We start from the raw sequence: 72,089 nt of genomic DNA, 5'->3' as shown, positions 1-72,089 counted from the left end.
GCAGATGTTAAACAGACTACTAGTACTACTGTGACTATTGTACTAGTCATAGTAACCAAAAGGTGGAAACAACCCACATGTCTATTGATGGATGATGAATAAACAAATTGAGGTATATCCATGTCATGGAGTATCATTCAGCCTTAAAAAGGAATGCAGTACTGATACAGGCTCCAACATGGATGGACCTTGAAAACATTATGCTAAGTGAAAGAAGGCAGACACAAAAGGTCTCATCTTGTGTAATTCCTTTTTATATGAAATATCCTTTTAAATGAAATATCTAGTTAAATCTATAGAGATAGAAAGTAGATTTGTGGTTGCCAGGGGCTGGGGTAAGGGGAGACTGGGAGTGACTGCTTAATGCACACCGGCTTTTACTCTAGGGCGATGACGATGTTTTGGAACAAGAGGTGGTGGCTGCAAGACACTGTGAATGTACTAAGTGCCACTTAATTGCTCACCTTAACATGGTTAATTTTATGTGATGTGCATTTCACCACAATAAAAAATAATGATATTTTAAAATATATATTATGTAAATGCCCAGGTCCTATCGAAGACTAATTAAACCAGAGCCTCTGGCGTGTGACCAGACACGGACATGTTTAGACGCTCCCAGGCCATTCCAGGGTGCTGCCCAGGCTGAGAACCACATCCACAGGGTACTCACTGCTGATTTTTCAAGAGTGCAGCACTTACCTCACACCTGGTCCTGCTCCAGATCTCAAGCAGGTGTCCTCGCCTTAGGAAGATGTCTTCAAAGGTGCTTCCTCCTCCTGTCCCTTCCCCTGAATGCTCCAGGACACACAGGATGCGCTTCTTCCCAAGCACTTCCTGCTCTCCGCTGCTGACCGCGAGCTTCCTGGGGGCGGGCACCAGGCCTTCCTTCCTGTGCACTTTCCCCAGGGCCCAGCCCAGGGTCTGGCATGGAGGGGAGCCTCAGAAATGTTGAGTGAATGAGTGAGGGAGTGAGCAAAGGGAGGTGGGTGGGTGAGTGAATGAACCATGGTTCACCTGTCCCTTGTGTGTCTTCCGTCCGCTCAGTTTGCCCCGAGCTTTCAGCAGAGAACCTCTGAAGGCTCCTTTGGGAGCGGGACTTTCATTCCTCCTACAGGCTTATTCCAGCAAAGTTGAGTAGCTTCAGTGCTGGCAGCTGGAAGGCGTTTCAAACTTCTTAACTGTCAAGCTTCTGAGGCCATTACATCCAGCCTCCTCTGCAGGCTGTAATCACCTGGACAGCATTAAAGCACTGCTCGCTGGAGTCCCACACCCAGCATCTGATTCAATTGGTGTGGGGGTGGGAGCAGGGTCTAGAGGTTTTTAAAAGGCTCCAGGTGATTCTAATGTGCCAATATCACAAACTACTGGGTGCAGTATTCTTGACTCATCTGGTTTCTAAAAGTCCCTAACCATTCAGAAACTGACCTGAGTTTCCCTCACATGGAAGCAAAAGGACGTTTAGCACAAACATGGTAGCTGCTTTGAATATGCTCTAGAATTTGATGCCACTTCTTTGAGTGTGATCACCAGCTTGAGGATCAGACGGCCTCTGGGGGAGATGATCTGCTCCCCTGTCCACAGGCCGAACCAGGCAGTCCCGAGGGGAGAGGGAAGGGCTTGCGCAGCAGTCAATGAGGAAATAGTCTGGGGCCTTCCCTGGCGGTCCAGTGGTTAAGACTCCACGCTTCCACTGCAGGGGGCACGGGTTCGATCCCTGGTTGGGGAACTGAGATCCTGCATGCTGTGTGGCGCAGCCCCCCAAAAAGAAAAAAAAGTTCTGTGGATGTAGCCTAATGCTGTTCAAGACAGAAATCTTTAGGGACTTGAAAAAGCTGGAGGGTTATATCTTTCTTTCCTGTAAATAAAGAGAAAGAGCAAGGTGAAGCCAGCCTCACCCTGACACTCCAAGGCTTTCACATTTACATGCATCATATTATCTATTAAAATGTAGCACAGAGCATTTCATATTTTCAGTTAAAATGAAAGTCCATATATTTGTTTTGTTAAAATTATTATACCTTGCTGTTGAGGAAGCAAAATGCCTACACCCCTTGTTTTAATTAAATAAGCTTAAATATTGGTTGTGTTGGGTGATATCTCACCGGTAATGTTTGTCGTTTTTCTTAATACAATGTGACAAAAATATTCACTTAAATGTTCATGACTAATTCTTAAGTTAGATATGATCCTGTCCAATGACTTCACAAATACTGGCTTCCCTTAGTTTGGATTTTTAAAAATTATTATGGTAAAGTACACCTAATACAAAAATGACCATTTTAACCATTTTAAAGTGTACACTGGCATTCAGTAGATTTACAAGGCTGTTAACCATCTAGTTCCAGAATTTCTTCATCACTGCCAAATCCATTAAGCAGTCATTCTCTGTTCCCTCTCTCCCCATATATTTATTGTATGATTCCATTTTAATGTAATATCCACAGAGACAGAAAGCAGATTATTGGTTGCCTGGGGCTAGAGAGGAGTTGTTGGGGAGAAATAGGGAGTGATTGTCAATGGGTATAGATTTTTTTTTTTTTAGTGGTCATGAAAATGTTCTAAAATTGATTACAGTGGTGAGTGCATGAATTTGTGACTATACTAAAAGCCACTGAATTTTAAACTTCAGGTGGGTGAGTTGTATGGTATGTGAATTATATCTCAATATATGTTTTTAAATAAACAACAAAACACTTAATATCTGAGCTCAGAATAAGCCTCAGAGTTGTGATAGTTACTGTTTAGAATTTTTTTAATTAAAAGAACTTTTTTAGCGATATGCAATTGACATATAACGTTGTGTAAGTTTGAAGTGTTCAACATGTTGGTTTGACCCTTGAACAACTCGGGGGTCAGTGGCTCCGATCCCGGCCCCACCACTCCCCACTTGCAATTGAAAATGCACAAATCCAAGTATAACTTTACGGTCGGCCCTTTGTATCCATGATTCTGTCCTTGGATTCAACCAACCTCGGATCATGTGGTAAGTATTTATTGAAAAAAATCCGCATATAAGTGGACCTGCGCAGTTCAAACTCGTGTTGTTCAAGGGTCACCTGTACTAAGTTTATTCTTACGCTAACGGTGGGGAGTGGATACAGCGTAGATACACTGGACAAAGGGATGATTCACGCCCCGGGTGGGACGAGATTTCATCATGCTGCTCAGAATGGCGTCCAATTAAAAACTTATGAATTGTTTATTTCTGGAATTTTCCATTTTCCAACCACGGTTGACCAAGGGTAACTGAAACAGTGGAAAGCAAAACTGCAGATAAAGGGGGGCAACTGTATTGTTTTCTTATTTAATCATTATTTTTATGATTAGGAAGAAAACAATTGTGTTTTTTTTTAAAGATAATTCAAATGCCCAAGTAATCGCCTTCTTATGCTACCTTAGATCTCCAACTTTAGACCCATACATGAATGAAAAGCAATTGATTTGGGGGTGATCCTCTTCTTGCACAAGGCCCCAGAGGAGGCTGGGGCAGGTGACCTGGCTTCAGTAACCGGCAGTTTTAACAGCAGGTTCTATTGCTTGTTTTCTCAGTAAATGGCTGAAATATCCCAAGGGGATGTGTAAAATTCACCTACTTTCTTGAATATTTATTTGGGGCTGTTGCTGGGACTAATGCAGTAGTTCTAGTTTGATGTTTAATCACAGCTCAGAAATTCTGTTGCCACAGATACAGAGGGCCAGGATGATGTCATTGTTGCCATGTGCCTCATGAGCAGGTTAAAACTGACCTTTAAAACTTAAGCTTAATTATCTTCACTGTCAGAACAGGCCCGTAGGGAATATGCCTTAATGAATTCATATTTTGACAATCATTTCCTTCTTTCCTCATCATTAAAACTGATTTTCTGGGTCTGCCTCTGAATCCACATGGGGCCTCTCTGACTTGCACATTTTCCAAATCCACATTAAGGTAAAAATGCTTCTGTGCACCTGCCTTCTCCCTGGAGAGGAAGGACTGAAAGGAGATCCCAGGAAGAAGGTGACCTAATTCCTTCTCTTGGTCCCTCCATTCTCTCCTTCAGTGGGATCACCCTTCAGGAGCAAAAGAATGGGGTGGGGGTGGAGAGTGTGATGATCCAAGGCACACCCCCCTTCTTCCCGTCTCCCTCACTCAACACAGTGATATCTTGTTTTATAAATGCTCTGGAAAATCAATTCTATATTGAAACTCACTGTGATTTGATTTAAAGAAAAGTATCCTCACAAATCGTGTGAAGCATCAGCCGTGCTCCCACGCTGCATGCCCATGCGCATGGCTGCAAAGCCCACAGCCCACGGCTTCAGCTGGTCCCGTGCAGATGAACACACAGACATCTTCATTCGTTCGTTCTTTGAACAAATGTCCTAGAAATTGAGGAACCAGCAGTGAACAAAAGAGACAAGGAAACAGCCTCATGGAGCTACTGTAGGTGGGGAAGACTGAAATGAAACAAATACTCTCAGAAGGCACCCTAAAATCCCCTGGTGTCAGGTGCTGGGAGGGTGCTATGAGTGCCTATTTCTGATCTATGGGGTGGGGTGGGAGAGGGGAGGTTCAGGCAGAGTGTCCCTGAGGAAGTGACATTTAAACTAAGACCTAAACAACGGCACTCCAGATTTTCTGTGTAGGGGATGATTCAGGACAGTATTCAGCTTAGTGAAAACGACAACTGCTCATGTCAGAGAAGGGCAGGTGATGGATAAGTCTCCTCTAAACACCCCTTTATCACCAATACTGGACATGATGAATGAGGGAGTCAGAGGGAGAAAGTGCAAAGGCCCTGAGGTCAGTCTCCTCATGGGATAATCAGGTAAAAGATCTAAATACAAATTGTCATTGTAAACAAGTGGTTCTCCAACTTTTTGGTCTCAGAAACCCTTTACTCTATAAAAATTATTGGAGAGTCCAAAGAGCTTTTGTTTATGCAGAGTATAGCTACCAAAATAAATTATTAGAAATTAAAAACATTTAAAACTATTATTCAATTTTTAATTCTTAAAAAAATAATAAACGGATTACATGTTGACACATACACTTTTTGTGAAAAATAACTATATTTTTCAGGACAAAAGACAATTAGAAGAAGAGTTGCATTATTGTACATATTTGTAAATATCTTTCCTCTCTGTCTTAACAGAAGGCAGCTGAATTCTCATGTCTGCTTCTGCATTCAGTCTGTTGCAATATTATTTTAGTTGAAGTATATGAAGAAAATTTGGCCTCCTACAGATAGGTAGTTGAAAAAGTTAGGCTATTTTAATGGCCTTTTTAGATAGTTGTAGGTATCCTTCTTTGATACCATGCCAAAACTTGACAATTGATAGTTTTCCCTTAAAGGTTAGTTGCAGTGTGGAATCTGAAACCATAGCAATAAATTTTTTGTATTCTGTTATATTGAAATTCATTGGTCTGCCTTTGAACGGATCTCTTACCCATGCATAGATTTTTTAACATCATGTTTTGGTCATTTGGAAAATATTGGTTCATTGAGTTGTGTAGATTTTCCACATGTTTTCATTATGTAAAATTTTAAAATCATGTTTGTTAATATCACCACCAATCCCATCAGAAAAATATGTAAGTGTTGGAAAGCTCTCAAGTTCACAGTGGTCAATACAATTTTTCCAAATGCTAATTTTCACTTGAAAGCTCAAATTTCATTATTGCCAACAAATATTTCAGTTGTTTTCATTGAAATGACAGTTTCACTTCATTTATTTTCGAGAAAATGCCTGCCAAATACTCAAGTGTGAATGACCATAGTTTGTAAGTCATACTTTCAAGTAAAAACAATGTTCCACAATAAATGGGGCTAGTTTGGCTGGCAACTCAATCACAAAGTGCTTTTCCTTGAGATAACCATTGTCCTTCAGTTTGCAGAAGAAATGTTTCATGCTTACTTCCTATTTCATTGTGCAGAATATTTTCAAAGTATGTACTCAAAGGTCATGGTTTAATATAATTACTAATTTTAATGGCTTCATCAAGGATGTTATTAAGTGAAAATGCTTTTTTTCCCCCTATGAGTGTCTGATAGTGAGGAACCAAGTCAAGTTCATTGATAGGACTGTAAAGGCAAATGACACATACTCTCTCCCTTTGGAGATCTCACGTTTCCATGCAGATGACACATATGTCCACAAACAATTCTCATGTGGCTCAGTGGATAAGAGCCCAGGACTTGGAGTGACAGAGACCTGGGTTCAGAGCCTCAGTCTTAAGCTTTCTGAGCCTCAGTTTCCTCACCTGTAAAATGGCAATAATATTACCTACCCTCAAGTTTGTTGTGAGAATTAAATGAGCTAATAATACGATAATATGTCTCACATATTAATAGTAGCTGTTTTAAGTGGGGAAGGTGGACTTGAGTCTTAAGGACTATATGTATATAAAATGCAGAATTTATCAGAGTCAGGGACAGGGGTTGGGGGCAGGGGGGAGGGAGACCTTCCAGGAGGAGGGTAGATGGGACCATGCCTGGGGCACTGCTGACGTGGTGAGGTCTGGTGAGCTGGGTGCTCGACAAGAGGGGGTGAAGGGGTGAGGCTCAGGGGTTGGCAGTAGCCAGATGGCAAGGGGTTTGTGGCCATGCTGGGGCTTCTTGTCTGTGGGAGAAGAGATCTAGGCAAAGCTGCCTGGAGTAAGGTGATTGGCAACAGGATGGGGTGGTGGACTAGAGGAGGCAGGAAGGGGGCAGGACTCATAGGAGGCAGGGGCTGGGGGGAGCAGCGGTGAGGAGCAGAGAAGGAGCCTGGGGAAAAGCCTGCCCTGGGGAGGACATCAAGGGCCATGCTGAGGACGTGGGCTACAGTCATGACACTCTTCTCGCTTTTTTTCCCATCTCACGCAACTGTCAGTGGAGGTATTTTTTGCCCCAAATTTCCTGTCCCTCCTCTCTGTCTCAGTAAGCTCATGTGGATGAATCTAGGCTGTCTATTTCTGCAATGAGGCTGAATATCTTAACTGCCAGTCTGACAGACGGATCACCAGTCTCTTCAATTGTTATTTTATAGCAAGGGACACCTGGAATCCTTCCCTATGATTAGCTGGCTGATCTTATTTATTCACATTTTATTCTAAAAAAAGAACTTCTCATTTTAACTCTTGCTCAGCAAGTGCTTGTTGGCCGATAAATGTTAAAGATACGATGTATTTTTTGAAGTACAATAATCTTTGTTAATAATTATTTATAACACAATGTTTTAAAGATTAACTCTGCACCTTTGAGCTCCACAGGAGCGCCAGGACTGCAGCCTGCATCTGGTAGATGTTCCTTCCTACGTAACAGTGACAGGTGCTTATTCAAGAGGAGGCATACAGAAGCCCAAAGCAAAAGACGCCCACCACTCCCCACCCCCCTCACACTCTTAATCTATTCCTCCGGGGTGTGGATATGGTCTGTCACATGCTTTCTATCTTTTCATAATGTACTTCAAACAAAAACAAAAACAAAAAACAAAGCCAGAGATGAACTCACAGTCCGTTTTATAGCTTGCCTTCTCCTTCAATAATAGACCACCAAGGCCTTTTGGAGGTCCCGGCATTGAGTGGCACCCCCTTCTATGCACAGGCTGAAGAGTCCTGTCCATGCAGGATTTGTTCTTAAAGGCATCGGTAGCCTTGAGCACGGCCTTCTTTACCAGAAAAAGCAGACTTTGAAGGCTCCGACGCAATCTGCAAGGGGATCCTTGGAAAAAGGGCAGCTTTTGTCCTTGAATGGTGCCAGCCTGTGGCTGGATGCCATGGCCTCAGAAACTCCAAACCTCCCAGACAGCAAGAGGGTCTTGGGTGGAACCGGGCAACAGCCAGACCTACAGAGAGCAGAAGGCAGAGGCAGCACATGCAGGTTTGCTGCTAGAGCAGATTCTTGCTTTAAGGGATACCAGAGCCCCAACAAAACATGTTTAGGTCACATTTTCCATTTCCTTCAAGACTTTGGTCACTGACATTGAGAAATACAATGACAAGTTGATCTGTTCTATGTCTAGGAAAAGTTCCTCCCAGGAAAACTAATTGTTACATTGACTCAGCACAGTCAAGCAATGATGTTTCTTTAGTGCAATGGGTTACACAAAAAGTCCTTTATGCTTCCATATGGAGACCTGTACAAAAACACTTTCTGCAGGATTATTAATAATTTTAAAAATTGGAAACAATTCAAACGCCCATCAGCATGAGAATGAATAAATAGAGACATTCATAGATGAAATACTTGACAGCAATTAAACTGAATGGAGTAGATCTTAAAGTTGAGTGAAAAAGCAAGCAGCAGAATATTATATGTGAGACTGTTTTAAAAACACACAAAATGCTGTGTTTTGTTTATGGATATGTGTGTGATTTGTAGTAACATGGTAGTGATGACCTTGGGAGGGAGGGGAAGAGACTGCCCAGTTGGGCCACAACAGGGACTTCCCTGGCCCCTGTAATGTTAATTTCTTTCTTTTTTATTGTAAAAAACATAACAAAGTTTACCATCTTAACCACTTCTAAGTGTACAGCTCAGTAGTGTTGTGTTAACATATGTTAACACATGTTGTGTTAACATGTTGTGTTAACAATGTTGTGAGATAGACCTCCAGAACTTTTTCCTTGTGCAAAACTGAAACTCCCCATCCCCTCTCCCCAGCTCCTGGCAGCCACCCACTTTCTGCTTAGATGAATGTGACTACTCTAGACACCTCATACAAGTGGAGTCACACAGTAATTATTATTTTTTTGTGACTGGCTTATTTCACTTAACATAATGTACTCAAGTTTCATCCATATTGTACCATGGATTTCTTTTTAAGGTTGAATAATATTCCATTGTGTGGGGCTTCCCTGGTGGTGCAGTGGTTAAGAATCCACCTGCCAATGCAGGGGACATGGGTTCAAGCCCTGGTCCGGGAAGATCCCACATGCCGCAGAGCAACTAAGCCCGTGCGCCACAACTACTGACCCTGCGTGCCACAACTACTGAAGCCCGCACCCCTACAGCCCGTGCTCCGCAACAACAGAAGCCACCGCAATGAGAAGCCTGCACGCTGCAACGAAGAGTAGCCCCTGCTCACCGCAACTAAAGAAAGCCCGTGCACAGCAACGAAGACCCAACGCAACCAAAAATAAATAAATAAAATTTAAAAAATACTTTAAAAAAATAAAGCTTACTGTTTAAAAAAAAAAAGATGGTGGGAGGCTTGAAAGTCAGACAGGTCTGGGTTAAAGTCTGGGCTCAAGGTACTTATCTCCTGAGTCCGTTTCCTCATTTATAAAATGGAGATAATAAAACTTACCTGGCAGGAGTGTTTCAAGAATTAAAATAATATAGGTAACCCCCAGAAAATACGTATAGCCCTGCTGTCCAATAAATGGTGATCATGATTTCATCAGTCATGATGATGGTTGGCAGACAGAGGAAGTCTTCTTAAGTCACTTGCTACCCTCCTGTAAGACTGAAGCATCCATCCTACCTTACTCTTCTTTTCCTCTCTTCTCCTATTCCTCTTCTGCTTCCAGCCTCTGCCCCCATCTTCTCTTCCTGTTCCCCTTTGCTCCAAGATCTTCCCACGGGCCTACCACATGGCAGGCTGGTGTAAGGTAATAGGGAGTGGTGGGGCCTGTGGCAGTCTGAGAGCACAGCTGGTATGGAGGGGGCAGCCACCTCTGAGCTCTAAGTTGCCATGCTGGAATGTGGGCCCAATGTTACCAGATATTTTGGGTTGGTTTTTTTTCTTTTGAGGGAAGTCAGAAATCCAATATTTTAAGGGAAATCTTTGGATTTTTTTAATTGTTGGAAATAATTCCAGTTTTATTCACTACTACGGGGTCCAAACTGAATTCTCAGATGAGCCAGTTCCAATCTGCAGAGTGGCAGCCAGTCACCTCTGAGTGACAAAAGGGCCGTGTGCATGGTGGGAGGTGGTAGGAATGGGAGCTCTTCACGTGTGTACAGATGTGCAGGCCTGCATGTATGTGTGTGCATGTGCATTTTACGGTTGTCTCCAGTCCTAAGCAATGAGAGAAGAGTGGGTTCCCTGGAACATTTGGTTTTCATCCTTCTCCTCCTCAGTGGCTGCTGAGGCATTGGTTGTATGGGATCTGGGCCACTAAAGATCTGTCACATGGGGTCACTGCCTCTGCTTTTGGATGCTCAAAGCTGCATCGGAGACCCTGGTCTGGGAGGTCTCTAGGCCCAAAATTCCAAGATGAAGTCCAAACCTCCTAGTTCCCTCTGCCCTACAAATCTTTAATGCCTGTGTGCACACAAACTCATGCCTCCCTTGGACTTTTCTGTTCTTCTAAATAGGCAAGATTTTCTTTCTCACACAGACTGCAAACTGGTGGCTGCTGATGGAATCTGGCCATGGCTACCCCCTTAAAATAGGGTCCCTGTTCTCCAGCCCCACAGTTCCCACTGCTCCCAATTCAACTCCACAACTACAACGCTGACAAATACCAGTGGTGTTTTAGCATCACACCTGTCTTGTTGTTTTCTCACAGTTGTGTAAGGAGGAACATGAAATAGTTTTTGTACCTAAGTCTCTTTCAAAAATTAGGAAATGCAAGATCAATGGACAAGGTTGCATGTTTCATGAAAAGTGTGAGGGTGTATTTCTTTGTGGAAGTGGTGAATATTCCTTTCTGTTTAATATGCAAATAAAATGTGTCTGTATCAGAAAAATGCAACTTATGATTGCATGACAAAGTAGGCCATAGTAAGAACTACGATTGGCATCTATAGAAGATCAGTGATGAAGAATTGATGAAAATAAAAGGGACTAAAATTTCAAAAAGGTTTGATGTTGAATGGAATGTGATACTGAATGGAAGGGAAGTGATGCTGCGGTGCAACTGTTTTATGATGTGTGTCACCCAGTTATGGACTGCAGTGGGAGAATATCACTGCTTGTCAGTGACTGCTGTTGTTCTTATTGGGGTTTTTTGTTTGTTGTTTTGGCTGCGCTATGCAGCATGTGGGATCTAGTTCCCCGACCAGGGATCAAACCTGCGCCCTGCATTGGAAGCACAGAGTCTTAACCACTGGACCACCAGGGAACTCCTCTGTTGTTCTATTGTTAAAGAGACCTTGGGCGTCCCTGGTGGTGCAGTGGTTAAGAATCTGCCTGTCATTGCAGGGGACACGGGTTCGAGCCCTGGTCTGGGAAGATCCCACATGCCGCGGAGCAACTACTGAGCCTGCGTGCCTGGAGCCCGTGCTCTGCAACAAGAGAAGCCACCGCAAGGAGAAGCCCATGCACCGCAACGAAGAGTAGCCCTCGCTCACCTCAACTAGAGAAAGCCCGCACACAGCAACAAAGACCCAACAAAGCCAAATAAATAAATTTATATAAAAAAGAAAAAGGACTTCCCTGGTGGCGCAGTGGTTAAGAATCCACCTGCCAATGCAGGGGACACGGGTTCGAGCCCTGGTCTGGGAAGATCCCACATGCTGTGGAGCAACTAAGCTCGTGCGCCACAACTACTGAGCCTGTGCTCTAAGAGAGCCCATGAGCCACAACTACTGAATCCCACACGCCTAGAGCCCGTGCTCCGCAACAAGAGAAGCCACCACAGTGAGAAGCCCGCACACCACAACGAAGAGTAGCCCCCGCTCGCCACAACTAGAGAAAGCCCGCACACAGCAACGAAGACCCAACGCAGCCAATTAATTAATTAATTTAAAAAAAAAGAGAGAGCTTATTAGGTAATAGTCATTTACCAGACATGTAATAAAAATTCTTAGGCATAAAAGATACTCCAAGCACAAGACCAGTGGATCAGTCGAGTTTTCTTTGGTCAGAAGCAACAGAAACTGCCTCTGATTCTTACTCAGTAAAGAAGATTGCTGGTGGGATCTGAGTTAGTTTACAGAAGATCCGGATGTCCGGGATGAACCCTCAGTGTGGCAGCCGAGCCAGCAGGGCCTGCCTTTGGCCTGGCCCAGTGGCTCCAGCTGTTTTGGTCTTCCTGCCCTTTGGCTCAAGACTTGAGTTCCAGGGAGGGGAGGATCTGATGGGCCTGCGTGGGGTCACAGATCCACCCCGGGCCTGTGAGGATACCAGGCCTGTGTGGTGTTATAGCCCTAATTCACAAAAATGAGGGGATGGCTAAAAGAGGTTCTGTGAAGTATAAAAACAGTGATGAAAAATAGAAGTGTAAATACTGTAATTCAGAAAAGGAGTGGCTGGGACCCAAGTGTGATTCACTTCTGCTGGGATAAATGAATCTGAGAACATGATGAGTTTGAGAAAGCAGCCAAAAATCAAAGTGAAGAAAACCAAACAACAGCAACGAAGAAATCCAAACGCGAAATAGGAAGTACCACGATGACTACCTGGAAGTTACATTTTGCTCTACTAGGAGTCCATGGGTCCAGTTTCTGAACGTGTGGTCTGTGGTAAAGCTCAGGCCTTTTTGGTTTTGAGCATCACTGCAGGTTGGGTGGTCTGAGGAGCCTCTCACTGCAAAACAGCACAGAGGACACACCCTGTGACTGATCTTTGCTCCTACGAGCTTTAGGAGAAGATTTCAAGAGAAGTGAGCTGAGGCCTGAGCTGTTAACGCGGTTGCTTTAGAGGCAGGTGCTCTCAGCAGCACAGCTGTTAAAATACTTAACTGGCAGAGAGGGTGGGAAGCCAAGCCACAGTCCCTGGTAGTGGCGCCCTCTGGTGGCCAGAGGCAGAAACAAACTCTCTGGAAGAAAGTGTCTCCAGTTTAGATACAGAGGACACCCATAGATGATGAAGAAACTAACCCTCATCATTAGGAAGGCACTGGGAAGGCAAGCCACTTTGTCCAAGAGTTAGCAGATAACACAGAAAACATATTTAGAGTTTCTCCATCTCTCAAATAGCAGATCCTGGAATTTTCAGATACCAAATATAGAACAGATATATAAGAAATGATTAAAGAAATAAAGGGTGCAAATGACAAAGATGAGGACCAACAAGGTACAATGAGAAAAAGAGACCTTAAAAATGGGTATGCACAGAACTAGAACAAAAAATTTCACAATTTGTATGGAAACACAAAAGACCCCAAATAGCCAAAGCAATCTTGAGAAAGAAAAACGGAGCTGGAGGCATCAGGCTCCCTGACTTCAGAATATACTACAAAGCTACAGTAATCAAGACAGTATGGTACTGGCACAAAAACAGAAATATAGATCAATGGAACAGGAAAGCCCAGAGATAAACCCACGCACATATGGTCACCTTACCTTTGATAAAGGAGGCAAGAATATACAATGGAGAAAAGACAGCCTCTTCAATAAGTGGTGCTGGGGAAACTGGACAGGTACATGTAAAAGTATGAAATTAGAACACTCCCTAACACCATACACAAAAATAAACTCAAAATGGATTAAAGACCTAAATGTAAGGCCACACACTATCAAACTCTTAGAGGAAAACATAGGCAGAACACTCTATGACATAAATCACAGCAAGATCCTTTTTAACCCACCTCCTAGAGAAATGGAAATAAAAATAAACAAATGGGACCTAATGAAACTTAAAAGCTTTTGCACAGCAAAGGAAACCATAAACAAGACCAAAAGACAACCCTCAGAATGGGAGAAAATATTTGTAAATGAAGCAACTGACAAAGGATTAATCTTCAAAATTTACAAGCAGCTCATGCAGCTCAATATCAAAAAATCAAACAACCCAATCCAAAAATGGGCAGAAGACCTAAATAGACATTTCTCCAAAGAAGATATAGATTGCCAACAAACACATGAAAGAATGCTCAACATCATTAATCATTAGAGAAATGCAAATCAAAACTACAATGAGATATCATCTCACAGCAGTCAGAATGGCCATCATCAAAAAACCTACAAACAATAAATGCTGGAGAGGGTGTGGAGAAAAGGGAAGCGTCTTGCACTGTTGGTGGGAATGCAAATTGATACAGCCACTATGGAGAACAGTATGGAGGTTCCTTAAAAAACTAAAAATAGAGCTACCATATGACCCAGCAATCCCACTGCTGGGCATATGCCCTAAGAAAACCATAATTCAGAAAGAGTCATGTATCAAAATGTTCATTGCTGCTCTATTTACAATAGCCAGGACATGGAAGCAGCCTAAGGGTCCATCAACTGATGAACGGATAAAGAAGATATATACAATGGAATATTACTCAGCCATAAAAGGAAATGAAACTGAGTTATTTGTAGTGAGGTGGATGGACCTAGAGTCTGTCATACAGAGTGAAGTAAGTCAGAAAGAGAAAAACAAATACCATATGCTAACACATATATGGAATCTAAGAAAAAAAAATGGTCATGAAGAACCTAGGGGTAAGATGGGAATAAAGACACAGACCTACTAGAGAATGAACTTGAGGATAAGGGGAGGGGGAAGGGTAAGCTGTGACAAAGTGAGAGAGTGGCATGGACATATATACACTACCAAACGTAAAATAGATAGCTAGTGGGAAGCAGCCACATAGCACAGGGAGATCAGCTCAGTGCTTTGTGACCACCTAGAGGGGTGGGATAGGGAGGGTGGGAGGGAGGGAGACGTAAGAGGGAAGAGATATGGGAACATATGTATATGTATAACTGATTCCCTTTGTTATAAAGCAGAAACTAACACACCATTGTAAAGCAATTATACTCCAATAAAGATGTTTAAAAAAATGGGTATTCAAAAAATAAAAATGTTTCTTTGTTGAACTGCAAAAACCTCAAGAGGATGGCTGAATAGTAAATTAGACACAGGTGAAGAGGGAATTAGTAACTAGGATGTGTATCCACAGTAGTCACCCAGAATGCAGCACAGTGACCAAAAGATACAAATATAAACAAAGTGATAATAAGAGATGTGAAGCACAGAATAAGAAAGTCTAACATATGTCTGTTTGGAGTCCCAGAAGTAAAGAACAGAGAGTCTGAAGAAGAGGCAATATTTGAAAAGATAATAGCTGAGCTCATTCCAGAATCTATAAGAAAACATAAAAACACAAAGTCAGGAAGTACAACCTATGTCAAAAAGCATAAATAAAAAGAAATTCATGCTTCAACTCACCTCAGTGAAAGCACAGTACACTCAAAACAAGAAGGTCTTAAAAAGGGCCAGAGAGAAAGGACAGATAATTTATAAAGAAACAACAATTAGGTTGAGGGGACCCTTCTCAAAGCAATGGAATCTAGAAAACAGGGAAAAAACACCTTCTGAGGATCGAGGGAAATAACTCTCAACCTAGAATTGTGTGCCACCAAAACTGTTTTTCAAGAAAACAGATGTTTTCCTGAAATGCGCATTAAGAGACATTTACAGACCAGCAAAACCTGGTAAATTTTTGTCATTAAGAAATCTGTACTAAAGAAACTTCTAAAAGATGTTCTTTGGGGAAGAGATACAAGATGTAGATATAAAGTCTAAGATAGAAAAAGGAATAGTGAGCAAATAATATAATAAATATTACTTAAATGCAAACAATCATTGAATAAAATCACAATCATAATCATAATAATTTAAAAAGTATAATGTATGGGTTAAAGCAAAAACTAAAATATAGAATGAGAATAGCATGTAAATCATAAGGGGGAGATTAAAATGGAAGCATTTTAAGGTGGTAGTATTATCATGGGGGAGCTAATATAAAAATTGTCAGAGGTGATGAAGGTAAATGTGCATGGTGAGGTAACTTGAGTGGTACCCTCTACAAGAATAGAAATAGAGTGTAAAAATTTCAAACCAGTAGCAAGGAAATGTGGAATAGACAAAACAAAACATAAGCCAAAAAGGCAAGAAAGAAGGGGGGAAAGTACAGAAAAAGCAGAACAAAAAAATTTTTTAAAAAATGAAGATAGAAGATAGTAAAAAAAATCCAAATATATCAATAATCCCAATCAATATAAAAGGAGTATACATGCCAGTTAAAAAGACAGAGATTAGGGCTTCCCTGGTGGCACAGTGGTTGAGAGTCCGCCTGCCGATGCAGGGGACACAGGCTCGTGCCCCGGTCCGGGAGGATCCCACATGCCACAGAGCGGCTGGGCCTGTGAGCCATGGCTGCTGGGCCTGCGTGTCCAGAGCCTGTGCTCTGGAGAGGCCACAGCAGTGAGAGGCCTGCGTACTGCATAAAAAAAAAAAAGATAGAGATTGCCAGATTGGATTCTTTTTTAAAAAATTCCAACAATGTACTATTTATAAGGGATATATCTGAAGCATAAGGTTACAGAAAGTTTGAAACTAAAAAAGTAAAAGCATGGAAAAAGAAACATCAACAGATAAAAAGCAGGCAGTTATACTCATGTCAGATAAAATAAACTTTAAGATTAAAGGTATTATTAGCGATAGAGATCATAAATATAGTCAAACGTATTATTCATGAATTCTATATTTGCAAATGTACCTACTCATTGATCTTTATTTTAACCCTAAAATAAATACTTGCAGCGCTTTGCAGTCATTTTCAGGCAGGCACAGAGTGACAAAAAATTTGAGTCACTCAACACACACTTCCCAGCTGAGGTTGAACAAGGTCATGCTCTGCCCTCCTGTTTTAGCTCATACTGTAAACAAGTATCCTTTTTGTTGTCTATTTAGTGCCGTGGTTTTTGTATTTTTGTGCTTTTTGTTGGTGATTTTGCTGTTTAAAATGGTCCCCAAGCATATGCTGGTGTCTAGTGTTCCTCTGTGCAAGAAGGCTGTGGTGTGCCTTATTGAGAAAATGCATGGATTAGATAAGCTTCATTCAGGCATGAGTTATAGTGCTGTTGGCCACAAGTTCAATGTGGCCACAAGTTCAATGTTAATGAATAAACAATATATATTAAATAAGGTGCCTTTAGACAGAAGCACACATAAAACAAGATTACGTATTGATTAGTTGATGAAAATGTTATAAGGAGAGGTTCGCAGGAACCTAGCCTTATATTTCCCCTAAGAGCAATGGTTCAATATTCATTAATTCAGTGTTTACCGCAACTTTACAGACTATAGCTACAGAGAATAATGATAGAGAACTGTAGTTCAGTTCACCAGGAAAATATGAAAATTCTAAATGTGTATATCTAATAAATAGCCTCAAAACGTATAAAGCAAAAACTGCTATAACTATAGGAAGAAATTGATAAAGTCACCATAACAGGAGGCACCTTTCTTAATTATTGATAGGTCAAGCAGACAGAAAATCAGAGATACAAGGATTTGAAGAGAACAGTCAACAAGCTGAAGGTGAATTGATGGGTATAGATAGTTTACATTTTCCTCAAACAAACATGGAACAGTTAAAAAGTTTCTTACTATATACTAGGCCACAGAGCAAGCCTCAGAGATTTTGAAGAATTGTTATTACACAGATATTCTCCAACCAATTGGGTTAGAAGTGGATAGTAAAAGTTAAATAAAACTAGAAAATTTTAATTTTTTAATTATTATAAAAAATTTTAATTTTTTATAATTATATTTTTATAAATTTTATTAAAAATTTAATTTTTAAATTTTTAATTTTTAAAAAATTTTTTAAATTTGGAAATTTAAAAACACACTTGGGTTTCCCTGGTGGTGCAGTGGTTAAGAATCTGCCTGCCAATGCAGGGGACACAGGTTCGAGCCCTGGTCCGGGAAGATCCCACATGCTGTGGAGCAACTGAGCCTGTGCGCCACAGCTACTGAGCCTGCGCTCTAGAGCCCGTGCTCTAGAGCCCGCGAGCCACAACTACTGAAGCCCGCGCACCTAGAGCCCATGCTCTAGCAACAAGAGAAGCCACCACAATGAGGAGTCCATGCACCGCAACAAGGAGTAGCCCCCGCTCACTGCAACTAGAGAAAGCCCACAAGCAGCAACGAAGACCCAACACAGCCAAAAATATATAAATAAAATACATTTTAAAAAAACCCAAAAAAACCCCACATTTCTAAGTAGTTCAAGAGTCAAAAAAGAATCATAATGGAAATGTAAAAATACTTAGAGATGAATGATAAGGAAAGCACAAGGTATAAAACTTTAAACTTAAGAAATGCTAAGAAAGTAGAACTTAAAGGGAAACATGAAGTCTTAAGTGCTTATTTTAGAGAAGAGGGCAAAAAATTCATGAGCTGAATGTCCAGCCTGAAATTGTAGAAAAAGAAAACAAAATAAACCTAAAGAAGGTAGAAGAAAACAAATAATAAGTCTAAGGGTAGAGAATAATAAGCTAGAAAACAAAGATACAAAGTAATAAACCAGTGCTAGTACTAAAAAAAGATGTTAGCAATAAGCTAAAAAACAAAGATACCAAAAAAAAAACCTAAAAAAAATCCAAAAACAAAAGACAAAGAGATCAACAAAGACAAAAATTTAGTCTGAAAACACAGGTAAACTGGAACTCTGGAGAGACTGATAAAGAATAGACAGAGGCATGAATAAACAATATTAGGAATGAAAAAAGAATGTTAACTTTTACAATAGAGATTTTAAAAGACAGTGAGTACTATAGTCCTTATGCCAATAATTTGAAAACTAACAAAATGGAAAAGTTCCTAGAAAAATATAACTTACCAAAGCACGTCAAGATGTATAGTCCTAGGAGCACTAAAACAAGTAATCAGCTTTAAAAATTTCCCTGCAAACACCAGACTGGGGTAGTTTTCAAACGAGTTCTGCAAAATTTCAGAGAACAGACCATTTCTATCTCCCAACTAATTCCACAGGGCCTTAAAACTGATACAACAACAAGAAAGGAAAATTATAAGCCAATCTAACTCTCAAACACAGATGCCAAAAGTCCTATATAAAACACTGGCAAATAGTAGTGTATAAAAAGATAACATTAATCCTTGAAATTCAAGAGTGGTTTAATTTGAGAAATTCTGTATGCTTTATTAATCACACTAACCAATTCAAGAAGAAAAACCATATGATTATCTTAACTGACACCAAAAAATTATTTGACAAAATTCAATCCCAGATTTTGATTAAAACAAAACAAAACCTAGAAATAAAAGGGGAGCTCCTTAACCTAATTAAGTAAATCTATTTAACGATCTATTTTCATATATTATTCTAAACGAGGAAGTGTTAGAAACCTTCCCTTTGACCAAGACAAGGATGCCCGCTATTACTGATTCTATTCAGTTTTGTACTGGAGGTCTTAGGCTGTAAGACAAGAAATGAAAGGCATAACAACTGTAAAGGGAGAAACAAAACTGTCATTATTTGCAGGTGATATAATTCTTTACACGGAAAATCCGAAAGAATCTAAAGGTAAATTATTAGAAATAGTGATGGTTTAGAGGGAAATGGTTAAAAAGAATAATAAAAGAAGACATCATTTAATTGCAACCAAAAAGTGTAAGATACCTAGGAATAAATTCTATCAAAAGATGTGCAAGACCTTTTTGCAGAAAATCATAAAACTGTGCCTAAAAATCTTAAAGGAGATCTAATTAGATTGAGTGATACATTGTGCTCATGGATAAGAAGACTCAATATTGTAAAGATGTTATATTAGCCACAGATCGATCTACTGATGGAATGCAATTCTAATCCAAATCTTAGAAGGTGTTTTTTGTTTTCGTTTTTGCTTTTTTGTGTGTGTGGAAGTTGCCAAGTTGATTCTAAAAAGTACATTTGAACATTTACAGTTAGGGCTCTTTGTCTTGTTTAAGAAACCCTTCTGTAGGTCAGCATCAGAGATCTGTTCTACTATATCATCTTCTCAAATCTTACAAGTTTTGTCCTTCACACGTAAGTCCTCAGTCTGTCTGGAATTTTTTTGTGCATGGTATAGATTCACTTTTTCTCACATGGATACTCAGTTGTGCCAGCATTAGAGTCAAGAAAAAAAAAAAGCCAAGAATAGTCAGGGCATTCCTAAAGGAAAAGAATTAGGTGAGAGCACTTGCCTTACTAGATATAGGGCTTGTACAAAGCTATATGTATAGCTTTGTACAAAAATATATAATATATATTTTTTGGCCACGCCGCGAGGCTTGCAGGATCTTAGTTCCCTGACCAGTGATCGAACCCAGGTCCTCGGCAGTGAGAGCTCAGAGTCCCAACCACTGAACCGCCAGGGAATTCCCTATAATATTTCAATACTATAATACTATAATAAAATTGTGTGGAATTGACACAGGGATATAGACAAAACGACCAGTGCAACAAAAGAGAGAGCTCAGAAACAGACCCAGGCACAAATGAAACGCTGATATATGTCTGAGGTCACATTGGAGACCTGTGGAGAAATAATGCTGGCACAACTGAGTATCCACGTGAGAAAAAGTGAATCTATACCATGCACAAAAAAGTTCCAGACAGACTGAGGACTTACGTGTGAAGAACAAAACTCGAAAGATTTGAGAAGATGATATAGTAGAATAGATCTCTGATGTTGACCTACGGAAGGGTTTCTTAAACAAGACAAAAGAGCCCTAGCTGTAAATGTTCATACATTTGACTTTATTAAAACTAAAATTGAGACCTCTGTTTTTTCAAAACACCATAAAGAAATCAAAAGTGAAAACAAAGGCCACAACTGGTAGAAGATATTCACCATACCTACAGTGAACAATATTCAGAATGTTTTAAGAATTCTTACATAGCAATAAGAACCCAACAGAAGGCAACCCAACAGAAAAAAAAGGGCAGAAGACATAAGCATTAACTTGTAGAGGTAATAAACATGTGGGAAAGTATCCTCAACATTATAGTTAGGGAAGTGCAAATTAGCAATGAGATATTATTTATACCTATTGGATTGACCAAAAATTAAGGCTGACGGTGGCAACTGTTGGAAAGGACATGGATCAGCAGGGACCCATATACACTGCTTGTATGAGTATAAATTGGTACAACCACCCTGGAAAACAGTCTAGCATTGTCTTCTAAAAACAGGTATATCCTAACATATCCTTTGACCTAGCAACCCTACGTCCAGTATACACAGCCTAGAGAAACTCTTGCCCATGTACTCAATATATAGTTTAAGCATATATACACATGGATAAACTTATTATAAAACAAAGAGCAAGAGAATGAGAGAGAGGGCAAATACAAGATAATGGTAATGTCCTAGCTCTTGTGTTGTGTGGTAAGTTTGACTTAAAGAAATACATCTGTTAAATGTTCCTTTTAAATTAAATGACTTAAAATGGAAGGTTTTCATTAGGGAAATTTACACTGACACAGCTACATGTGGTACAAATGTTCATTATCAGCCTGTTTCAAAGATTGTTGATTGGGTAATTTGATTTTCAGGGGCCAGTGGCTAATGAAATGTGTTTCATTTTGATAAGAATTGAAAAAGTCTTGCATACAAGTTCTTTATTTAGGGGTTAAGGACATGGTAAACCTGATATTCTATTTTAAACCTTTCTAGGAAGATTTAAAACATTCTATGGATGATCTCTTTCATGAAAAACTTGCAAATCCAATACAGATATCTGAAAATAAAATTTCCAAATCATGGCATGACACCATTAAAATATTTTTGTCATTTTCAAACAAGCACAATGACCTCTTTGGTATATAAGTTATAGATTTTTTTTTTCTGGAATGAGGGCATTATAATGCTTCTTGAATTTAAAATTCTTGCTTTTTTTTTTTCCTAAGCAGAAAAGATATCTAAATGGCAAAAGCCTGATTCAAAGTTATGCTCTTCATAGCAGACATCATACCATGATTGGGAAGCCTTCAGTGAGCGACATTAATGAAAAATAACTCAAAAAGAAGGCAGCATGAGCTAGTGACACAATTCCTGTTCAAGAGACTTTGTAGGATGTTGTCTCAGTATAGTAGAAAAGTCACCCCAAGCAGGTGAGCAATGACTATGACATATTTGGGTGAGTAGATATTTTGCTTAACAATTCAACAAACCAGGGATGAGTAGGAAGCAATGCTTGGAAAATAGGTGGTACATAAATGAAGAAATGCTTGATATTTTTTGTCCTGTTAATTTCACAAGAGATTTCTGAAGTGTGGTAAAGCTCTTATTGGCATGTTGAAAAAACATTTTCCAAAGCTGCAATGGGACATGAAGAAATATTTTCCAGAGGGAAAAGAAACCAAGCGGACTAGAAATCCGACCATCACTATCTCTCAGAATCAAACTTTCAACTTTCCAGAAGACAATTTCAACTCCCCAGGTTTTGAGCATGGTGGGCAGGTCCCTGAGCATCAGAGAACAGTCATCAGTGAAAAAACTCTCTCCGTGATTTTAGAGTCCACGTTCAATCTGAATACACTGAACTGAATATCTGATGGAGCCCCCAGAACATGCTGCGATTTCAGACGTCCTCTGAGAGTTAGGATTTTCTAACTTAATGTAAATAAAGAGTGAAAATAGAAAGTGACAGGTTGAAAAACGACATACGTTTCATGCTGTCACTGTCCTGGATATGGAGCCCTTGGTGTAAGATGGAAAATGAATTTCCTTTCAAAGATATAAAATATAAATTTTATTATTATTAACCTTAAAGAATTATTTAAAACGTTGTGATGAATTTTTTTTTAATTTACCTAAAGTTGGCAGTCTGTAATAAGTGGCCCAGAGAGGATGAAAATTTGAGGCCCACTGTCTATAAGGTCTGCTGGGCCCCTGCAGGATTCTGAGCCTTTCTTATCGTGGGTTATGCTAGATCCTTCCTGTGAGGAGACAGAGTGTTTCTGGTGGTTTGCGCATGACCTCTTTTCATGAAGAAATTTAAAGAGGAATCTGGAGAGAGTCAGGGTCTTGGGCACTAACCTCAGCATCTCCATTCTTACAGAGCAAACTTTGACTTTGCCCCAATCACTGTTGCTACTTCCGTCCCCTATAAAGGTAGCACGTGGTCCAGGCTGAGAAATGCAGACTTGGAGATCGTTGACCCTGGAGTTGGAAGGATCTGGGTTGGAATCCTGCCCACGTTTTCCAGGTGTTCGGCTTTAGGGAAGTGACTTTCCCACCCTGAGGCACTCTGTTTCCATCTGGAAACTTGGGTAATTCCCTCATCCTGGCACGGTGATTGTGAATCCTGAATGAGAAAATGTGAAAGCTCTCTGAGACCTGCAATGTGGAGCATACTGAAGTATCAACAGCTCCCACCTCTCCCACTGCCAAAAATCTTACCGATTCCATTCTCCCAGCAGAAGCTAAGCCCTGCTCGGTGCTGGAGGTGATAGAGGCTGGCGAGGCACACATGGGATGGGTGTCAGGGAAACCGTGAGGGGAAGGAGATAGTGGCTCCTCTCTAGTCAGGCTTCGCTCTCTATCCAGCCATCCTTTCCCCATCAGCCATTCATCTGTCTGTCCAATGAGTGCCATTTACGCACCTGCGCCAGCAGCCTGCGAGCCCTCTGGTTCCATGGAGTTACATCTCACCACAACGTTCTCGACACTTTCCTAAAGTCCTGGCATTTGTGCTGAAGCCAGAGCTGTTCGTAGCGGCCAGAGTGCAGATCCATCTGGCCCGGTGGTCTGGCAGGGCCCTTCTGGTAGCTCCACGTGGACCCACAAGCCGTGGGAGCTAAAGAAAACTGGGCTGAGCCTCCAGGAAACCACAGAGGGAGTGTAAGAAATGTTGTCAGGGATTGGAAAAACCAAACCCACCCAAGTCGTGGGCTTCCTCCATCCAGTCAGACAGACTCATGTAGACACAGGGCAGGTTCTGAGGAGGCAGACCACAGCCACGACTGGACCGGACTCTGTGATCCAGCGAAAGGGATGCCATCTCAGCCAGACTTGGGGAGAGGCTGGCTTCCAGAATAGCCCTGCCAAGTTTAGGAAACAGGCAGGCTTTTCATCCCGGCTCCTCCTGCGTCCCCATGTCCAGACGTTTGCTTGGTGACACCATGGTAACTATGATGCCACAATGGAACATTCTTCCCAATGTGGTAGCAGGAATCCCTCTGTTGAGCTCTGCGGTGTAAGGTCAGGGTGAGTTCATTTCTCCTTTAGCAGGAGCAGTTCACGGAAGAACTCTGAGAACCATTCTGACGACAAGAAACACTTGGTGTCATGAGCAGAACATGGTGACTGAGGACGGCATGCACGGGTTCCTTGGGCTCTTGTGCATTGTCTGAGGTGAGGGTAGGCCTGGTGGTGGGGCTGATGGAGGAGCACGCCTGGGCTTTGAATTCCAGCTCCACCACTTGGCAGCTGTGTGACCTTGGGTGGGATTCTCAATGTCTCTGAGTATCAGTTTCTGAATCTGTAAAATGGGAATGATGATAGTGCCCACCTCACGGGGTGACTGTGTGAATGAACTGAGTGACATGCTGGGGCAGTTACTATGTAAAAGGATGAGCTGTCACCAATTAGAGGAAATTCCAGTAGAGTTTAGTAGGAGGGGCAAAATCAGGGTAGGCTTTCACGGAACACCTGCTTTTTGCTGTCAGCAGCATTTTACAGCTACAGAGTTAAGGCTAGGGTTGAATTCCACGCGTCAAAAGATGACCCTGGGCTTCCCTGGTGGCGCAGTGGTTGAGAGTCCGCCTGCCGAGGCAGGGGACGCGGGTTCGTGCCCCGGTCTGGGAGGATCCCACCTGCCGCGGAGCGGCTGGGCCCGTGAGCCATGGCCGCCGAGCCTGCGCGTCCGGAGCCTGTGCTCTGCAACGGGAGAGGCCGCGGCAGTGAGAGGCCCGTGTACTGCAAAAAAAAAAAAAAAGAAAGAAAAAAGAAAGATGACCCTTTTCTGAGACCCAGCTCTGTGGGAAAGCCGGAGGCCCTGGATTGCGGATTGTGGAGAAAACTGACCGGCATGGCCACCTTCTCTTGCTGGGCCGTCTTACGCGTCGCCGGCTGAAGAGCGGGGCTGGGCAGCTGGCTCCTGCCTCTTTACGGCACGGACCCAAAAAATAGGGATGTTTCCCATGTCTTGGAAGTTTTGTCAGTGGAAAGGAATAGAGGCAGGGACTCTGACGCTGGGGGAAAATCACCACCTTGGGGAGGAGAGGAAAAGCCCATGCGTTTGGCTGTTCTGTGTTCACAGCTGCCCATGGTGTCTGCTGCGGCTCTCTCTGGGGATGGAAGTGATGAGACGGACGCTCTTGGTGCTGTTCTACGTCTCCCATGCTTCTGCCAGTGAGTGTGCTTCTCTCTTCCTTCCCAACTTTAGCTGATTGTGTGACATGGCAGGGGGAATCATCCCAGAAGAGAAAATGGTACTTAATGTCCAGAGAGGGACTCAGGGGGTAGGTGATTCATGGCATTTTGCTCTGGGCAGCTTGCGTTGGTGGTGGGAACCAGGGACAGAGTGGGACGTGTGGCGTGGATGTAGGAAACTGCGGCTTCAGCAGCCTGATGTCAGGCCTAGTCCTTGGTGAGAGTACGGTTAGGGAGACAAGCCTTAGGCTATGGAGAGGTCCCTGCGCAGAGCGGGTTGGCGTGAGGCCTGCCTCCCCACTCACAGCCCTGCCCTGCTCTTCCGGAGGCACGTTCCCTGCGCTCCGTCAGGTGGCAGACATCCTTCCTGAGCCGGGTGGGGGCCCGAGGTGCGTCTTATGCACTTGGCAACCGGGCCTTCCCTGTGTTTCTACTTCAGTATTGTTCCGATGAAACCCTTTATCCTTAAACCTTATTGTTACCTCTAAACTGACCCCCAGTTGCAGGGCCCGGCCCGGGAATAGGGAGGTGTCTGAGAGGCTGCCTGGCCTCAGTTGGCAGAAGTGGCAGCTGCAGTCCCCTCCCCGACCCCCAGGTTGCCCAGGACTAAAATTCCGGCCTGGAAAGGGGAGACGGAGTGGGGCACCTGATTAAAGCAGGCTCTGCCCCACCTTCTGCCACCCCAGCTGGCTCTCTCCTGTCTTCCTGGAGTTAGATGGGGGACAGGAGAGGCTTTCCGTGCACGCACACACACACATACACACGCCAAGAGGACCGTCCCACCTTCCAGGCCTCCTCCATCTCCTTGCAGCCCAAGGAGACAAAACACAGACAGGGCCTCTCTCCTCTCTTAAAAAGCCTCAGGCAAGGGGCCCAGGGCAACCATTTCATCTCTGAGGCAGATTTCCTCATTATATCCTGGCTGTTCAAGAGTTTTATAAGGACGAATGAATCAGCCAGCTAGAGCTTTGAAAAAGCAAAAGTCATCACAAACCTGTAGGTTCTTCGTGCGTTAGGAAGAGTTGGTTAGTGCCTCGTTCACTACAGATTGCCAATGTCCTGTGGAAAAAAAACGGAATTCTTGTCTCTGGTGATCCTGAAGCACTTGGTGACCTTACAGACATCATCTTGCTAACAACCAGCTCTTGTCACTGTTTCAGCAAAGACTCCAAGTGTCAACTCATAGAGATGTTTGATCACATGACGCCCTAGAATGGAGGTCTGCTGTGGTCTTTTAATGACTATACTGAATGTTCAGTCAACTTCAGCGTCATGGTTTGGAAACTCTCTGTCATTGATGTTCACCTCAGAGGTCACCTCCTGGGGGAAGCCCTCCCAGACTTCATGTTCTGGGCAGAATCCATGCCCCCTCCTCTGTATACTCCGGGCACTGTCCCTTGTGTCACAAGTCTCTCTGAATGCTACCACTCTCCAATGTGTCTGTCTCCCTTGTGCACTGTGACCTCCCCTGGGGCGGGGACAGGATCCCGAAATCCTTCCCTGCCAGCCCAGCCCCTAACTCAGCAGGGCTGCGTGTGCGGTTGGATGAATGGCTGAAAAAGAAGCCACCAATGACCTGACTTTTTCAGCTGGTGCTACCCACCATGTGACACACAGAACCCAGGGCCACCGATTTAGAAAAAAAGCACTGGGTACTCATGCAGTGGCTACCAGAGCAGTGGTTTACATGGGGAAAAGATGGAATTGTCCCCTGGGGTTAGCATTATCAGTCATGGGGACACAACTCTCCTCTTGTGAGAGGCGTGTGTTACCCCACCTCTCATAAAAGGAAACTGAGGCCCAGACAGAGGAGTGGCTCTCCCCAGGTCTCAACACATAGGGGCCAACTGCACTTGGGACACTGTGTCCAGGGACTTCCTGAAACACTAGTGGTTCTCAACCCCAAGTACACATTCGAATATACCCTGGGGAGCTTTTGGAAAACATTAATGCCCAGGCCTCATCTCCAGGGGTCTGGGAGGGGCCGGGCAGCAGGCGGATGAAATGTTCAGTCAGCTTGAGAATCCCTATACTCCACTCTGCATAGGCGAGGATGAGATGGGCACCCCTGGTCCACTAAGGAGGCCAGGCACGGGGACTCATCGGGACAGGGCACATGGACTAGGGAGGGAGACCCACCAAGGGCCTTTTATGGGGAAGAAGACCCACTAGGAAAATAAATGTGGGTGGTAGAGTTAGTGGTGACCAGGACAGAGAGCCAGAAAAAGTGGGGAACCAGCGGAAGTGCGAGCGGGTCCTGGGGTCTGGTGCGGTGGCGGCAGCCCCAGGCCTCCAGCTCTTTGCCCCAGCAGTGAGGCCCCTGCACAACCCCCTGCAGCTTGCGGCATCCAGAAAAGCAACACCGTGGAAACTTCCGAGGAGGGTTTGGTCGAAGACGAGGAGTTCCCATGGGTGGTGTCGCTGCAGGATGTCCAGTACACCCACCTGGCTTTCGGCAGCATCCTCAGTGAGTTCTGGATCCTCAGCATCGCATCCGCCTTTCAAAACAGGCCAGTACCCCTCCTTTGGAGTCTACACAGCCCACCGAGGCGGAGTGGGGGGGCTCTGTTTCCTGCTCAGCTTGGGGAGGCCTGGAAGGTGGATGCCCAGTGACAGGGCAACAGGGCTTTTTACCAGCGCAGTGCTCACTGTGAGTTTGGGGCTCCTGAAGTCACCAGTTGCCAAGGTTGGCGCAGTCTGTGTCTCCTCTGCTGTGAGGACTGCCAGCTGCACAACTGCAAAGTGAAACGATTGTTTCTCCATCTTCTACAGGAAGGATATTTGTTCCCATTTTATTACAATCACAAAGGCACTGACTTTTATTTTTAGACACTTTAAAAAAAATTTTTTTAAAACATCTTTATTGGAGAGGCACTGACTCTTGATACTAGAGGTTCCTATTGCTTATCTTGTTTAACTGAATTGATAGGAGCCCTTACCTTAACACACTTACCTCAGGCCTTAACAATGTGACTGCCACAAACACATGCACGTAGAGAAAAGACTTGAAGGAAATCCGCAAACACTTGAAGAGTGCCCATCTCTGGGTGCTCAGAATGCATGTGATTTGTTTTCTTCTTTGAACTTCTCTGTATTCTCCAAATTTTTTACAGTAAATGGGCATTTTCTTAAACCAGAAAAAGAAAAAAAGCCTATACATGCTATTAAAGGAATAACTTTTTTTGATAAAACGTCTCACTTTCTGACCCAATGATTTCACTTTTGGGTATCAACATTAAGGAAATAATTTCAACCACTGGAAAAGTTTTATGCACAAGTTGTTCATAGGATGATTAATTACACACAAAACACTGGAAGTGTAATGTCTGATTATCATGGATAAGTAAATTATGATATAGTTACTATTTTATAGTTTATAATATATTATATATGATACACAGTATATAACTTCTATATACAATTACATATAGATCCATCTATTCAATATATTATATAGATATATATTGTATGTGATATATACTATATATAGTATATATTATACAGTATATAATATATATAGTATACATACTATATATATTACAATTATAATTTATAAATATATAGTATATTATATAATTTATAGTATATATACTATATATTATATACTATTTATACATTATATATTATATATACACATATAGAGTGTGGGGAGAGAGAATATAATTACTATAACTGGCCAAATACATTATAGTGTAAACCCTTGATGAGATATTGTACAATTGCTGAATTTTTTAACATATGATTTGTATTTTTTAATTAAAAATACATGTATTTAAATGAAAATACATGTAATACTGTGATGTTCATGAGGAATCAAAGGGTGTATAATGAAAATCAGCTCCTCCCCTTCCCTGCCCTTCAGTCATCATTTCCCTCCCTTGAGCCATTTCTGTCACCAGTTTCTTGGGTGTTCTTCCTGAAACACTCCATGCACTCATGGATATCTACATACCTATAGGTCTATCTATATTGACTCATATCTATTGACAGAGAGAGAATTTTCTTTCTCCCCTGTATTAATCTGCTGGGGCTGCCACAATGAAATACTACAGACAGGGTGGCTTAGACAATAGAAATTTATTTCTTACCGTTTCAGAGGCCTGGAAGTCCAAGATCAAGGTGTCAGCAGGGTTGGTTTCTCCCAAGGACACTCCTTGGCGTGTGGACGGCCACCTTCTCCTTGTGTTCTCCTATGGCCTTTCCTCTGTGTGCACACATTCTTGCTGTCTCTTCTTCTTATAAGGACACCAGTCCTGTTGGATTAGGGCCCCACCCTATGGACTCATTTAACCTTAATTACCTCCTTTAAGGCCCTATCTCCCAACACATTCACACTGGGGGTTAGGGCTTCACCTATGAATATGGGGGGACACAATTCAATCCATAACACCCACCAACACAATTAGTAACACACCATATACATTATTCCACTCTTAGCTTTTTTCACTCTGTCATGAATGTTGGGTGATCCTTTCTTATCGATACATAGAAAGTTACCTCATTATATGCATCAGTTAGCTGCCCAGTATCCCATATGGATGTACCATAACTACACGGTCCTCTAATAATGGAAATTTGGGTTGTTTCCAATCTTTCACTAGTAGCAAAAAATGCTGCAGTAGATATACTTGGACACACATTATTTCACATACATGGAAGTATACTGTTGCACGAATAACCTAAGAGTGGAAAAACTGGACTAAATCTTGATAGCTGTTGCCAACCAGCCCTCCAGAGAGGTTCCGTTGTCTATGTAGTGTTTTCATTATTGCTATTTTCTATCTGGTCTGCTGTTTTGGTTTTGATTTCCTCTCTGACTCTGGGTTTTATTAAAGACCATTTAAAAATATCCAGGTAATAGGGTGTTTTGTTTTGTATTTTAACATGATTTAAGTTTGAGTTAGACTGCATGGTGATCTATTAAGGAATTTGCTGATGTTATCTTTGGGGTCTACTATGTGGTCTGTATGAATATTTTCCACAGGTAAATTAAAGAGCTCATTTTCTGTCCTTGGAGTACAATTTAATATATAAAATTAGGGCAGGGAGTCTACTTGATCTATCCTAGGCTGACTGAGGTGAATTACAAATTTCTGGCTTTTCCTCCTCCTATTTCCTGGAATTTAATTCATGAACATTGTATCACTTGCTGCAGATATTTATAAGTGAACTCTTCACTGCAGACTGAATTCCTTATCATCATGAAAGGCCTTTCTTTGTCTTGTTGCATGCTCTTCTGCTCTGGTGTTCAGAATGAAGCTCCTGCTTTTTGTTTTTATTTTGGACTCTTCTTTTTTTATTGCTTGCTGTTTTTCTCTTCATTATATGGCTTTGTTTTGTATGTCTCTTCTGACAAATTTGGAAAGTTTGAAGTTGTGTTCTCCTGGTCATCTTAGAATTATAATTTCATGGAAGACACACAAATCTTGTTTCTCTCTGGATAGTCCTCTATAGATTCTACTGTGGCTGATGCCAGAATTCCTGTCTTTTCACTTCTTCCCTCATTCTTCATGACCACACAATTTTAATAGCTTATTTATGTACTTTAATGTTTACCTTGATTCATATATATATATATATTTGTACACCCCTGTTATTTCATATATTAGCTATAAATAAATAATAGTTTAGACTTCCATAAAAGATGAGAAAATTGGTGTATATACCTACCTCTGCTGGTTTACATCACTACTCCTATCTATAACTTTAAAAGTTTCTCTTTTGTTTTAATTTTAGACCCATATTATAACGAATTCCACACTTACTGACCATCACTTTGCTGGATTTTTTCCATTCAACACTAGAATTGGTTAAAATTTGTCTTCAAGTAGTTTTTTTTTTTTTTGGCCACGTTGCACAGCATGTGGGATCTTAGTTCCCTGACCAGGAATTGAACGTGTGCCCCCTGCAGTGGAAGTGCAGAGTCCTAACTACTGGACTGCCAGGGAAGTCCCTCCAAGTAGTTTCTTAAAGGGCTCCCAAGAACCATATTTCCTCGAGTTTTACATATTCAGAAATGTTGTGCTGCCCTGCTTCCGTTTGAAGACTTAACAGGCATTCTCACCCCCACCGCACCTCAGCTTCTGGTATTAAATCTTGCTGTGGAGAAGTCTGAAGCCATTCTGATTTTTTCCTCTGTAGGTGGGAGATCACACATCCCAGTATTCCCCGGGAGAGGCCTGGTTTACACCTGTTATCCTATTGTTAGCATCCCCTTTCACTCCCACAAGTCCCCCAGCTTAGACAATAAATCAGAGGACAAACTTAAGATGACTTAATCTGTTTTGTGTGGATGCCCAAGGATTCCTTCTTTGTCACTGAAGTCCAGCAACTTTACTAGCCATGCTGGATCTCTCCCATTTGCCCCTCCAGACCCACTCTCTACTCTTTTCCATTCTGCTGGGTGCCAGGAGGCTGACCTGTGTGGGTTACACCAATGGGCGCTCTTGCCTTCTGGGCTCCAGTTGGGTTTGGCCAAAGGGAGCACTGGGAAGAGATCAGAGGGAGGAAGGAAGTGAGGTCAGGTATTCCCCTGACAGGTACTGCAGACTGGATGCCTCCTCCAGCCAAGGGACCCACTCCCCATGGCTCTGTCTGACCACTCCCTCCCACCAACACCCTGTTGTTACCTCAGCAGAAGGCTGCATATGCCACCCGGAACCCAGCATACTGCACTAGTCTCTGTGATTTCCCTACGTCCTGCGAGACCTTTGTAAAGAGTCCCTTTATTAAACTTTCCTCAGTTTACCTTATTTGAGTGTGCCATCTGTTTCCAGCTGGGAGCTGACAAGGGTATGTCTCAGTGTTGAGCATTCTGTATTGAGTTTTCCCTAGGATATGGAGTACGCTTCCACACTGTAGACACAAGTCTTATTTCTGGAAAACTTTCTTGGCTTCTCAAGATTACCTTGCTCTCTCTCCAGGAAGGACGCTGTTGCTATAGTTGGTATAGCTAAGATGGATGCAAAACTGATCGCTCACAAAGAATATCCAGTGAACACCATCATCGTCCATGAGGACTTTGATAATAAAACAATGAAAAATAACATAGCCCTCCTGAAGACAGACACGGCGATGCAGTTCAACAACCTGGTCCAGCCCATCTGCTTCCTCGGCAGAAAGTTGCATATGCTACCAGCCTTGCAGAACTGCTGGGTGGCAGGATGGAATCCCACATCTGCAGTTAATGCCTTTCTTCTCCTAGAGGAGGCTGTGTGTGTGCTAGCAGTGGGGGTGACTGGGATGAACCATTCTAGGGCTTAGCTCAATAACTCAGGTGGCCTGAGGTTCTAGAGTTGGGCTGGAACCCTCAGTTAATCCGTCAAGATTCCCAGCGCTTGCCCTCTTGAGGCCATTCTTACGTCTGGTCCTTTTTCTTCTATTCCTACACCGAAATTGGAAGTACTTGGGCAGCAAGCAGCCTGAAATGAGTGCAAGGTTACCGAAGGGCCAGGGGACATTATTCCCTGAACCAGAGCTGACAGTCCTCTTGTATGAGCCATCCTTGTTTTCTTTTATTTTTGGGAAACAAACAAGGAAATGCATTCATTCTCTGTAGATGTAGATGTGAACATTTTCTCTGCCTATTTTCACATTCAAGTTCAAAGCAAAGGTAGTTTTCAGTAAAAACTGAGACACAGGTTCGGATTTCTGTGAGGAAAAGGGGGTTTATCAGAACATTTCCTACTCACTCCCATCTGGATATGTGAGCTGTAGTTGCGTTGACTCGGGGGACGTCTTCTTGTGAATAATTCTCGGGCTCTCTGTTGTCCAGACAGGAAATCACATGACAATGAGTATCCTGAGGAAAATCTCCGTGAAGGACATCGACTTGTGTCCCTTAAACAAAATCGAGAAAACAGGATGTGGCAATCACATAGAGATGGAAACTGATGCCGTCTGCTTGGTAAGAACGTGGTGGAACAGAAGCTACAGGCTGAGAGTAAGCAGTGGTCACTTCATGGGGAGCCTCAGGACTCCCCCTCGCTGGATTGTGAGCTCTGTGAGGGCAGGGACTGTCACCTGGGATTCATGGACGTCTCCAGGGCGAACAGCACTTGGCAGGTAGCAAGTGCTCAATAACAATCTGCCGAATGGATTAACCAGTCACTGTTTTCAGTGTGACATGACAAAGCATGGCTAAGTCACATGTTTTTTCATTAGCTAAAAGTTTGAAAGAGTGAGTCCAAACCACATGTGCAGATACACGCTGAGCACGCCTACAGCGTGGGCTCGCTGTATTCGGCTTCTTTGGAACCCAGCCTGATGCTATTGTTCATCAATTACTGGGTTTCTTTTTCCCTGTAAGAAGCCCTGCCCTCTAGCTGAATGTGGGCTGTCCAGGTGTGGCTGTCCTACTGCCTCAGGAAACTGTGCAGAATTCACAAACACCTGTCCAGGCCCCCTCATATCTGTATCTGGAAAAAGTGTGGCTTACCAGGGCCACAGAGTTAATAAATCTTAAAGGCGAGAACTCAGGTCTGCCAGATTTCCAGGCAGAGTTTCCCTCCTCTACTCTAAAATTGTCCAAGACACTGATCAACCACTTTTCTCGAAGTAACCTTCAGGATTCCCTGATGGGGAAATTTTTTTTCCAGAGGATCTAGGGAAAGTTTTTTAGAGAAAAAGGAAAAAATACATATGTGCGGACAATTCTTTCTCAAAGTCATTTTATTGCAAAAGCATGAGGGACTGCCTTTCATCAGGAAATAAGTTTGCCCTTCTAAAGTTGGCTCAACATTTATCAAGTGCCTACATTGTCCTGGGCTCTCTTCCAGGCGGAGGATTGTAGAAGCTTCTTAAATTAGAGAATGTGTTAAAATACAGTAGAAGACGTAGCTACTTAACAAAATCCTGCCATCAGCCACTCCATCAACCTAGTACCACACTTCATCAAATCCAGGATGCTGTCAGGTGCAGAATGCACCATTATTTTATGTAACACTGAGAAAGTAAAAACGCTGCCACTGAAACTCTGGAATCTACTGATTAAAAGACACATCCCATTTCAAAGATGCTAACTTTTAAGAGCATCTTAAATTCACTGGAATATGGTAAGCTGCTTACCCTCTAAATGATCACCTCTTTAAACCACCCACAAAGGTCAGATTGGTTTTTAACTGTAGCACACCTGTAGACAGTCCTTTGTTTTTTAAGAGAATTGTGCTTGCAAAAAAAAAAAAAAAAGTTGCCTTGTCTACCTAGGATCCTTCCTAGGAAATGTGTTCTAGTGTCCAGAGGTCCTCAAAGCCACACTTCTCACATGTAGAATAAGTTACCCAGGTTCAGTGTCTGCCCTAACGGGTCCTCAGAAACCCAGCAAAAGTAGAATAGCTCTGAACTCACCCCTCCTTTGTTCCCACAACTGTTAGGGCTTTTGCTGGATGTCAAGGTTGAGGATCACGCAATGAAAGGGGGTCGCTCCCCTGGGAGATGAGGTGGGGCTGGAGCGCCTGGTGCTTTTTGTCTCCGTTGCTTGAGCTTCAGAAGTCTCGGCCTTACACGTCACGGGGAATAGAAACAGCAGCTTATTCTACACCCGAGTGGAACAGCAACTTGCAAAACCACACAATAGCCAGGGATGTTGACCGCACAGTCATTTGTCAAAACTATTTGTCCTGAATGGCATTCTTTTTCTTCCTCAAGCTGTAAAAGCACAGTTAAAGCAAATTGGGAGTGGGACTGGTGAACGGCGGGGAGACCACTCCATCCTTGGCCAGAGAGCCTCTGGGCCCCAGGAAGACACAATGAGGGGCAGATGAGAGCCAGTTCACCAGTCCTAGGAGGACCAGCCAGAGCTCAGGGATGAAATCTCCGCCCTCTGCTGTTTGGCAGCATGGGATGCAAACAGTAGAATGTGAGAAACTGAAAAAATCAAAGAGTTCCACACTCAAGCACCCCCTTCCATCTAATGAGAAGCACAGAGCGAAGTCTGGAATGTCATCCTCGTGTGTGTGCAGCTGTGGGACAACCAGGGCATTATGGCAGCCTTGCAGAGCATGCCTCCCATGGCCCTGCTTGCAGAAGTGTTCTTTGCTTCTCCCATTTGCCTGCATTTCTGTTCTGGTGTGGCCTCCTCAGAAAAAGGAGGGTTTAGTGAAAGAGGCTGCATGTGTGTAGGAACCCAAGAAAGCTCCAACATCCAGGCCTGGGAATGGGCAGGGGCTGAGGTGACCACTGTTTTGCCTGTTGAATTCTCACTGTTGAGTCTGTTCAGATTGTTTCCCATTGTCAGCTGCAAGCCCCCTCCCTCCGTGCCTCAGTCCACACAGTGAGAGCAAACTGTGATCACCCAGCCTGTCTCGCCTGGCAGGTCACATAGGTCAAAGGTGGCTGGCCAGCCTTTGATGATAAACTCCCTCTTGGATCAAGATGGACCACAGGCTGGTGCTGGGGGGCAGGTATTCCTTTAAGAGGAGGCCTGGGGGCGGGGGGTAGGGTGGAGGACAGGTAAGGTAAATTACACCTAGTAGCTGTCCTGTTGCTTTTCCCACATTTCTCAGTTTTTCACATTAAAAATGATGGCCTTTTCTGCACAGCAGGGTAATAGCAGCTAATTGTTAACTGAGTGCATCCCGTATGTCAGGCACTGTGCCAGGAGCTCTGCCGGTGTTACAGGCACTAACCGTGTCCCCACTTTAGCTCAGAGAATTAGCTAACCTGTTAGGGTCACATGTCCAGCCAAGTGTGCTGGGCTTCTACCCACTCACCTGAAGGGAGATAAGGTCTGTGTGGCAGAACTCCCGGGGCCCAGAGGACTGCTCCTGAGAGGTGCACTGGCAGGCAGCTGCCAGGTTGGAAAAGCTGTGAACCCAGCCCGGCAGCGTGTGCTTCCTGCAAGTCTGACTGACCCTAGCAGGACTGTGGGTAGGTGCAAGCAGCTTAAACGAAGGATGGAAACAAAATAGGGAAGAGAAGGAAAAACGGGAGCATTCCAGGCCAGAAAGGAACAAAATAACATTTGAGGAGTGAGAAACCAAAAGAGAGGGAGGATTTATTCAAAGTACTGGAAAGGGGAAAGAAAATGAAATGGGATCCAGGAAGCTACAGGCAAACTGCAGGAGCCTACAGATAATTTGTATAATGAAAGGAAAGGTCATCTTGTTGGAATTTGTGGTGGAGGTGGCCTAGATTGGAAATATTATCCTATAACTTACCCCATTTCCAGTGAGAACCAGTGTAAAACTTTTCTAGAAGATAGTAAATTGCACAGGGACATATTAAAAAAGAAAACAAGTTTTTCTAAGACCTGAAGCTTTCTGTCCTTTGTCACAGGGGGACCCAGGAAACCCAATGATGTGTGAGCTGAAGGAATTGAATCTGTGGGTGCTGAGAGGAATCCTGTCTCAAGGTGGTGAGAAATGCCCTGGCCTGTTCCTGTACATCAAGGTGGAAGACTACAGCAACTGGATCACATCCAAGACCAAGAAGACCAGCCCTCCCCTGTCTTCCTTCCACCACTGGAAAAACCTGATTCCTTTCCCCAGCCACTCATCATGTGATGCTGTGACACAGAAAAAACATGCTGGGCTGAGCCAGGTTGGACAGTCCCAACCACACTTCCAAGGACAAAAAAGGGCCACCATGCATTCATGGTCACAAATGGCAAATGGCACTCCAGTGAGTCTAGACTTTAGGGAAAAGGATCTGAGGGAGTCAGACAAGTCTGAGGTGGTCATCCAACCCACGTACTATGATGACAACGGTGGGGAGGGTGGGGAGGGCAGGTCTCTATTGGGCCAGAACAGGTTACATCAGCCCCAAGAAATTGTCTTATTTTTCTTTGTGCTTGTTTTCTTTGGTAATGGTATCTTAGTCTAGGAGCTAACCTTCCAAATGGAAGAGTAAGCTCAGAATGCTGCGTGCCAGGCATTCACCACGCTGCTTTGGTGTCTCTTTTTGAGAGTTGCACAGCTGGGCTGCCACGGACAGGCCCACAGTACAGACTGGGGGGGGGGGGTCTCCCTCCTCTGTCCCACTCTCACATGCAGGAAGGTCATTTTCATGTGTGCTTGTGAACTAAACGTGGGCTAACAAGTGTCAAACCATTAGAGTGCCCTGTGGTTCTTTCAGTGTTTATGGTTCCCGGAGTCAGGCTGTGAAAACACTCCCCGGGGACCGATGTGGCCTGGGAGGTGACCAGCAGCAGCCTGGCTGGAGAATTGGGGACACCAGCCAGCACAGGGAACAGTGAGAGGACCCCATGACTAGAGAGGAGCTGATTACTTTAATGGATCACTTTTTGGTCGGCAGCCGTCGCCTCCCTCTGGCTATTTCCCAGGGGGCAAATTGCCTGCAACTGCTCATTGGTGATTTTCATTTTATTCCAAGCCTTGCGGTAGCCTTTTAAGGACATCTGCAAAAGGGAGAAAGGGGGAGGAGGAAGAAGGTCATTTGGGACAAACGGATTGTGCCTATTCTACCGCATCTAGCCCTGTGATGGTATGGATGACCTCGTATATGGGGCAGTGTCTGCATGCGTGCGGCAGACGCAGGCCACCTTGGGGCATCCAGAAGACTCTTCTAGAGCTTGTCTCTGTTCCATAAAGTGAGAAGTTGCAGGTTCCTTCTGTACTTCTTTGCTACTTCTTAGCCCCAGATGTGATGGGCCCAAGTATGGATCCTAATTTACTTTCCTGCTGCCAAGTGACCACTGGAAGGGCAGGTAAACGCACTGTGGAAAATGGAGCTGGGGTCTAGATGTGAGAATGCCAAGTTTCCCAAGTGACCTGACTGGGTTTTTAAGCTACCCTAAGGATGTCTTAAGTGCCCTCAGTGTGCAACCTGGTCTGTGGCAGTCTTGGTGCTTTCCTTTTTTTTTGATGCCAGCCTATCATTTGCACTTTTCCTTTTTCTCTTCCATGGCTTACAAGGGGCAAGGGTGCTTCTGTGCACACTGTACCATATGAAAAGGCTATGGGGTTAGTCAACATCAAAAACCCATGGCAAATATGTAAATGCATGGAATCGGGTTCTGAGTGATATTAAAATCCATTATTGGGCTTCCCTGGTGGCGCAGTGGTTGAGAATCTGCCTGCTCATGCAGGGGACACGGGTTCGAGCCCTGGTCTGGGAGGATCCCACATGCCATGGAGCAACTAAGGCCCATGACCCACAACTACTGAGCCTGCGCGTCCGGAGCCTGTGCTCCGCAACAAGAGAGGCCGCGATAGTGAGAGGCCCGTGCACCGCGATGAAGAGTGGCCCCTGCTTGCCACAACTAGAGAAAGCCCTCGCACAGAAACCAAGACCCAACACAGCAAAAATAAATTAATTAATTAATAAACTCCTACCCCCAACATCTTAAAAAAAATCCATTATTATCTCAATTTTTAAAAACTGGCTTCTCCGTGTATAAAATAGCAATCACTAAATTATCAATGGTTGGGAGAGGGATTCAGAAGCTTCCAGAGATCAATAAGAAAACAAGCAACTAAAAACACACCATTACTAGAAGCCGTCTTTATTTTGGTGTAAGAGTCGAAGCAACGGCTGAGATTTCTCACAGGTATTACGTGTCTAAAATCCTGTATTCTTACCTCAGCAAACAAAATCCTAAACAAAAATGTGAGGGCCATAAGATATCGTGGGTCTTGGGACTTCCTGTAACTCACCTCTGCAATCTCCACTTTCCTCTCCCACATCCCGATGGCCTTCTCCAGGTCACTGTTTCGGATCTTCTCCCGGACGTACATCATCACCTGTGGCACTCGGAACTCAGACAGCTGCTTCCGGAGCTGTTTGTTCAGAGCCATGGCCTTGGCCTGGTCCTGGGTTGGGAAGGACCAATTAAACGTGGGGCTCCCTGGCAGTTCTAGCCTCCTGGGACTTACTGGCCCTGGCATCTCTCCCCAGTTTCAATGTAGTTCTAAAAATAATGTTTACATTTTCAAAGGAGTGGGTGAAATCACAAGATTCTTTTTCTTTACAGATCGTGACATTTTCGTCCAGTTTAGAAACATTAAGTAAAGTCTAAAACAGTCTTTTACCCTCCCTTCCTTCCTTTCTTCCTTCCTCCCTTCCTTCCTCTATTAAGGAATATGCTTTACTTTTGATTGTTTAGGGGCTTTTTTTGCTTTGGAAAAATTATATATTTAAGTATACTTTGATTAGATCAATTTCAATTCATTTTCCTGCCTTTTTTTTTTTTGGCAGAATACACATAACATAAATTTTCCCATTTTAACCGTTTTTAAGTGTACAGTTCTGTGGCATTCACAGAACAATTCACATTGTTTTGCAACCTTTATCACCAGCCATCTCCAGAATTTTTTCATCTGCCCCAACTGAACCTCTGTACCCATTAAACACTAACTCCCCAAACCCCCTCCCCATAGGCCCTGGCAACTACCATTCTATTTTCTGTCTCCATGAATGTGACTACTCTAGGTACCTCATATAAGTGGAATCATACAATATTTGTCCTTTTGTGACTGGCTAATTTCACTTAGCATAAATGTCTTCAGGGTTCATCCATGTTGTAGCATGTCAAAATTTCTTTCCTTTTTAAGGATGAATAATATTCATCCTTAAAATAATACAAATAAAACAATATATTCTATTATATGCATATACAACTCACTTTGGTTATTCACTCATCTGGCGCTGGACACTTGAGTTGCTTCTACATTTTGGCTGTTGTAAATAATGCTGCTACGAACACGGGTATACAAATACCTGTTGTTCAAGTTCATGCTTTCAATTATTGTGGGTATGCACCTGGAAGACAACTTGCTGGATCATATGACTATTCAATTGTTTGAGGACTCTGTCTTTTTACATTTCATTTTCAAAAATCATTATACAGTAAAATTAACTAGTCTTTTTCTTCTGAGTGGCTTTTTGAATTAGCATTGTCCTTTTAACAATTGTTTTGAATAGGCAATACATTCAATTCAAATGGTATAGAAGTACACAGTGACAAGCTCCCAACCCACCCCTGTCCCCAGCCACACAGGTCCCCTTCCAAGAAGCATACACTATTTTTAGGTTTCATGCATCCTTCTAGAAATCTATATCCATACAAACATATATGTTTACCTTTCTGACCCAAAGAGTAGCCAATTCTATTCACTTTCATTCATCCAACTTTTTCTTTCCACTCAATACATATTGAAGATTCTTCTGTATCAACACATAAAGAATTTATTCATTCTTTTTAACAGCTTCATAATTTTCCATTGTATGGATGTACTATACTTTAACAGGTCCCCACCAACAGTCACTGAGCTTCTCCATCTCTTGCTATTACAACAAGCAGTGCTGTGCTTACAAATGTTCTGGGTATACATCATTTTGTAAAAATGCAAGTACAATATATCAGTAGGATAAGCTACTGAAAGTGAAATTGCTTATTCTAAGGCAGTGGTTCTCAACCAGAAGCTATTTTGCCCCCAGGAGACATCTGGCAATGTCTGGAGACATTTTTGTGTGTCACAATTAGGGGAGTGCTACTGGCATAGGGTAGGTGGAGGCCAGGGATGCTGCTAAACACCCTGCAAAGCACAGGATGGCCCCCACAACGAAGAATTATCTGACCCGAAACGTCAGTAGGGTCTAGGTTGAGAAACCCTGCCCTAAGCATATGTGTATGTACGGTAAATGGTGCTAACTTGCCTTCTCTTATAATGATGAAGCCCATTATACTTCTGCAGCAATGTTTGAGACTGCCTGTTTTCTCCAGTCTCGCAACACAATCTTACTTTTTCATCTTTGTCAATCTAACAGAGGGAAAATGGTACCTCATTATAGCTTTTATTTTCTGTTCCTTATGAGCAAAGAGGAACATTTTTCATATGTTTGAGATTTTTTAGCTTTTCTGTTTAAATCTTTGGCCCAGTTTTTTCCTATTTTTTGTTAGATTTTTCTTGTTAATTTATAAGACATTTATCTTTTAAGAAAATTAGCTCCTTCTGATATTAAATACAATATTTTTCCAGTTACTTATCTTTGGGCTTCGCTTATGATGGTTTTTGCCATGCAGAAAATTTTTTATTTTTATATAGCTGACTTTATTGATTTCATGGTTTATAGCTTTCACATTTTAAAAGTCTTCCATATTCCAAGATTACAATAAAAATGTTCCCACTATATAAGTTCAGGACTTTAATGGTTTTATTGTTAACATTTAAATCTCTGATACGCCTGGATTAATTTTGCTATTACATATAGTTCCAAATTAATTTTTTCCTAAATGGCTACCCAGTCATTGCAAATCATTTATTGAATAATCTGTTGTCTCTCATTGCAATGCCACCTTTATCACAAACTAAATGTATCAATATCAAAACTATCAGAAACTTGATCATATACATATCATATATGGTCTGTATTAGAGTTCATCATATGGCTTACGTTTTTTTCTTTTATCTTCCCATCTATTCATGGACTTGTTTTAAATACTGTAACTTCATAACACGTTTCAGTATCTAGTAAGGCTAGTCTCCTCCTTATTAAGAATTTTGTGGATATTCTTATTTATTCTTCCAAAAGAATTTCTGAGTCAGTTTACTTAAGCCTTTAAAAAAATCTCCTTGTGGGACTTCCCTGTTGGTCCAGTGGGTAGGACTCCACGCTCCCAATGCAGGAGGCCTGGGTTCAATCCCTGGTCAGGGAACTAGATCCTGCGTGCATTCTGCAACTAGGTGTTTGCGTGCCGCAACTGAGAGTCCACGTGCCGCAACCAAGAAGTCTGCATGCCGCAGCTAAGAAGCCCGTGTGCCATGACTTAAAAAGATCCCGCATGCCATGATTGAGGATCTGGAATGCTGCAATTAAGACCCAGTGCAGCCAAAATAAATAAATAAAATTTAATAAAAATCTCCTTGTTACTTTAATTGGAATACTATTATTTCACAGATCAACTTAAACAGAACTAACTTTTTTATGATGTTGAATCTTCCTAATCTAGTATTGTATTTTGATTCCTTGCTGTGACACTGGCATCACCTGGGAATTGGGTGAACATGCAAAGCCTCAGGCCACCCATACCTATCCAATCAGAATCTGCTTTTAACAAGATCCCCAGGTGACTGGTTGTCACCTTCTGGTTTGAGAAATGCTGTTTTAACCCAATAAAATTATTTTTTTATCAACTTGTTTTCAGAATGCAACAAAAATTTGTCAGGAAGTGTTCAGTGCATATCTATTATCGGTCTAGCATGACATACAACAGTGGGGAGACCTAAAAATGTACCCAGAACCATCAGTGGACACTCTTGTGAGAATGATGATTACAGAATACCTAAGATAAAATATAATGAAGTAGCAAGAATTAAAGCATTAAAAAATAGGTACTAGCTATGAGGGATATGCTGAGAAGACCCAGGACTGCAGTTCCTATGCAGCACCCCACTTGTAGAGCAGGGGTGAAACTACAGGAAAGACAGGCCACTGTTCCCACACCCAGCTCCAGTGCAATGGTGCAGAAATTTTGCCCAAGGAGAGAGGCTGTAAAATATAAAGCTCTGGAATGCTGCCTAAGAAGGTGAACCTTATTTGGATCACAGTGTGGGGAGTTCATGCTAAAGACTTTGTGGAAAACAATGGAGATCTCTGGGGTGAGCAATTAAGATCAATCTGATAGTTCCATATTAGTAGCAACAAGCAAAAAGCAGATTAGCTAGATGTTTAACTTAACCAGAGAAAGAGACAATTAAGAGCCTTATGGGGTTAGAGCAAGCCTCAATGACTGGCAACACTTCGCCCCTGTGACAGGGTCTGACTGTAATTAGATCAGAATGTGGAACAATTCACGTCTCAGGGTGTTAAAGCAATAGAGCAATTAGCTAGTAATTAATAGAGGCTAACAGCTAGGTGTGACACCAATAGAGGTAGACTGGCAAGAAGTTTAGCTGGAAGATGGAGGAGTCAAAGAGAACTAAGCTGAAATCACCCTGGTTGTCAGGGAGATTGTATCCATGATCAAGGCTGTACCCTCTGGGGAGCCACATCAGAGGCTACTAACAGCAGGAGAAATAGACTTTACTGAATTAGTCCAGCCAAATTAGTACACAACAAGCAAAAACAATGACAAGACCAAGATCAGTATCTGGTGATGCTAAAGTATATTATCTAAAAAGTCCAGTATTCAACAAAAATGATGAAATAGGAAAGAAACAAGGAAGTGTGACCCACACAGGGAAAAAAGCAGGCAACATAAACTACCTTTCGGAGAATCCAGATGGCGGACTTAGCAAAGTCTTCGAAGCAACTATTATAAAGATGTTCAAAAAACGAAAGGAAACCATGTTTAAAGAATTAAAAGAATATATGATGATAGTGTCTTATCAGAGAATATCAATAAAGAGGTAGAAATTATTTAAATTATTTAAAAAATAAAAAGAAGAACCAAATAGAAAATCTGGAGTCTTTCCAAATGGAATGAAAAATTCACTAGAGGGGATCAACAGTACATTTAAGCCAAGAGAAGAAATAATTAGTTAACTTAAGGTAAGTTGATAGAGATTATGCAATATGAAGAACACAGAGAAAAAAGAAGAAAGAAGTCTTGGAGAAATGTGGAACACCCCTAAGTGCACCAACACACATGAAAACTTCCCACATCCACAAACTTCAACGAACTCCAAGTAGGATTAGTGCAAAGAAATCCATGCCCAGATAGTTTGTACCCAAAATGTTGACTGACAAGGCAAAGAGAATATATTGAAAGCAGCAAGAGAAAATAATTCATCACATACAAGGGAAGCCCAATAAGATTAATAGCTGACTTCTCATCAGAAACAAAATGGAGGCCCAAAGGCAGTGGGATGACATATTCTAAGTGCTGAAAAGGAAAAAAAAAAAAACTGTCAACAAAGAATCTTACACCCAGCAAAACTATCTTTCAAAAATGCAAGAAAGCAATGAGCAAGCACACCCAGATCTTGGTTTCCAATATTAATCAAATAAAAAGACCCAAGACTCCTTGGAGAAATGGTTAATTCTAGGACTGGGGCAGGGAATATACAAGAAGAGCCTGGAGCATCTTCTAGCTCCAGAAAGGAAAGAAGTGCTCAAAACAAAACACATACAACAACAATAACCACCCACAAAAATGGGGATATACCAGAGGAACACAGAACCTGACTGAAAGAGCTCTCAACATCCAACTGGAACAATGGGAGCAACAAAATAAATAACGTTAGATTATAAACCAATATATAAAATTAATATTCATGAATTGATGCTGATATAAATAAATATTTTTTAAAATAAACAAATGGGGTAGAATTGACAAATCTCTCACAGAGAAGAATTCCAAAAAACTTATAACCCCGACTTCTTAAGCGTGGCCTGCACACAGGACTTTCCTTCTAAAGAGTAAAGTCTGAAAAGTGGGAAAGAGTAACTTTGCAGTGGAGAAACCTGTGGAACACCATCTCAGCCAGGTGATCAAAGTTAACATCAGCTATGAAAAGTCTTGTGGACAGGATGCTCCCTTGATATGATGTGATGAAAATAGCACTTTACTTCTGTAGAACAAGGCTACATCCAAGAAAACAAATAGCACAAACACAGGTAATTATGTAGATAATTATAAAAAAAACAGCATAATTGCATACTTTCCTTCTTTTAACTGATTTAAAAAGCATTTTCATAAAACAATATGTATATAATTTTATATTGGACCTATAACATATAAAATGTAATATATTTGACAATAATAGCACAAAAGCAGGCTGAAATGAATCTGTATTTGAGTAGGAAAATAACACCAGATGGTAACTCAAATCTACAGGAAGAAGTGAAGAGAACCACACAAGTGGTAAAGGAAGGTTAATGTAACAAATTCTATGAACATACTGCATCTCCTTTCTTCTTTCAGCTTTTGGATCCCTTCCTCACACCATTTACAAAGTAACTCACAATGGATCGTAACCTAAATTTAAGACCTATAAAAGTCTTAAGAAAAGACATAGGAGGGACTTCCCTGGTGGCACAGTGGTTAAGAATCCACCTGCCAATGGAGGGGACACGGGTTTGAGCCCTGGGCTGGGAAGATCCCACATGCTGTGGAGCAACTAAGCCCATGTGCCACAGCTACTGAGCCTGTGCTCTACAGCCTGTGAGCCACAACTACTGAGCCTGTGCACCACAATACTGAAGCCTGTGTACCTAGAGCCTGTGCTCCTCAACAAGGGAAGCCACTGCAACAAGAAGCCCGCACACCACAACGAACAGTATCCCCCGCTCGCCACAACTAGAGAAAACCCTCACGCAGCAACAAAAACCCAACTCAGCCAAAAATAAATAAATAAAATAAATAAATTTATTTAAAAAAAAAACTGGGCAAAGGCCTTGAATAGACATTTCTGCAAAAAAGATAGACATGTGGCCAAAAAGCATATGAAAAGATGCTTCATGTCATCAGTAATTAAGGAAATTCAAATCAAAACCACAATGAAATACCACTTCACACTCACTAGGACAGCATTAAAAAAAACACCTTAAAATAACAAGTGTTGGTGAACATGAACAGAAATTGGAACACTCACACGTACATTTTCTTTTTTCTTTTTTTTTTTTTGCAGTACGCAGGCCTCTCATTGTTCTGGACTCTCCCGTTGCGGAGCACAGGCTCCGGACATGCAGGCTCAGCGGCCATGGCTCATGGGCCCAGCCGCTCCGTGGCATGTGGTATCTTCCCGGACCAGGGCACGAACCCGTGTTCCCTGCATCGGCAGGCGGACTCTAAACCACTGTGCTACCAGGGAAGCCCCATTTTCTTTTTTTAAGTTCTAGGAATTTTCTTTATATTTCCACTCAGCTTTCATGTATTTCTTTTTCTTATTAGTCATCCATTTTCTACACATCAGTGTATACATGTCAATCCCAATTGCCCAATTCATCACACCACAACCCCCAACCCCTGCCACTTTCCCCCCTTGGTGTCCATACATTTTTTCTCTACTTCTGTGTCTCAATTTCTGCTCTGCAAACCAGTTCATCTGTACCATTTTCTATGCTCCACATATATGCATAAATATACGATATTTGTTTTTCCCTTTCTGACTTACTTCACTCTGTATGACAGTCTCTAGATCCAACCACGTCTCAACAAATGACCCAATTTTGTTCCTTTTTATGGCTGAGTAATATTCCATTGTATATATGTACCACATCTTCTTTATCCATTCGTCTGTCAATGGGATTTAGGTTGATTCCATGACCTGGCTATTGTAAATAGTGCTGCAATGAACATTGGGGTGCATGTGTCTTTTTGAATTATGGTTTTCTCTGGGTATATGCCCAATACTGGGATTGCTGGGTCATATGGTAATTCTATGTTTAGTTCTTTAAGGAACCACCATACTGTTCTCCATAGTGGCTGTATCAATTTACACTCCCACCAACAGTGCAAGACACTTCCCTTTTTTCCACACCCTCTCCAGCATTTGTTGTTTGTAGATTTTCTAATGCCCATTCTGACTGGTGTGAGGTGATACCTTACTGTAGTTTTGATTTGCATTTCTCTAATGATTAGTGATGTTGAGCATCCTTTCATGTGTTTGCTGGCAATCTGTATATCTTCTTTAGAGAAATGTCTATTTAGGTCTTCTGCCCATTTTTGGATTGGGTTGTTTGATTTTTTGATATTGAGCTGCATGAGCTGCTTGTATATTTTGGAGATTAATCCTTTGTCCGTTGACTCATTTGCAAATATTTTCTCCCATTCTGAGGGTTGTCTTTTCATCTAGTTTATGGTTTCCTTTGCTGTACAAAAGCTTTTAAGTTTCATTAGGTCCCATTTGTTTATTTTTGGTTTTATTTCCATTACTCAAGGAGGTGGATCAAAAATATCTTGCTGTGATTTATGTCAAAGACTGTTCTTCCTATGTTTTCCTCTAAGAGTTTTATAGTGCCCGGTCTTACATTTACGTCTCTAATCCATTTTGAGTTTATTTCTGTGTATGGTGTTAGGGAGTGTTCTAATTTCAATCTTTTACATGGAGCTAACCAGTTTTCCCAGCACCACTTATTGAAGAGACTGTCTTTTCTCCATTGTATATCCTTGCCTCCTTTGACATAGATTAGTTGACCATAGATGCGTGGGTTTATCTCTGGGCTTTCTATCGTGTTCCATTGATCTATATTTTTGTTTTTGTGCCAGTACCATATTGTCTTGATTACTGTAGCTTTGTAGTATAGTCTGAAGTCAGGGAGCCTGATTCCTCCAGCTCCGTTTTTTTCCCTCAAGACTGCTTTGGCTATTCAGGGTCTTTTTTGTCTCCATATAAATTTTAATATTTCTTGTTCTAGCTCTGTAAAAAATGCCCTTGGTAATTTGATAGGGATTGCATTGAATTTGTAGATTGCTTTGGGTAGTACAGTCATTTGCACAATATTGATTCTTCCAATCCAAGAATATGGTATATCTCTCCATCTGTTGGTATCATCTTTAATTTCTTTCATCAGTGTCTTATAGTTGTCTGCATACAGGTCTTTTGTCTCCCTAGGTAGGTTTATTCCTAGGTATTTTATTCTTTTTGTTGCAATGGTAAATGGGAGTGTGTCGTTAATTTCTCTTTCAGATTTTTCATCATTAGTGTATAGGAATGCAAGAGATTTCTGTGCATTAATTTTGTATCCTGCAACTTTACCAAATTCGTTGATCAGCTCTAGTAGTTTTCTGGTGGCATTTTTAGGATTCTCTATGTATAGTGCCATGTCATCTGCAAACAGGGAGAGTTTTACTTCTTCTTTTCCAATTTGGTTTCCTTTTATTTCTTTTTCTTCTCTGATTGCCGTGGCTAGGACTTCCAAATCTATGTTGAATAATAGTGGTGAGAGTGGACATCCTTGTCTTGTTCGTGATCTTAGAGGAAATACTTTCAGTTTTTCACCATTGAGAATGATGTTTGCTGTGGGTTTGTTGTATATGGACTTTATTATGTTGAGGTAGGTTCCCTCTATGCCCACTTTCTGGAGAGTTTTTATCATAAATGGGTGTTGAATTTTGTCAAATGCTTTTTCTGCACCCATTGAGATGACCATATAGTTTTTCTTTTTCAATCTGTTAATAAGGTGTATCACATTGATTGATTTGCATATATTGAAGAATTCTTGCATCCCTAGGATAAATCCCACTTGATCATGGTGTATGATCCTTTTAATGTGTTGTTGGTTTCTGTTTGCTAGTATTTTGTTGAGGATTTTTGCATCTATATTCATCAGTGATATTGGTCTCTAATTTTCTTTTTCTGTAGTATCTTTGTCTGGTTTTGGTAACAGGGTGATGGTGGCCTCATAGAATGAGTTTGGGAGTTTTCCTTCCTCTGCAATTTTTTGGAGGAGTTTGAGAAGGATGGGTGTTAGCTCTTTAAATGTTTGATAGAATTCACCCGTGAAGCCATCTGGCCCTGGACTTTTGTTTGGTGGAAGATTTTTAATCACAGTTTCAATTTCATTACTTCTGATTCATCTGTTCATATTTTCTATTTCTTCCTGGTTCAGTCTTGGAAGGTTACACCTTTCTAAGAATTTGCCCATTTCTTCCAGGTTGTCCATTTTATTGGCACAGAGTTGCTTGTAGTAGTCTCTTAGGATGCTTTGTATTTCTGCAGTGTCTGTTGTAACTTCTCCTTTTTCATTACTAATTTTATTGATTTGAGTCCTCTCCCTCTTTTTCTTGATGAGTCTGGCTAATGGTTTATCAATTTTGTTTATCTTCTCAAAGAACCAGCTTTTAGTTTTATTGATCTTTGCTATTGTTTTCTTTGTTTCTATTTCATTTATTTCTGCTCTGATCTTTATGATTTCTTTCCTTCTGCTAACTTTGGGTTTTGTTTGTTCTTCTTTCTCTAGTTCCTTTAGGTGTAAGGTTAGATTGTTTATTTGAGATTTTTTTTGTTTCTTGAGGTAGGCTCGTATAGCTATAAACTTCCCTCTTAGAACTGCTTTTGTTGCATCCCATAGGTTTTGGATCATCATGTTTCATTGTCATTTGTGTCTAGGTATTTTTTGATTTCCTCTTTGATTTCTTTGTGATATCTTGGTTATTTAGTAATGTATTGTTTAGCCTCCATGCGTTTGTGTTTTTTAAGTTTTTTTCCCTGTAATTGATTTCTAATCTCAGAGCGTTTTGGTCAGAAAAGATGCTTGATATGATTTCAATTTTCTTAAATTTACTGAGGCTTGATTTGTGACCCAAGATGTGATCTATCCTGGAGAAAGTTCCGTGCACACTTGATAAGAAAGTGTAATCTATCTGGTTTTGGATGGAATGTCCTATAAATACCAATTAAATCTATCTGGTCTATTGTGTCATTTAAAGCTTCTGTTTTCTTATTAATTTTCTGTTTGGATGATCTGTCCATTGGTGTAAGTGAGGTGTTAAAGTCCCCCACTATTATTGTGTTACTGTCGATTTCCTCTTTTAGAGCTGTTTGCAGTTGCCTTATGTATTGAGGTTCTCCTATGTTGGGTTCATATATATTTATAATTGTTATATCTTCTTCTTGGATTGATCCCTTGATCATTATGTAGTGTCTTTCCTTTTCTCTTGTAACATTCTTTATTTTAAAGTCTATTTTATCTGATATGAGTATTGCTACTCCAGCTTTCTTTTGATTTCATTTGCATAGAATATCTTTTTCCATCCCCTCACTTTCAGTCTGTATGTGTCCCTAGGTCTGAAGTGGGTCTCTTGTAGACAGCATATATATGGGTCTTGTTTTTGTATCCATTCAGCAAGCCTGTGTCTTTTGGTTGGAGCATTTAATCCATTCACATTTAGGGTAATTATCAATATGTATGTTCCTATGACCATTGTCTTAATTGTTTTGGGTTTGTTTTTGTAGGTCCTTTTCTTCTCTTGTGTTTCCCACTTAGAGAAGTTCCTTTAGTATTTGTTGTAGAGCTGGTTTGGTGGGGATGAATTCTCTTAGCTTTTGCTTGTCTGTAAAGCTTTTGATTTCTCCATCGAATCTGAATGAGATCCTTGCCAGGTAGAGTAATCTGGTTTGTACGTTCTTCCCTTTCCTCTCTTTAAGTATATCATGCCACTCCCTTCTGGCTTGTAGAGTTTCTGCTGAGAAATCAGCTGTTAACCTTATGGGAGGTCCCTTGTATGTTATTTGTCATTTTTCCCTTACTGCTTTCAATAATTTTTCTTTGTCTTTAATTTTTGCCAATTTGATTTCTATTTGTCTCGGCATGTTTCTCCTTGGGTTTATCCTGTATGGGACTCTCTTCTTCCTGGACTTGGGTGGCTATTTCCTTTCTGATGTTAGGGAAGTTTTCAACTATAATCTCTTCAAATATTTTCTAGGGTCCTTTCTCTCTCTCTTCTCCTTCTGGGACCCCTATAATGCGAATGTTGTTGCGTTTAATGTTGTCCCAGAGGTCTCTTAGGCTGTCTTCATTTCTTTTCATTCTTTTTTCTTTATTCTGTTCTGCAGCAGTGAATTCCACCACTCTGTCTTCCAGGTCACTTATCCATTCTTCTGCCTCAGTTATTCTGCTACTGATTCCTTCTAGTGTATTTTTCATTTCAGTTATTGTATTGTTCATCTCTGTTTGTTTGTTCTTTAATTCTTCTAGATCTTTGTTAAACATTTCTTGCATCTTCTCTTTCTTTGCCTCTGTTCTTTTTCCAAGGTCCTGGATCATCTTCACTATCATTATTCTGAGTTCTTTTTCTGGAAGATTGCCTATCTCCATTTCATTTAGTTGTTTTTCTGGGGTTCTATCTTGTTCCTTCATCTGGTATGTAACCTTCTGCCTTTTCATCTTGTCTATCTTTCTGTGAATGTCACATGCATACATTTTTTTAATCTTAATCATTTTATTCATAGCAATTCTTGGCACATAAGTATTGTTGAAGGGATTCATGTATGACTACAGGATAGCAGATTCATGGCTGTGAATAAATCAAGTGATTAAGATCTAAGAGTCTGAGCCTGGGTTTGAATTGCTGATCTGCACGTAATAGAGGTGAGACTTGGAACAAGTAAACTTAAGATTTCTGTGTCTGAAGTTATATATACAATGAAATGGGGATAAAAATGTTACTTGCCTCAAGTTTATTATAAGGATTAAATAAAATAAATAACTTTGTGACACATGTACATTTTTGATGGGAATGTAAAATGGTGTGGCCACTTTGCAAAAGAGTTTGGCAGTTCTGTAAATGTTAAACCTAGAGGTACCATATATATAACCCATAGTTCCACTGTTAGCTATATGTCCAAGAGAAAAGAAAACATATAATCACACAAAAACTTGTACATGAATGTTCACAGCAGCATTATTCAAAATAGCCAAAAAACAAAAACAACACAACTATCGATCAAACTGATGAATGGATTAAACAAAATGTGGTACATGCAAGGAAACATTATTCAGCCATAAAAAGAAACAAGTATTGATACATGCTATAACATGAATCTTGAAAATATTATTAAAGTTAAAGGGTCACACTGTATGATTCCTTTTATATGAAACGTTGACAAATAGCAAATTCACAGAGACAGAAAGCTGATTAGTAGTCACCTATGGCTGGAGGGTGGGAATGAGGTGAGGTGAAATGGAGGATTTCTAATTGGTCCGGGGTTTCTTTCTGAGGTGACGAAAATGTTCTAAAATAATTATGCTGATTGTTACACAACTCTGAATATACTATAAACCACTCAAATGTACACTTTAAATTGGTAAATTATTTCATATATGAATTATATCCCAACAGAGCTGTTTTTTAAAAAGTTAAGAAAATGAAAATATACTAAGTAGTGAATGCTGGGCTTTTAAAAATTGATTTCATGTTTTACTTGTAATCTAATAAATATCATCCCAAACAAAGAAATACCACAGGAATTCTGCATGGAGAGAGCACACAGACTTTTGCTTCACCTTTGTTACCGGCCACTCTGCAGCGAGACCGACTTTTTTGCAAAGGGTACTGGTTCTCCTTCAAAGATATGATGTGGATGCCATGGCAAAACTGAGTCAGATGTAGTAATCCTGCGGCTTTTTGGCCATTGTAGGCAGGTTTGGGGCCACACATGCTGCTGGGGACACTTCAGGCTCATTCAAGGCAATGATAGTAATAACTGAAATAATGGCTTTAAGAGGTTGACAAAGCATCGTCCTATCTGATTACTGCAACAAGGGCTGTGATGTCTTTTTCACAGACGTGGAAACAGTTCTGTCTAATTCAAAGGCTTGCTCAAGGCTAGAGACTGGCAACACAAACCTGATACCAGGCCTTCTGAATACAAGTCCAGGGTTCATTTTCCGTCACCTTGCCCCCAAAGTCTCCTTTAAGTCATATCCTAGGTGCGTGTAACTGGTGGAAATTCAACTCTATGTGTTCAACAAAATAATGAGAGCACTCAATCCCAATGCAGATATCGGGAGCTCAGATGACACCACACATTTTCACATGGTGACCACAGGCCCTGGAGTGGGCCTGGGACAGAGGTCACAGGTCTGCCATCTGAGCATCTGCCGTACCGAGTGAGAGCTCCATGTTTAAAGAGCTTTCTCTCCTTTACACAGAAAGTTATATTTTGCCATGTGTTCTTTTTCTCATATCAGTTACATTATTACATGCATCATACATTTTTTTTGCCAGATTGAATACACTACACTTTGAATGTGGTACCTTATGGGTCACTTAAGGAATTCTTGAGAGTCATCTGGACTCCGTAGTTTCTAGATGATTTCATGATTTCTGACACTAGATTCTAACCCGGCAGTAAAATGCAACACCATGGACTGGAGCCTCCAGGGGCCACTTTCTCATTTGATGGCCCAGAGCTATTTTGGTTTTTATTATCTAGGCTTTTCTACACAAAAACCAAGGTGGCCTACATCGTGGTGAATGCTGACCCGAGCCCTTGCAGACAGAAGGAGAAAAACACCAGAAACAGTATGTTTTACCCTCTCCTACCTCCTCTACTTGCAGGGTTTCTTTTTCAACTTTTTCGAGTAACTCTTTTCTCAACAAGAACTCTTTGTCCAGATCGACGGACATTTCCATGGCTCGGTGTAGCTTGCTCTGAAATATAACAACACAGCAAGTCTTGAGCAAAGATGATTGCTTAGAACTATAGGAAGGACAGACATACAAACAGCTCTTTATTAAGCAGGAGACTAGAAGGACCAACCAGGAACTTGGGCCTGCCCTTCTCATGGCTGCCCAGATTTTCAGAATCCTGGTGTCTAAGTGGCAGGGGAGGAGAGGACCTCGGGAGGCTTGTCCTCACCTGCAAAGTAGCCAGATACACCTGGGCCCAAATCCCACCCCACCACTTACTAAGAGAACCTCTCTTAACTAGGGCTAGTTGCCTTGTAGGGTTGTAGAAAGGCTTAAGGGAGGCAAACCTGGTAAAGTGTTGAGCACAGTGCCTGACACACGGAGAACCCACGGCAGACGGCCGCCATCACTACCTCACTTGGATGAAGAGGTGGATGCTACTGTGAGCCCACTGTACAGGTGAGGGAGCTGACTTTTAGGGAGGTGAAACAACTTCCCCAGGGTCACAGGGGGAAGACGAGGGGGAGCCAGGTTTGATCCCAGGCAGCGTGACTTCACAGCCCATGGACTCCACCACTGTCTCCAAAGCCTATGAGGACTGGGCATGCTGGTGCTGGAGAGTTTCTGCAGGAGCTGCTCCACAGCTTCCTGTTGCATCTTTTGCTGCCGCCCCTCACCAGCTCCTCCCTGGCCCCTGCTTCTTAGGTTTGCCCCCTTTGGACCTCCATCTACTAATGGTGAAGAGTCAACCTGGGGGAGTTGGGATGTGCTCTGCTTGGCTGAGGAGGAGGGGGCTGAGGGACAGAAGCCAGTGACTCCAGGGGGCTGGCCAACAAACCCTGAGAACCTACCCAGGCACTGGTCGGCAAAACAACCTAGGCCCGGCCACCAAGAGGCCGGCTCACAGCCCTGACGGAGGTACAAGAAGAAATGCCAAACTGCAACTGTGCCAAGCACCAAGAGTGCATGGGCACTGGTCCCGAAGGTTTCCCTGTGGGAAGGGATGCTGGAAAAAGAGAGGTGAAGTCAACTATGTCTAGGTAAGAGGGGTGGGAAGAACGTTTCAAGCTAAGGAAAGAGCCTTGGGAGAGGAGGGTCCAAAAGGAGCCGGGGAAAGGAGGGTACTGGGGCAATGCCCGAAGGTATCAAATCTTAGACCCGGCAGAAAAGCCTGGAGCCACCTGCCTGGGGGCACTTAGAGCACCTGGGGCCACCTCCCTCCCCATTCCTCTCCTCTCCAATCCCTTCTTTAAGGCTCATTTCCTGTTCCACATCTTGCATGAAGTTGCTCTTCTGAGGAAAGCAAAAGTGGATAAGAGGCCAGGCAGAGGGGGTCAGCTGTGGGGAAGGGAAGGCAGGACAGGTCTTCACTGCACACCAGCCAGTCAGGTGGGAGAAAAGGAGAGCAGAGGGAAAACAGTCATTCACCCAACAACTTAGAGAGACAGTTAGAGACACAGGGCAGGAAAGAATGGAAGCTCGAGGCAGCCCCTGGCTCTGCTGGGGCGGGGCCTTCAAGGAGGTGTAATGGAGTAATTTGGGATCCTGAGCCGGATGATGGTCATTGAGGCAGCTACTTCTGAAAAGGCATGTTAGCTTTCTGTTGCCGTGGAACGAATTATCACAAATTTTGTGGCTTAAGGTAACACACATTTATTATCTCACAGTTTCTATAGATCAGAAGTCCAAGCACAGTGTGGCTGGATTCTCTGCCCAGGGAGCGACCCACCGTGTGGGCCAGGGCTGGGTCTTATCTGGACCTGGGGTCCTTGCCAAGCTCACAGGTTGTTGGTGGGAAGCATTTCCTTGAAGTTGTAAGACCGAGCTCTCCATTTTCTTTCTGGCTGTCAGCAGGAGGTGGCCCTCGGCTCCTGCAGGCCGCCCTCAGACCCCTTCCATGTGGTCCCTCTATCTTCGAGCCGGCAATGGAGAAGTTTTCATCCAGAGAATTCCCTTCATGCTTCAAATCTCTGCCTTCCTCATCCAGAGAAAACTGTCTACTTTCAAAGGGCTCATGTGATTAGGTCAGACCCACTGGGATAATATCCTCATCTCAAGGTCAAGGGTGCCCTCTAATCTAATCTAATCATAGAGCAGAATGGAACCTAATAACAGAATCCGTCGTATCCAGAGCCCTGGGCATTGTGCAGGGTGAATACACCAGGGGGCGGGGAGTCTTGGGGGACATCTTGGAATTCTATCTAACACAAGGCATCACTAGTTTATACACGGATCACTAGTTTACAGTCAGTTAAGAGCGACACCTCAAGGCTGTAGTCACGTGCTTATATTCTATCAGCCTCCATCAGGCAGGGCTTGAAGGCATAGCAGAGAAAAAGGGTTGACTGAGACCCACTCATAAAACTCATAGAAGAGAAGAGACCATGTCTGTCTCCTTCACAGCTGTACCCTCAGCACTTAGCCGTGTGCCTGGCATACCGTAAGTACTCAGTACATTTGGCAATAGAGGAAAATTATTCTATATATTTTTAATGAGGTCTTATACTTGGGTGTTTGACATTTATATGAAAGTGATCCCTCCTGCCACCCTTCCATCCCCTAAACATACACCTGAATTTTTAGCAGTTTTTGACAATACATGCTGAGCACCTGCTTTGGCCAGGCCCTGTCCTCAGCGCCAGGGACACATCACAGACCAGCCAGAGGTCTGTCCTGGTGGTAAGTCACAAAAACTTGCTTCTGAGAGGCGACGCATCGGCCCATAGTCCCCAGTAGAGTCCCCATTCAAACCCAGGTGAGGCCGGACTCTACAACCCACAGTTGTTGGGCCCCGTTTCCCCCAGGAGGCCTGAGAACTGAGACACGGAAAAGTGAGCCTGCTTCTCTCTCAGCCCCTCGCTGTGTCACCTTAGGACTCCAGCAGGCATCTCGTCCCAGCTCCACCATCTGCTTGCTATTATTCTAAACAGGCCTACAGGCATGCTGGCCCCTGGGATTCTGACCGGAATGGCTCCCATTCTGCCCACCGTGGCCTGCGTTGCCGCTGCTTGGGTGTCACAATCAACAGGCACTGTGCATTTAGATGTCCTAAGCAGCGCAAGCCCTGGACCTAGCTGTTGCATTTTATAAACCAGCAGCTCCACTCCAAAGCCCTAGCTTTCCCCCACAAGACCAGACTGGCCCTGTGCCACTCAGCTGATTTCTCAGAATAAGATCAAGGTCCAATGTACCTCGAGGTACATACCACGTACCTCGAGGCTCTCCAGTTGGACACATGAATTTCAGAATGTGAGCACAGCCTTGTGTACACACGTTATGCCAGGGGAAGGCAGTTGGGTGAGGTGGGACACGCACTGGACTAGGAGTCCAAGCTCTGTCACAAACATGTTGCTTGAATCCGGCAATTACTCTGCCTCTTTCGGCCTTCGGTTTTTCATTTGTAAAAGGAAAATGCTGGACAAACATAAACCTAGTCTAAACACATTCGAATTCACATTTTTAAATGACACTGTGTGGGCCAAATGAAGCTTACCTATGAGCTACCTAAGCCCGTGGCCGCTCTTGCCACCTAGACACTAGGCCAGGGGTCAGCAACCTTGCTCTGTAAAAGGCCAGATAGTAAATATTTTAGGCTTTGCAGGCCAAGGGGCAAAATTGAGCATGTTGTGTAATTACCTACACTAACAAGAGAGAAAACAAATTTCCACAAATGTTTTATTGATAAAATTCAAAATAAAATAATCAAGTATAATATTTTGGAATGCAGGTCTACTATTGAGGAGAATGAAATTTCTCAGGGAGAAATCAATTTTGCTTAATTGGGTTTCAAAGGGAGTGTCCTCTATCAAATCAGTTGCAAATGTTCTTCTGTAAAAACCATCCTTAGCTCCCAGACCAGTGGGCAGGATACACGGGCCCACAGTTAGCTATTGCATCAGACAGCTGCCAGCAGGGTCACCAGGCAGCCTGGTCTGCCGAGGACAGGCCATGCTCATACCCACAGTTTCTGCTTAATTATCAATAGTGCCTCTTTCTCTACAAAAACGGTTCTGTGTGGATGAGGAATTATTTAGTAGATTTCTGCTTTATAGCTAAGATGATTTCCTTTGCAGGGTTTTAAGCAAGGAAGTGCTTTCACACACTAAATTAAACAGGGCCCTAAATGTGGCTGGTTATCAAAACTCACTGTGCATAAAAATCATCTGGGAGTTAAGGAAAAAAAAAAAGATGCATGGCCCTCACCCCCTAATTCAATTGGTCAGTGTTGGACTAGAGAGTCTGTCTAACCTTTAAAAAAACAAAAGGCTCCTTGGATGGTTCTAATGCGCAGCCAGGATTGTGGGGACATCCGGAGTATTTTAGGAGACATGGCTTCGTCGGGAGAAATCAGAGAGCAACAGGGGAATGAAGGACGCCTAGGCTCTCAGTGAAACAACAGTGGTGCCCTAGTACCTCTCTGTGGCTGGAAAGGTAGGCACAGGAAGCCCAGAGGACCAGCGCGGACCTTACTTTGTACGCGTTAAGGATCCGCAGGGTGTTTCTGGATACCAGCTTCAGCTGGATCAGTTCTTGATTCCTTGCTTCAATTGTCTTTAAAAACTGAGCATTCTCGATCTTCAGCTGCTGAAAGTCAACATCGTGGAGGGCCTCTCCCACCTCTTCCTTCTACAGCTCAGAGAGAGGAAACGATGTGAGGTTGTGACTTCTGAATGTATGGCTCGCACCTTGCAATTCCTAGTGAGCTTTTGGAAGTCAGTCATCATTCAGTCATTCAACAAACTTGGATTGGGGATCTGCTTGGTGCCAGGCATGGTGTTAGGTCCAGGGATAGAGATCTGAGTAAATATGATACTCCCATACTCAATGACAGTTCACAGACAGGTCATAGCGTGGTGTAGTGGGACACACAGGGGCAGAGGGCAAACAGAAGCCCCTCAGCCAGCCCAGAAGAGAATGGAAGGCTGGGTCAGGGAGGCTTTCCCCAGGAAGTGGTGCCTAAACAGGGCTGTGTAGGAAGAAAGGCCATTTAAAAGTTGTTTTTAACCTGGAAAACCCAGGACAAGCAGCCCATAAACGTCCTTCCTTTGATCCCATGACATTTCTGCATGGGGGGTGTATCAGTGCACCGGGTTCCCTCCCCAGCCCTGGTCCCACCTTACCTGCCCCACCAGGTCTGTGCCATCTTACATTTGTGGTACACAAGAGCCAAACTCAGGTCTGTTCCCCATCCCCATGTGCTACTCATGCTGTACTACCTCCTAGAAGGCATCTTCTTCCCTTTTCCCCGAAACAACAGAACAATTTCCTTAAGCCCCAACTGACCCACCCTCTAGCTCAAATGCTCCCAGCCCATCTTCCACACCAGAGGGCAACCCCTCCCTCCACGCAGCCTCCTGAGGCTGTGGCTCCTGGTCCCTGCCACTGTTTCCTCTGTATGGCAGTTATGCATCCATGCCTTTTCTCACCATCACCACTCCCTGCTAGCCTGCGAGCCTGCGAGGGCAGGACCACATCAGTGTCATCTCTGTGTAGCAATGGCTTTCAGGTTAAAGGTCATCCATCTGCTTCCCCTCTCACGCTTCAGGATGCCTGAGCTTGCATGAAGTCCAGAGAACTAGGAACTCAGTATCAGGAGGCAGCTCAGCTGGGGCCACGTTCTTTCTTACGCTGAACTCAACTCTCCTTGGCTGACACTTTCACCCCAACCCAGCTCCACCCTGGGGGCCCTCCCAAGCAGTATGTTCTCTTCCCCGCAGCGACCAGAGCACTCGGAGTCAGCAGCCATGGCTCTTGTGGGCTCCTCCTCCTTGGCCCCATCAGTTGCAGGTCCTCTGACGTGCTTTCTCTCCCCTTGCTCTCCATTCCCTCTCCTACGTGGACTCTAGTTTACAGATTCTTTCACGTGTGGCACTCTTCCTGAGACACAGTGCTCCAGGTGGGCTACTCAGAACAGAGTGCAGTGAGACCACTCTTTTCTGGAGGGCACTGTGGAGTGCAGCCTAGGCTGCAGCACTGCCCCCAGCTGAGCGGACTTTATCAGCTTCTCCATGACTAAGCCACCCAGCACCTGTGCAGATATTTGGGAGGATCAAAGTGGAGGACCTTACGTTTGTCCTTAGTCACCTCGTGTGTTAAAGTTGTCCCAGCCTGTTGAGCCTTTGGGATCCCAAGTCAATCAAGCAGTAACTCCCAGACATCTTAATTCTCCTGCCCAACTCTGTGTCACTGACAGTGGCCACCTCTGATGCACATGCCATCAGCACCCATATAATGAATTAATAACAAAAATATTGAGCTAAAAGAGGATGGAGCTATGTAACCACTTTCTAGAGGCCCTGTGCCATGTCTGCCTTACCGCCTTTAATCAGGAGCCTTTAAGGTCAGCTGTTCAAAGACTTACCAAGGCATACGACTAACTGTGCCACCCGGCCACATTCCCCAAAAGGGTCAATAAGTATGTCATGAGGGTCTTTTAAATTCAAGCCAACTCCATCTACAGATTTGCCAGCACAGAAACTGTATTAGTTTCCTGTTGCTGCTGTAACAAATGACCACAAATTCAAGGGTTTAAAACAACATAAATGTATTATCTTATAGCTCATGAGGTCAGAAGTCTGAAATGGTTCTTTGGACTAAAATCAAGGTGTTGGCAGGGCTGCATTTCTTCTGGAGGCTCAAGAGGAGAATCTGTTTCCTTGCCCTTTCCAGCTTCTGCAGGTAGCCTGCATCCTTTGTTTACAATCCCTTCCTCTGTCTTAAAAGTGCATCACTCTGACCTCTGCTTCCATTACCAAATCTTCTCTGACTCTCATTCTCCTGCCTCCCTCTCATCAGGACCCTTGTGATTACATTGGACCCACTCAGATAATCTACAATAAACACCCCATCTCAAGATCCTTGACTTAATCACACCTGCACCATCTTTATGCCACGTAAGGTAACATACTCACAGACTCCAGGAATTAGGACGTGGACATCTTTGGGAAGACGTTGTTCTACCCACCACAGTAACCTTAAAAAAAAGAAAGACAAAGCCACATACCTGCCTCAATTGTAAAAGCATCTTTTTCCTCTGGACTTTGAGAGAGGCATTTTTCAAACATAATTTATCCTTCATATTATCCTGAAAAATAAAAGCAAATTTTAATCCATTGCTCTTCTTCTTCCCTGTTGGCTTGAAAAGTTGGCAGGTCTGGGGCTGCAAAACTAAACCTTGAGTCCTAACATTCAGTCACCTTTTTTTAAGTCTTTTATGGCTACTCAAGCTGGTGTTGCTATGGTATTTTACTCATGACCAAAAAGCAGAGGAAACTGGGTCTGCTCCATACAAATTTTCTATTGATTTTAAATTCAAGATAACTTGGGTATATCTTTAGGTATAGGGGCCTTTACTGACAAAATGATTTATGATTCTTTGGTCTATTATTCTCTTGGTAATTTACATAATTTTTATTACATATAGCATGTTACAGTTAGTGACTCTACCTATCTCCAGGATCCAAAGTTTGATATGCTACAAAGCCTTTGGAAAAGAAGGAGCATTTTATGTCTCATTCTTACAATAATGGAACTCAAAGAAATTAAGATTTACTTGTCGCATGCCATGTAGTCACCTGACTAGATAGACTCACACCTTTCTCAAGATAACATCAGATCTTGAAACAAACAGCAAAATACAGTAAGTCGCCTACATACGAACGAGTTCCATTCCGAGAGCGTGGTCGGAAGTCCAATCTGCTTGTACGTCCAACAAAGTTAGCCTAGGTACCCAACCAACACAATCAGCTGTATAGTACTGTACTGTAGGTTTATAACGCACGTTCACATCTTTGACAGTTCGCAACTTGAAGGTTCCTATGTAGGGGACTTACATACGGTCTGAGATACTATGAATATTCATCCTGCCTGACTGATTTTAGACTTGATAAACTTGCATTTTAAGACACACATGCTGTGAGGGACACAAAAAATCTGCATATGTGGGCAGCGTTTACAGTGGACCAAATGGAGTGGGGCTGCCTCACGTGGGCCACTTCTGTGTCATCGTTCTATGAATCTATTTCCCCTTCTAAGCTCTAACCTCCTGCCCACTCACCCTCCGGCGGTTCATGTCCTCAATGTACTTCATCACTTTCTGAGTGGCCAAAATACTCCCTTTCTTCTTGGATATGGTCTTTAGAATATCTTTTTCAAACTCATGCACTTCTCTCTGAACTTCGGTCCACCGAATTTCAGCTTCCTCAATGATAGCCTGGGGGAGCCAGCACAAAGAGAGAACAGTTTACAAAATTTCTCAAGGATATAGCCGTCTAAGGAAACCTACACGTATTGGGTGACCTATTTGTGTCCCAATGCATAACGTTTCTTCTTAGTCTTAGAAATATATCCTTAAGATACAAATTGGACAATACGAATATTATTATTTAAAAGCATGCCTCAAAAAAGTTATAGTCTCGATATAAAGGGGAAGAACAAACAAAAACAGGGCCTTGGGACTTCCCTGCTGGTGCAGTGGTTAAGAATCTGCCTGACAATGCAGGGGACACGGGTTCGAGCCCTGGCTCGGGAAGATCCCACATGCCGCGGAGCGACTAAGCCCATGTGCCACAACTACTGAGCCTGGGCTCTAGAGCCCGCGAGCCACAACTACTGAGCCCTCGTGCCACAACTACTGAAGCCCGCACACCTAGAGCCCATGCTCCGCAACAGGAGAAGCCACCGCAATGAGAAGCCCGCGCACCACAACGAAGAGTAGCTCCCGCTCACCGCAACTAGAGAAAGCCCACGAGGAGCAATGAAGACCCAACGCAGCCAAACATAAATAAATTAAAAAAAAAAAAAAAAAGAGGTGATGAGGGTAGATTTAAAAAAACAAAAAACAAAAAAAACAGGGCCTTGAGTATCTCCAGAAATATGTATTTCCATATCTGAAACATTATTTATCCATTAAAAATTATAACATTAATATAATATCATATATATATAAAATATCTGGAAGGCTATATGCCAAAACATTAACCACAGTCATATCTGGAAAGATGGATTAGTGGGGAGGCAAAGAAGCACTCTGTAATTTTAAAAAAGATGCTATAAATGAATCTATGTATTGATATGGAATGATATTATTAAGTGAAAAGTATGGTTTATAAAATAATATGACACCTTTTTATAAAGAAATTCATACACACATAGAAAATAATATAAATTCTAGGAGAAAAATACAAGAGCCAAATACAAGTCTTAGGTGGTAAGACTGTGTATGTTTTCAAATGTTCCTCTTTTAGCTTACCTGTATGTTTAAATTTTGCTACAACAGAGATTGTCTTTAAATAAGAAAACACAAACACACATACATTATTTTAAAGAATGAAATGAGTAGCTGCAGAGCAAATCATCTTTGTTCAGGCTTTTTCACTGGGCACCAAGAAGCAAAAGCATCTTCCTTCTCCGGCTGGCGTCTGGCCCCAGCCTCCTCCCTTCCCATCATCTTCACAGGCCAGAACATCCAACCACATTAAATGCTACTTCCTATGCATCGCTCTTCTGCTCAGTTATCCTCACTGGGGTCCTGATTTCTAAGACATCAGAGAGAAGCCCCTCTGCTTGGCTTTCAAGGTCTCACAGCCCTACTCGACCTGATTTCCTACCATAGCCCCCAAAGCACCCTCTTCTCTAATCACACCAGCCTCCTCAAGGTCCTAACTTGCCATGTTCATTCCTACCTCCACTTCCTTGTTCATGTCATTCACCTTACCTAGGGTGCCCTTGTCTTCCTATTCCTTAAACAAATGCCACCATTCTTCAAGGCCATGCCAAGTCCTATGTCCAGCCCCACCTCCTCAACACAGTCTTCTTTGACCACTCTAGCCCACATCGTGATGTTTAATCACACAGTCTAGCATGGCAGGACAAAGCTACCACATCCTGACCTCCTTTAACATGTTAGAATTCAACGATGCATGTTTGGAAAGAGAAAGAAGAAGAGAGGGGAAAGGGCAGGAGGGAGGGAGAGAGGGAGAGAGGGAAAGAAGGATAGGTTTATGCAGTACAGATGATTCTATCAATGGAGACATGAGTCCACTGATCCATCTCTTTCAAGGAAATGAGTGTGATTCTGTGCGTGCCTCCATTTAGAAATGGAAAAAGTTAGAAATAGAACAGAAATATCTATTTTTCATACAACATGGCTACCAAATGCAAGCCAACAACTTCATCCCATGGGCAATGAAGTTAACAGCGATGTTTCTTCTCTGGAGGAAAACTGATTGCAGTGGCCTCCAACAAGACATGAACCATGGTCATGGATGCTGCATATGGAGGGTGACAAGGGATTTTTCACCCAACTCACTGACTTAAACCTCCAGCCCATTTTATTATTAAGAAATTATTATAAATTTTAAGGGCATTAATGGTAATTATGGTTATGGTTTTTTTTTAAAAGAATCCATATCTTAGAGACATATATTGAAATATTTACAGATAAATATATGTTTAAGATTCACTTCATAATAGCCCAGTGGCCTATTACGAGGGGGAAGTTGGTAGGGATACGGAGGGAACAAGAGTGGCCATGCATTTATGACTGTTACGTGTGGGTGTTGAATACATAAGGGTTCGCTGTGCTAGCTTCTCTACATTTGTGTATTTTGAAATTTTTCATCTTAAAGAGTTTAAAATTTGATATCTCCTCAAGCAGGTGGTAAGTTCCTTAAAGGTAGGTCCTCAATTTATCTTACCCTACTTGTGTTTCTCTCAAAGCACCAACAGTTGTATGAACATACTATAGGTACTTCTTGCTGAGGCGGAAACGGGGAGCCCAGGGAGGACAGCCTATAGGAAGGTATACCTCGTGATGCTGCAGGTCCCTCTCGGCATTTGCCCTTATGTGCCTTATTTCACTCTTTGTGTCGTCCAGCTCTTTTTGCACAAGCTTCAATTTTTGGTCCACGCTGAGGCCTGTTACACGTTCCAGACTTACGCGGGATTTGGATCTACGCCTGCCTCGTAACTGTAACACAAGAAAAACAAAGCCATTGTCAAATAGGAATTGGCAATAAAGCAGCCTAAGGTGGGCATCGAAACGACCACTCAGGCCTGCTAGAAATCGCTCTGAATGACATCCAGAGAGAACCAATTCAATGTGAAAGGATTCTGGATATTAGGCCTGAGGTGATGTTCATTTCACAAGTCAACCTAAGGCACCGTGCCAAATACTTCAAAGGCCTATGCTTGACAATGAACTGAAAATAAATAAGGGAAAGTGTCTTGAGGGTGGGAAAACCATGAACCTGCTATAGACTAGCACTCAAGTCAGTGTCAGAGAAAACCTGGAGCTCAGTGCTGCCCAAACTGAACACAGAAGAGAAACTGCATCGGGGGCCACGGTGTTCAGCAAAAACCAAAAAGACAAGAATTTTGGATTTCCTAGGCATTGAAGCCAAAGGGCAAAAGCAGGTGGCCCAGGGAATGTGTGGACCTGAAGATGACATTGTTTGGCCCTCAAAAAAATAGACCTATACACAGTTTTAAATTAAAAAGAAATTAATTACCCACATTTGAAAATCAGAGGTTTCTACCAAAATAATCCAGATTTCCAGCTTCTCTTGAAAAATCAGCTGCTCTGGCAATACCAGGTTGTCTGGCTGGCCCTTTTAGATGAGGGAGGAACTCTCCAGTGCCCACACCAGGCCCATCTTCACTCCTGTATGTGGCTGGCCAGGCCTTGTACACGTTTGGGTCCCCAGAATGAAGGGAGTTATTTCAAATTAACTAAGATATTCTGTGAGGGTCAATCCACTGTGAGTTGAACCTGATTCCCTTCATACTCATTTGAAAGAGAAACCTTGAAGGGGAAGGAAGAATCAAAAGTAGAACAGTGAGAAAGTCATATGCCACTTGGCCAAGAGGGAACACCAAAAATGGACAACAAACACCACTTGCATCTAAAGGGACAAACAGAATAAAAGAATTCTTAGATCTCTCTTGTGTACCTGTGCAATTTCTGCTCCTGACATTCTAATTTCTGATAATTGTGAAGGTCGCTGGTCCCTGGGCTCCAATTTATTGTAATATTTTTCAAACATCTCTGTCTCAGTTTTGAGAGCAGAGTTTCCGTGGCTGCAAGACAGAAGGTGCCTAAGTAAGTTCCACCAATAGGAGTTTAAACCCCAGATAACTAGTATTTAACACTTACTAGCTTTGTATGACCTTTTGCAAGATATTTAACCTCTTGGTGCCTCACTTTCCTCATCTGTAAAATGGGAATAATAACAGCACCTATCATCGAGGGTTGTGATAAGAAATGCAAAGACTTTGGGTCAGTGTCTGGCACACAGTAAATGCAATTTAAGTATTCTATATATTTTTAAAATACATCTAATGAGCCACAAAATTCAGAGCACTGGGATTACAGGCATACTTTAGGGATATTCCAGGTTCAGTTCCAGACCACCTCAACAAAGCACATATTGCAATAAAGTGAGTCATATAAATTTTTTGGTTTTCCAGTGCATATAAAGTTATGTTTATATTATACTGTAGTCTACTAAGTGTGCAATAGCATTATGTCTAAAAATATATATATACCTTACTTTGAGAACTTTATTGCTAAAAAAATGCTAACCATCATCTGAGCCTTCAGTGAGTCATAATCGTTTTGCAATAGTAACATCAAAAATCACTGATCACAAATCACCATAGCAAATATAATAATAATGAAAAAGTTTGAAATATTGCAAGAATTACCAAAATGTGACAGAGACACGAAGTGAGCAAATGCTGTTGGAAAAAGCGGCATCAATAGACCTGCTCAATGCAGGGATGCCACAGACCTTCATTTTGTAAAAAACACAATATCTGCAAAGTGCAGTAAAGCAAAATGCAATAAAGTGAGACATGCCTATATATTTTAAATTGCTACAAGTTTCTTCTTCAAGTATCTTCTAACCCGTTTGTGAGTTTCCTTCTGAATTACTACTGAATTCTTGAAATTACACACATCCACAATCTTCAGAGGTTTTTCCTTTAGTTTATATTTCTTGCCTCTTTCATTTCCAGCACGCAATGGATGAAGCATCCACTAGAAGTCTATTATAAATGGTGGAAAAGCTTTGAATAGATGGTTTTTAAACAACTAGAGATAATAAACCTAGCTTATTCTGTATATGCCAAGATTATGACCCTTTTAATTTATGTAACGTACATGTATGCTCTAATATGAGTGTGTATAATACACACATATGTATATATGAGAGAGAACAGCTCTGATATTTGCATACATTATTGAGCTGAATATCTGTTTATTGAGCTGAAAACTCTGTTTGGCTGAATTTTAAGATTAGTGGGAAAGGATCAACAGAAAAGCCCAATATATCAAAGCATCTTTCTTTTTCAGCATATGTCATGTTCCCAATGTAGGCTGGGGAGTTACACCCGAGTCTTAATCTTAGCACTACCACTGACTAGTTGTGTGACTGTAGGAAAGTGACTTAACTTTTGTGTCTGTTTCCTCACCAACTTTCTAGGGTTATGGGCCATTCTATAAGGTAATATATGCAAAATACTTGGCACATAATAAGCACTCAAAAGATTGTATCTATTTTAGCAATAATACCTCAATTCTGACCTAAACTATTTATAAATATATTGAAGTAACACCTATTCAGCTGCCAGGCCAGGATATTCTGTGTGAGACCAGTAAGTTGTACAATTAACCTCAACTACATCATGGAATCTTGACGTCCAATTTACTTGCTATAGTAGATACTAAAACAGACTGCTAAAAATGCAGAATATTGAGCTAGTCCTTCTTTGCTGTCCACCTCCATGCTTATACTCAGGTTCAGATATAAGTTGTTTCATACTAAAAACATCTCAATAGCCTCCTTTCTATCTGCTGTCACATTAATTTTAGCATAGAATCTTAGCATTGGAAAGGGGCTTAGAGGTCACCTGGTCCAAGCTGCCGCCGCACAGTAGAGGAGCGGCTAAGCACACAGTGTGGCACCAGACAGACCCACCAGGCTGAAGCTCTGGCTTCACCAATTACCCTCTGGGCTTCGCACCACCTTCTTTTTTTGGCTCCATCAGTGGCTTGATAGCGCCATGGCAGTGGAAACACGGGAATAAAGAGCAAAGGTAAGCGCCTTCCCCACTTTGGGGGTCTCAGTTTCCTCAATGTTCAATGCGGGCTAGGAGCATTCGGTGCTGGACCACGCTCCGGGCCCACACGCTGAGGAGGGACCGCCCCCAGAAGCCGACAGGCTGGTACCTGAGCTCTTCCACCAGCCCACACAGCTGGGTAACAGGCAGCTCGCTCTCATCCTGGGCTTGCGCCTCGCTGGCAGTAGTCTGAGAGTCCTCGTCCGTCATCACTGCCGAAGCCACCCTCGTCAAAGCCCCTTGTTAATGCCGAGTGTGGTCGAGAGCGCCGTGGAGCGAGCGCTGCGACCTAGCAGTGCGTTGCCACGGCGACCCGACGCGTGCGTGGAGGGGCGGGGCTTCGGAGGCCCCGCCCAGCGCTCCCGCCCAGCGCCGCGCTGACCAGCGCGAGGTTACCGGCCTTGGCTAGACACGTAAGTGCATTCACTGTTCACTTTTTCAACAATAATTCTTAAAATGATGATAATAACAGCTACTGTTTGCTCAGCACTTACTATGCCCTTGGCACCGTGTTAAGCATGGTTTATGAAAATCCTTGCAGCAACCTTGTAATAGTATCTATTCTTCTCTTTTTCCAAACTGGGAAACTAAGACCCAGAAAGTTCATTTGATTTGTCGGAGTGTCCTGCTTCTTGCACCTCACTGTGAGGCCTCTACTCTGTTCGCCACCTGGCACCTCATACATATTCACTGTAGTTTCTCTCGGATACTAATAACCTGCATTCCTGGAAGGAAAAAACTTGGCTGATTATTAAATGGGTATAAATTCAAGAGACATTTCTAAGTAGTGATAATGTATTATGTCCTGAGTATCCTGGGGTAATGTATGGAGCAGACCATTCTGACCCTCAAGGGGCTTCTAGTTAAATGAGGAGATAGCCCCTAAACCAGCTGTTGCAACCTGGAGTAATGATGGTGGCAAGCGTTGTGCCTCACACCGTTTTATAGTCATTAACTCATTTAATTCTCAAAACAGTCTTATGAAATCGGTACCGTTGTCTTCCTCTTACAGATCAGGAAACTGAGGAATATAGTAGCTTAGATGAGTGGCCACCCAGGAATGGAGTCACCCTCCAGCTAAACTCAAGTCCATGCTGTTGACTCCTACACCCATGTGCCTCGAGACAAGGATCTGCCAGGCAGCAGGGTTGCAGTCTGTCTGCTCCCAACAGGATGGAAGAGGACAGAGGGCAGGATGGGCAGACTTCTTTGAGGGAGGGTGGGCCTGGATGTGATTAGAAAGCAAGCTGTGATAAAATGCTTAGAATGAGGGTCAGCCACTCCCTGACCCCCACTACCCCACAAGAGATGTGTGTTAGCATCAACACATAGTCACTGAAGTCCAAAGAAGGACTTTCATTTTGCTGCTTAGGACGCACAATTTTAGGGCCAGAGTGGACTTACTAGGGAGGATAGCAGAGAGACTGAGCCCTGCCACCACCTTCTCTCTGCTGGTAGGCCTCTTGGGATGGGCTTAGGGAGCAATGCTTAATATGCTCATATACCACGTGGTACAAATGGGTGCCGGCCCCAAGAGGGCTCAGAGCAAGAAACGGCTCTGCAGCAGGTCTGGCTATGGGGCCAACAGCCCTGTCAGTTGGGCTATGTGATACAGCAGGCCTTACGGTGTTGGAGCTATTAGTGGTGGGAAAAGCGTGAAGCTTAAAGCAAGATCCAGTGGGAGAATAACTGTGCAGGACCTGAGATTTTGAAACAAGACCGACCATGCAATCCACGGCAGGAGTTTTCACACCTTCTAAGAAACAGCTTCTGGCCTGTTACTAGACCCTGGTAGAGACAGAATACTTGACTATGTATCCAGTCCTGCCCACCATGAGCTGGGTTCTGTTGGAACTACCAAGTCATAAAATTGGATAGCCCAGGGAGGTAGTGCCAGGTATCTAAAAGAAGTGGGGGAAAGGGTGCCTTAGAGGTGGGAGAGCAAGGAGCAGAGTGTTTTAGTGGCCCAGAGTTCCAGCCCTGACTTGGCTACTGGCCTCTTGACTTGGATAAGTCACTCAATGCTTTTGCCCCTCAATTTCTACCTCTGTGAAATGAGGATGACACATCTTAAGTGACTGCCCTGTGCATCTTGCAAGCTTCCTCTCGGGCTCAAGTGGGGTAGAGTAAGAGAAAGAAGGAGTTTGGAAACTAGGATGCCAAGTTGGGAAACCCAGCACCTCCTCCATCTTTAAGAGCCACTGCCTGGGTTTCTCATCAGTCCATAGTAGATTTTGATGAGAAAAACTGACTCAGCTTGCAAATGGTAAATAATAATGATAATGATCATTGCCATTGTTATTTCTTAATATATTTATTACCCATTAGGTAATATTAGTATTGCTTAATAAAAACACAACAATTACTCTTTCAGTCACTGTTTATTGAGCGTTCGCTAAGGGCTGGACGCTGTGCTAAGCACGTTCGACATATTCCCTCATTGCCTCAGCGTGACCCCGTGCCCCCTGCAGTGGAAGCAAGGAGCCCTAAACACTGAACCACCAGGGAATTCCCGAGAGAAGGGAAATTAAATAAAGCAGCTATCACGATTATAAAGCAACAAGAGAATGCTTTGAAAAATGAAAAAAATGAAAACTAGCCACTGGACCGCCAAGGAAGTCCCCCAAGTACCTTTTTAACTCCCATTTTACTCATGCGGAGACTGAGGTTCAGACATGTTTAGCAACTTTCCCAAGGTCACGTAGCTCTTCTGGGTGGGGCTGAAATTTAAACCCAGTTCATCCCACTTTGCTCAGTCCTCTCATCTTTTTTGCCCCATTAGAACAGTGGTTCTCAACAAGGGGTAGAGAGGGGACTATTTTGTTCCCTCAACCAGGCGACATTCTGCAATGTCTGGAGACATTTTTGTTTGTTATAACTGAGCAGGGTACTCTTGACTTCTAGAGGATAGAAGCCAGAGACAGTGCTTGTATGCAATATTAGTTTCCCAAGGCTGCCATAACAAGACACCACAAACAAATGGCTTAAGACAACAGAAATTTGTTGTCTCACAATTTTGGAAGCTAGAAGTCAAAAATCAAGGTGTTGGCAAGGCTACACTCCCTCCAAAGGCTCTAGGGAAGAATCCTTCCTAGCTTCTGATGGCTCCCAGCAATCCTTGGCATTCCTTGCCATGTAGCTCTATCACGCCAATCTCCTTCTCCATCTTCACATGGCCTTCTTCCCTGGGTCTTGTGTGACCTCTCCTCTTTCTATAAGGACACTAGTCATTAGATTCAGGGTCAACCCTAAATCGAAGATGATTTCATCACAAGATCCTTAACTATTTACATCTACAAAGATCCTTATTTCAAACAAGGTCACATTCTGAGGTTCCAGATGGACCTGAATTTTCAGGGATGCTTTTCAACCCACTACACTGTTAAACACCCTTCAAGGCACAGGACAATTTCCCACAACAAATATTTATATCAAAATATCAATAGTGGCGAGGTTGGGAAACCCTGCTTCTGAGGGAGGCATTTCTTCTCTGGGAAGCAAGGAGAATGTGTCTCTGCTAATCCAGACAGCTACAAACAAAAAGGGTCTCAGAGCAGCTTAAAGTCCAGAGGCCACCCTCACCCTCCATTCTTCTGGGACCACTTCTTCTGACAGCCTCCAGTATCTCCATGTGGATGCTGCCCCCTGCCTGACATTTTTGTAGCACTCTGCATTTTGACTTAAGAATCACATGATCAGATCCACCCAAAGTATAAGCTTCAACCATAAATGAAAAGTGTCTGGCCTCTTCTTCCCCAAAAAGAAAGCGGCTCAAAAAGCAAACAAAGGAACTCGGGCTCACAGGCAAATGATATTTGCACGTTATGGGAAAGGGACCAGCCCTTCAAGGTGGACCATCATCCGATGACTGCCAGAGCACTTTCTCCATTCTTTCAACAAATATTTGTCAAGCGCCGACTGTGAGCTTGGCCCTGGGGATGCAGCAGCAAGCAGCAAGGCTGGTGTGTCTGATCATGTGGAGCTGCCAGTCTGATGTAAACAATTACAGTCCAGTGGGGGAGTGCTATAACAGGGAAGTACAAGGTGCCCAGGTTGCAAGGGGTCATGGAAGGCTTCCTGGAACAAGGGAGGCTTAATCTGAGATTTGAAGACTGAGTAGGATTCAAATCCAGGTGAGTCAGACTCGTAAGTCCAAACTCAAGCACAACTTTAGCCCCTAAGTGAAGACCAAAAGCAGAGTAGTTTTGGGAGAATCGAAAGCTTGTGCAAAGGCCCAAAGAGGAGAGCGAGCACATTTGGGGAATTGAAAGATGGTCATCTATGCTTCACCCCTTTAGAAGAAAGCAGGGAAGATTATTACTAACATCCACCTTCTGGTTTTCCTCCAGAAAATCAGAATCAGAGGTGTAGTTAAGGGCTAGGAGCCATAGTCAACATCACTTGTGTCTCCTGCTTCCTCTGGATCATAGAGGAGCAAAGGGGTTAAGATCCTGGGCTCTGGGGCCAACACAACCTGAGTTCCAATCTTGCCCCAACCAGTTACTAGTTGTATGGCTTGGAGCCGGTCAGCTCACTGAGCCTTGTTCCTCATAACCATAGTGCTACCCCCTAGAGGTGTGTGTGTGTGCGCGCACGCACGCAACTGAGGGGGCCGTGAGACCACTCCTGTAAGAGCTTAGCACATGGCTTGGCACCCAAAAAGACCCCAGGCCTTGGGGCTTATTTCTTTCTCATCTTTGGCTGTGAACCCAGGCCCAGCATCCTCCTGCATCCAGTTGCCAGGGAAGCTCTCTGGACTGAGATGAGGGATGCAGGAAGTGGGATAAGTAAGCAGGCCCTCTCTTAGGGTATTCTTTTTTTTAAGGTAAACATAATTAAAGAATAACATAGAAAAATGTGTACAAATCATAAATGTATAGCTTAACAAAATTTCAAAGACTGAGCACACTCATGTAACCAGCACGTGGCTGAAGAAACAGAACATTACCCAGAAGCCCCCTCCCAAATACTCCTTTACTGTCACC

The 72,089-nt window shown here is 42.7% G+C and overlaps 2 protein-coding genes across 7 annotated transcripts; one reads left to right on the top strand and one right to left on the bottom strand.

The window, feature by feature from the left end:
- Nucleotides 1–24,897: 24,897 nt before the first annotated feature.
- PRSS54 (serine protease 54) lies at nucleotides 24,898–36,876 on the top strand. Its single transcript, XM_067718080.1, is given in 6 exon segments — nucleotides 24,898–24,933; nucleotides 24,935–24,983; nucleotides 27,343–27,514; nucleotides 31,928–32,186; nucleotides 32,779–32,910; nucleotides 36,279–36,876. Coding segments are annotated over 6 exon segments (1,194 nt in total). The 3' UTR covers nucleotides 36,825–36,876.
- CFAP263 (cilia and flagella associated protein 263) lies at nucleotides 28,694–67,400 on the bottom strand. 6 transcript variants are annotated; one of them, XM_067718077.1, is made up of 10 exons: nucleotides 67,214–67,400; nucleotides 64,935–65,061; nucleotides 63,791–63,952; nucleotides 61,040–61,195; nucleotides 59,987–60,067; nucleotides 57,454–57,609; nucleotides 52,897–53,004; nucleotides 38,618–38,773; nucleotides 34,350–34,500; nucleotides 28,694–32,843 (listed from the first exon to the last, which is right to left on the bottom strand). In XM_067718077.1, exons 1-9 carry the CDS (start codon nucleotides 67,312–67,314, stop codon nucleotides 34,372–34,374), a joined length of 1,176 nt encoding a protein of 391 aa, XP_067574178.1. In that variant the 5' UTR covers nucleotides 67,315–67,400; the 3' UTR covers nucleotides 28,694–32,843; nucleotides 34,350–34,371. The 6 variants fall into 6 exon arrangements, with proteins under 6 accessions (XP_067574178.1, XP_067574176.1, XP_067574177.1 ...); XM_067718075.1 differs by lacking the exon at nucleotides 28,694–32,843 and having other exon boundaries at nucleotides 34,148–34,500; XM_067718076.1 differs by lacking the exons at nucleotides 28,694–32,843; nucleotides 34,350–34,500 and adding an exon at nucleotides 34,657–37,359.
- Between the last annotated feature and the right edge of the window lie 4,689 nt (nucleotides 67,401–72,089).

This window comes from Pseudorca crassidens, chromosome 20 (genome assembly GCF_039906515.1).
Source record: "Pseudorca crassidens isolate mPseCra1 chromosome 20, mPseCra1.hap1, whole genome shotgun sequence".
NCBI classification, from domain to species: domain Eukaryota; kingdom Metazoa; phylum Chordata; class Mammalia; order Artiodactyla; family Delphinidae; genus Pseudorca; species Pseudorca crassidens.
The sequence above is the reverse complement of the archived record's forward strand: the minus strand, read 5'-3'. Positions and strand labels throughout refer to the sequence as shown.

Bases quoted from the DNA above. Each gene is read 5' to 3' on its own strand.
- CFAP263 (XM_067718074.1), bottom strand. From the start codon at position 67,314: ATGACGGACGAGGACTCTCAGACTACTGCCAGCGAGGCGCAAGCCCAG. The intron at 65,062-67,213 runs GTACCAGCCTGT...TCTGTCTTGCAG, and splicing joins GGGCTGGTGGAAGAGCTCAG to CCACGGAAACTCTGCTCTCA. The intron at 57,610-59,986 runs GTATGTGGCTTT...TCTGAGCTGTAG, and splicing joins TGCTTTTACAATTGAGGCAG to AAGGAAGAGGTGGGAGAGGC.